Source organism: Lolium perenne, chromosome 6, assembly GCF_019359855.2.
Source record: "Lolium perenne isolate Kyuss_39 chromosome 6, Kyuss_2.0, whole genome shotgun sequence".
Classification (NCBI taxonomy): Eukaryota; Viridiplantae; Streptophyta; class Magnoliopsida; order Poales; family Poaceae; genus Lolium; species Lolium perenne.
In genome coordinates, this window is record NC_067249.2 from 254,768,611 (window position 1) to 254,839,851 (window position 71,241).

The following is a 71,241-nucleotide window of genomic DNA, read 5'->3' on the forward strand; positions in this document are numbered from 1 at the left end:
GCAATGCACATCCCTTTCTAAAATCTACCCCTCGATCGCCTCTAAACCTGGGACATTACAGCCTTTCCCCCTTAAAGAAAACTTCGTCCCGAAGTTGTGGTGGTAATACCTGAAGAGTTCGGGGTATGTTTTCCTCAGGTCTTCTTCTTTTTCCCAGGTGGCTTCCCTCTCGGGATGATGCTTCCATTGTATCTTGCAATATTTTATAGCTCGATTCCTGAGTTGTTTCCAGTTCTCCTCGAGAATCTTTGCTGGCTTCTCGATGTAGGTCAAGTCTGGTTGTAACTCGAGCTCTTCATGTGATACTGGTTCATCTGGGGTCTTTAAACATTTTCTAAGTTGCGACACATGGAATACGTTGTGAACCTGAGATAACCTTCCTGGTAGTTCCAATTCAAAGGCTAACCCTCGGTTTTGACTCAGAATCTTGAAAGGTCCGATGTACCTAGGGCTTAACTTTCCCTTTACTCCAAATCTCTGAAGTCCTTTCATCGGGCTCACCTTGAGATATACCATGTCTCCAACTTGTGGCTCCCATGTTCTTCTCTTCTGATCGGCATAACTCTTTTGCCGACTTTGAGCTATCTTCAACCTATCTCTTATAATGTCAATTATTTGTTGCTTTTCCTTGACATAATCCGGATTGAACTCTTTGCTTGCTCCGGCTTCATACCAACATATCGGTGATCTACACTTCCTTCCATACAGAGCTTCGAACGGTGCCATCTTGATGCTGCTTTGATAGCTGTTATTGTATGAAAACTCTGCTAGTGGTAAGTGCTCCTCCCATGATCCTCCGAAGTCTAGGGCACAAGCCCTAAGCATATCCTCTAAGATCTGGTTAGTTCTCTCGGTTTGTCCACCTGTCTGGGGATGATAGGCGGTGCTATAGTCCAACTTGGATCCTAAAGCTTCGTGTAGTTGCTTCCAAAATGATGACGTGAACACGGATCCTCGATCTGACATGATCTTTTTGGGCACTCCATGTTTACTCACGATCTCTTTGATGTAGAGATCGATGAGTTTCTCTCCTCTATCTTGCTGATTTACCGCTAAGAAGTGTGCACTCTTCGTCAACCGGTCCACGATTACCCATATCATGTCCTTCTTTTTATTGGTCATGGGTAGTCCGGTGATGAAATCCATTCCTATCTCCTCCCATTTCCATTCTGGAATGGGTAAAGGTTGTAACTTCCCTGCCGGACTCTGATGTTCAGCCTTCACTCTCTGACAGGTATGGCATTCCGCCATGTATTGTGCTATTTCTCTCTTCATGTTGTTCCACCAGAATAGCTCCTTTAGATCCATGTACATCTTTGTACTTCCCGGATGAATGGAGTATGGTGTTTGATGGGCTTCCCGGAGTATTACTTCCTTGATTTCAGCAATATCCGGAACACAAATCCTCTTCTGGAACCATAATGATCCCGATTCTCCGCGGTGAAATTCTGATGGTCTTCCCTCATCTATCCTTCTCATCTCCTCTACGATGAATGGATCGTCCAACTGACCCATCATTATCTCATTCTTCAGGTTGACATTTAGCTCATCGGCTACTTGCAAAGCCGATAGTCCTTCATGAGCTTCCTTCTCCCAAAGTTGTATCTGGGCTTGACTTATTTCCTTCCTTAACTCCGGTGATATTTCTTGTTCCACTCCTCCGGTGCTCTTCCTACTCAAGGCATCTGCTACAACATTGGCCTTTCCTGGAGTATAATTGATGGTCAAATCATAATCCTTGATCAGTTCAAGCCATCTTTTCTGCCTCATATTGAGTTCCTTCTGAGTGAAGAAGTATTTGAGACTCTTATGATCTGTATAGAGCTCACACTTGGCTCCATAGAGAAAATGTCTCCATGTTTTAAGTGCAAATACAACTGCTGCTAATTCTAAGTCATGTGTTGGATAGTTCACTTCATGAGGTCTGAGTTGCCTTGATCCATAAGATATTACCTTCCGATCTTGCATGAGTACGCAACCCAATCCATGCTTGGATGCGTCACAGTACACGGTGTAATCCTTGCCAACCTCAGGAACTGCTAACACCGGTGCCGTGGTGAGTTTCTCTTTCAGAGTTTGAAAACTCTTCTCACACTCCTCTGACCACACGAATGGTGTGTTCTTCCTTAACAGCTTCGTCATTGGTCCTGCTATCTTGGAGAATCCTTCAATGAATCTCCGATAATATCCTGCCATTCCTAGGAATCCTCGGATTTCCTTGACAGTCTTGGGTGCTTCCCCTTCTAGAACTGCTGCTACCTTGCTCGGGTTAACAGTGATTCCATCTTTACTAATGACATGACCAAGAAATTCCACTTGATCTAGCCAAAATTCACACTTGCTGAATTTGGCATAGAGTTGATGTTCTCTTAGTGTTTGCAACACTAACCTCAGATGTTCAGCATGTTCGGCCTTGTCTTTGGAATAGATCAAGATATCATCAATGAATACGATGACAAACTTGTCTAGATATGGCATGAAAATCTTATTCATGAGATTCATGAAAATTGCTGGGGCATTGGTTAATCCAAAAGGCACTACAAGGTATTCATGATGTCCATACCTTGAAACAAAGGCAGTTTTCGGAACATCTTCCTTCTTGATCTTAATCTGGTGATAACCGGATCTTAGATCAATTTTGGAAAAGACTCCCGCGCCTCTAACTTGATCGAAGAGATCTTGTATTCTTGGAAGTGGATACTTGTTCTTGATTGTCACATTGTTCAAATTCCTGTAGTCTCCGCACATCCTTCTTCCTCCATCTCTTTTATCTACGAAGATCACAGGTGATCCCCATGGTGAAACACTTTCTTGTATGAATCCTTTTTGTTCCAGGTCATCCAATTGCTTCTTAAGTTCTTTCAATTCCTTAGGCCCCATCTTATATGGTGCTTTAGCAATCGGAGCTGTTCCTGGAATTAGGTCGATAGTGAATTCTATCTCCCTATCAGGTGGCATTCCTGGTAATTCCTTAGGAAACACATCCTGGAATTCATTTACTACCGGTATATCTTCCAACTTCACCTCCTTCATGCTGTTTAGTTGTAGCTCAACTTCGATCTGTGTATACTTGTCTCCTTGGTAAATCATTCTACTTCCATCGGGGCTTTTCAAAGATACCGTCTTGTTCACACAGTCGATCAATGCTCCGTTAGCTTCTAACCAGTTCATACCAAGAATGACATCAATGTCCTTCATTGGTAAAATGAACAGGTCTGCGTCAAACGCGCACTTATTGATCATGATGACTTGTTTTTGTTTGGTATGGGTTACTACTATCGTTCCCCCCGCGGAAAGTATGGTTATTGGTGTCTCTAACTTAGTGCAACTAATCCCATGTTTGATGATGAATTGCTGAGAAATGAATGATGTAGTTGCACCAGTATCAAAAAGTACTTTGCCAGGATGAGTGAGTATCTGAAGCGTACCTATCACTGCCTGATCGGAGTTGACCACCTCCTCCAGACTAGTGCAGTTCAGCTTGCCGAAGGGTTTCTTGTTCTTCCAGTTCCCTCCGGTGTTTCCTCCTCGGCTTCCTCCTCCTCCTAACTGACCTCCTCCATTCTTCTTATTGGGGCAATCCTTCATCATGTGCCCCTCCTGACGACACCCGAAGCAAATGATTCTGGGTTTACGAAAATTCTTTGAGGCATGTCCTTTAAACCCGCAGATGCGACAAACTATTTGATTTGCAGTTTGAAACGCTTGGTTTCTCCTGCTACTGTAGTAGTTGCTGTTGTTGTTGTTGTTGTTGTTGTTGTTGTACCTTGGCTTGAAATTCAAGCTGGTGTTGGGCTTGTTACTGGAAAACCTCTTAGGCTCAAACTTGGCCTTCTTCCTTTTCTCCTCTTGCAGTTGTTTAAAGTCATCTTCAAGAGTGATGGCTGCATCCACCAACTCTTGGAACTCCATCGCTCTCATCATCCGGAGCTGTACCTTGAACTGGGGACTTAACCCCCTCAAAAACCTCTTCTTTTTCTTGTCCTCGGTGTTGACTTCTTCAACAGCATACCGGGACAGTTTTGAGAATTCCCTGACATAAGTCAGGATGGCCTTGTCCTTCTGCTCGAGACTTTCAAACTCTCGACGCTTCAGTTCCACAATACTTTCAGGGACATTGGATTCCCTGAACTTCCTCGCGAACTCCTCCCAGGTAAACACTTTTCCAGCCGGATAAACGGCTACGATGTTGTCCCACCATGATGCGGCAGGTCCACACAACAGGTGTGTAGCATAACGAACCTTCTCCTGGTCATTGCAACCAACAGTATTGAGCTTTCGCTCAGTGTCCATAAGCCAATCCTCCGCGTCCATTGGCTCGGGCGCGTATGCGAAAGATATAGGCTTGGTGTTCTGGAAGTCTGCTAAGGTGACTCCCTGATTCTCGGATCTCTCCACCCTGTTCTGCTGCAGCAGCTCCTGGAAGAATTTATTCTGCTGCTCCAACGTGATACGTTGCCTCTCCTCCACCATTTGCATGTACTGGACGAAATTCTGCTGCGTCATTGGTGGTGGTGGTGGTGGAAACTGATTCCTGGCTGCTTCATCAGCCTCTTCCTTCTGTTTTGCTTCGCGCTCCATACGCTGCGCTTCGGTCTCCTCTCCTACCGGTCCCGACATAACCCCCTAGTTCTGCAACACAAGATGATACTCATAATTACTCCATGCGCAAGTTTTCTGAGCTCAACTTTGTGCACAGAACTAGTCACGCAATGGAAATCAAGAAGCAAATCCAAATCATACAAAACATATACCATGTATATACATACTTAAGTGGTCTTATTACAATACTCAAGTCGATGTGAGTATGCAAACTCACTTATTAAAGTATATGTACAAATTTCTACAAATATTACACACTACAATACACGTGGTACTTGTGTATTGTAGTCCCGCCTTCCTTGGTGGACTCTAGTCGATCTTCACTCCCGGTACATCCCAGGCTTCCATCCGGTCGAACGTGTCGTCCTCCTGATAGAATCTGGAATATAAGGTCTCCCCGTCGGCTGGTAGTCAGAATCAGATGATGATCCTAATGAGAAATCAGTGTTCACAAACAGGTCATTAAGTGCATCATAGTTCACCCATCGGGTGTACTCCCCTGTGGCTCCACCATAGGTATTTCCAACATTCATATCCGACTCAACCTGTGTAGGATACTCTCCATCAACTCCTCCATTACTAGGATAACTCTGGTTCTGGGTTGTGGCATCCTCATTCATCTCTCCATCATAATACACTGAAGTACTATGAGTTCCAGTATCAGATCCCCAACGCCAACCCGTGGAGTTTTCTATAGGCGTCACGGAACGCTGATTGTTTCCGGATTCCTCTCCACCCTCATATCCCCCATAGGAACTACCAAGATAGTTTCCAGGTGTAACGGGTGTAGTTTCACGCTCAAGAGGGTCAATGCTAATGTAGTCACCAGCTGAGTAAACTGGTGTGTGCACCACATTCTCCATAGGTTCTTTTCCCCTAGTCTCCTCCTTGGGTTCAGTAAACTCCTCTAGCATTGTATCAATTGCTCCCGTCAAATGATGGTTTAACTGAAAGAGCAATGATAGTAAGTTGCGGCTATTATCCATGTATTTTGCAGCTTCTATTGGTTTGCGTTTTGCATATTTGAAGTGGTTAAGCATGGGATCCTCTTCCTCCTGCATATGAGGAATGTGGGTGAATTCGGAACCCATAAGCTCTTTCGTCTTATGCTCCCGAATATCGGTTATGGCTCTCATAACGGCTATATGGTAGGCTGTGTTGATAGTTCTGGCTTCACCTGCTGGCATTACTACGCTCATTCCCAAAGATTCGGGAAGTCGCAGTCCTACCCTACATTTTGCCAATACAGTACCATCGTAGTACATGTATTTCTTTACTTGGATCTGGGGATCACACCCAAATTCAAGTAACATGGCACGTAAAATATCTGCAAGTCCTCCTTCATATTCACTCAGTGTGGAATCCATCACTTTCACGTTTCGTCCCGGACGTGAACTTGCCATTGTTGGCTGTAGAAATAGAAAGAATATAAGATTAGTAATAATGCATCATAATAGAGATAATAAAGAATTATCGCACTAAAAGATATGATTGTTGTATTCTCAATTGAATATACACCATATTTTTAGAGAATTCTTTACTAGTCCTATTTGACTCCTAATGTTTGGTCCCATTTACTAGGTTCCAACCTAAGGTCAAAGCTTTTGCTCTGATACCAACTGTGGTGACCCTGCATACCACTGCATGTTGTAGTATGTCAGTCGTTGATATAACATTCACGAAGTACCATTCCGCAAATATTACATCCCTCAGAGTAGTACAACAGAACATAGCAGGTCCATAACTCATTCATTTACTATTACAAACATCATACACATATCGTCTCGGAGCTCCTCTTGGGTCCTAAGAGGAATACTCCTGGGTTCGAGGCGAACCCAACTTAGCTTACAATATAGATGTCTCATTAAGTTGTACATTTATTCTCTCGAGCAGCTAGTATTAAGAGTTCGGGCTGCTCGACTACTACTACTACTAGATGATTCTAGGCTTGATCTCCTCCGGAAGCCTCCCCGATTCCGTAGACTATAAGGTAGTCTACGCCTTCAACACCTCCCGAGAGGTCTGGTTCTTCATAGCCGATGATCTCGGCTTCTTCAGGGTTGTCGTAGTCCTCCTCCAGACGATTCAGACAATCTAAGCAAGGGATTTAAGAGTGGGATGAGTACGAGCGTACTCAACAAGTTCATTATAGATAAGAGGTGTTTTATGCACTAGCTACGATATTAGACCAGAAAGTCTAATACCAATGCAGGTTTTGATAAACATTTCTTCAAGAGATTGCTTTTATTTCAAAGAGCTATGTCCGTCAGCCTTCACCGGTTTACTAGAACTTCATGGAGCTCCTTTCCGGCCGCGCGTTCGCAGTTCCATATCCCGGAACAGGGAGTGACAGGTCACGGTTCTTTACACTCTGCAGAGGTGTGTTGCTTTACCCATAAGAGATCTTAACCTTGGTGCCAACCGGGCAGCTTTCCCGTCCACACTTCCTTTGGTGTGAGGCCCGGTATAAGGTCATAGCCAATCATATTCCTCCGCTACCTTATACACCCACCCTTTGTTGCAAACCCCGACCCTGGGTCCTCGTCGGTCCACTTACACCATTTAAGGACGGGCCCCGACCACGACAACAGTCTGGGATCGAACCAAACTCCTTCGCCGGTAGCTGCAACCCATCATAGACCACATTACCATGGGGAATTAGAGTGGGATCCCCACCCTCAAGTTGTTTCGCAAGCCGCAACCGCTACGGTATGCACAGCATAACCGTGGGGACTTAGAGTGGGATCCCCACCCACAAGTTGCTCCGCAAGATACAACTGCTACGGTAAGCGCATCCGTTGATGTACAAGAGGTGGAAATACGATTGACTAGTCCGTCCCATTTCAGATCTTATGGTTAACACGGTTATTACGACACAAGAATCACTAGCGACATTTGTTGTTTAATCCTAGCTGGATATAAACCCTTGCAATGGAACCTCCACCATATCAACACAATCCATGGTTCCATTGCCAACCACATAGTCATATTCATAGTTATGAAAATAGTGGTTTTGGTTTTTATGCAATCGTGATAACCATAGTACTTTGCAAGTAATTTGATAGAAATACACAAATGACATGAGCAAGTGATGAACTTGCCTGAACACTGCAAAGTTTTGCAGTTGGATGGTGTGGACTGACCCTTGTCCTCTGTCTCTGAAAAATAGCATCATTGTCCAATAAGGGCAATGGTTAAAGAAGCAATTATGCATGATTCCAGTTTTAGGGTTTGTTCCCCCCCTTCCGATGTCGTTATTATTTCATGTGAGAGGTTATTACTAAGATAGATTTGGAGATACTCTATTTAGGGTAAATACAACCTTGAAATATTGTCAAGGTGTTTTTAAAGTCCAAATGCATTAATGGACTTATTTTCTTTATTGAAAATAATATGTGTGATTTAAATCATTATTTAAATCATCAAATTAAGACTTATTCTTAATTATCTTCAAAAATTCTCTTTGATATTTTATTTGGATAGAGAATTTTATGCTGATTGATTTTCATATTTTTAATTATTTTTTTAGAGCCATATTCTATTTTATAAAATTCCTTGAAATTCTCACTTAAATAGTATTTTGGAAATGTCCAAATTGCCCTCGGGCCCACCTGTCAGGGTGAACCCGAGTGGGTTGGGCTCAACCCAGTTGGCATGGTCCGGCCCACTCGGTCGCCCTCACTTCCTCCTCTCTCTCCCTCGCGAACCCTAATCCTCGAGCTCTGGCGACTCGCGCGTCGCCGCCCCTTCGCCGAATTTCTCCGGCCAACTCCGGCCATCGCCGCCAGCGAGATGGGGTGTGTCTGAACCGCCGTTCGACGGCGCTTCAGATCCACCGCGCCGATTTGTTCTTCGACGCCTCTTCGTGTCGCCCCCAACCCATCTGCTCGTCTGGCCGTGGAGATCCACGGCGATCTCGTCGCCGCCGACGTTCCTGGAGCCGTGGCTTGGCCGTAGGCTTCGTCGTGCCTGCGCTGGAGCCTCCGTGCTTCGGCGACCGCCTGGCTTGGCCATGGCTTGGCGCTGCCGTGGCCAGGCTGTGCCGCCGTACCGCCATGATGACGCCGTGGCGCTGCTCCAGGTTAGTATGCCTCCATCTTCTCCCTTTCTTCCTCCTCCTCTATGCCATGCTCTAGTTACTAGCCTGCCTCTCCTCATGGAGATGCTGGCACTGCCGTGCTGCTGTTGCTTCTGCGCCTCTGTGTGCCTTGCGCCAAGCCAGCTCTGATGCTATGCTACCTGCTGCTCTGCGTATGCTGCTGCTGTGCATTTGCCATGGATTCTGGCTGCTGTGCTATGCTATTCTGCTCTTATAGCTTGCTGTTGCAACTCATGAGCTCTTGCTCATGAGCATACTGTGATGCTTTGCTTTATTCATTTGTTACTGCTGCCACTATCTTGCTCCTGCCTCTCCTGTATGTGCAATTACTTCTCCCTGGCTTGATCATGATGCATGATCCTTGCCTTTGGCAAGTGCCAGTGCTCCTGGTGTGCTATCTCTGTGCTATAACACATGATCATGCTCAATTGGGCATTGTTACTGACTTGGCAGCTCCATCCCTTGATGGAGTGCTTCTGGATACAATTATAATGCTTTTATTTACTTATCTGTGATACAATTGTTCATGTCTTGTGGCTGATTTAAGTATATGTCCATGTGTTGATACTAGAATGGATTCTAGCATGCTGTAGCAAGCTTCTGATGATCTTGTGATTATCAGCTGCTTGTAAAAGGTGTGGTGCTCCATCTTGTGCCTTACCAGTGCTCAATTTGAGCTGTGTGTGGTTACAGACTAGTGCTGGTGTGTGTAGTGGTTGGCTCAAGCAATTGCTGTTGCTTGCAGTGATCCCTTGGATCCACTGCAAAGCTGTGTTGTATTAATTACTGGAATATTCATTTATCTGTGTGGTCTTGCTTGGCTAAGTGGATAAATGATGTGAACTGCCTGCAGTTGTGATCATCTAACAATTCATGTGATTGAGCTAGAGGGATGCCAACTGTTGTTGGGGACCCTAGCTCCACTTTGAACCCAATCTGGGTGATGATACAAGTGCTTGGCTTGATGGTTTGGGCTGTTTCAGTGGTTGAGGTGACCCTAGCAGTAATCATGTACTGCTTTTGGGTAGCTCCCCTCTTGTTGGCTTACTGTGGCTCACTGGATGCTTTCTGGGTGATCCTTTTGTTGGATTGCCAGTAGCTTTTGATGTTGAAATCAATTAGACAAGGATTTGTCTAATGTCTGATGGCCTTAGCTAGCTGTAGGTGCTAAGTAATTCTGGCTAACTATGTAGGATCATTACCTTGCTGGATATCTTTGGTTATGCCATTGTTTTGGCATAATCAATGTTCCCAGGTGACTTCCTATTGGTTTCTCTCTGTCTTTACTTGCACCAATTGGCTGTTAGCCATATGATGACTCACACATAGGGTTTCTACCCTCTTTTGCTTCTGTGACATATGCACATGCTTAATTATGAGCAAAACCATGGTTTGCTCATGCTTTTCTGGTATACCTCACTCCAGCTCCAAGATTTGTGGTTGGTGTAGAGGATTAGCTGCTGTGTTGATCTTTTGGTTGATGTGCTTGCCCTGCTCCTCCTGGTGAGCTTGTGAAGCTTGATTTGATTCTGTGGTGTTATGGAGCAGGTTGAACAGTGAAGCTGTTCTTCCTGTTCTAGCTGTTCTTGACTGTTCTTGGTTCCTAGTGACTTACCAGTGCAATCCTGTCGATGGCATGGCTAGGGTTTACTGTGGAGGTTTTATATGATCTCCTATTCCTTCTCTGGTCGACAACAAGGCCTGGCAGCCTGTTGGTGACTCACCAGCTGTGTGTGTGTGTGGTGTGCTGCATGCACACTGCTGTGTGAGCAGCCTAGCTGTGTGTGTGTGCACATACTTGGTATCTGGCTTGTGTCTTGGCTGTGAGATGATAGAGCTGATCCATATCTGCTCAATTTCAGTTTTCTTTTAACCTGCCAAGTGGCAATGCCACTTGGCATAATCCTTTGCTTTGTTGTGTTGTGTGCAGGGTATAAGTGAGCTGATCAAGATGATCCTGAAGATGATCAAGTCCAAGATCAAATGAAGACTACTTTGTAGTATTTAGGATAGATTCATCCTTTGTAATCTTTCTTTTTATTTTCTTTTTCTTCAATTCTTTGGATGTGTTGTAAATTCATATATCTATTCTGGATATTGTAATGACATTGTATTATGTGTGTGATTATCAATAAAGCTCAAGTTTTCCTTAATGAGCTTTGTGTAATTGTTGTATTACTTATAATCTTGATTAATGATAATTGTTTATTAAATTATCTCAAGTTTGAATTATGTGATAACCATTTGATGTTTGAATTTGAAATTCAAATTCAAATTTGGTTTGAATTCAATCATACAACTTAACTTGTAATTCAATCATGTAACTTAGCATTGTGCTGCAATATCTCTCCCCTCTTCTCAAAACCCTAATCTAGTTAAGTAAGAACAAGTTCATCGCACTCTCGAAACCCTAACCCTGTAGGATGTCGAGAGAGAAACCTGTCCCCCTTCGATGCAGTTTTGTTTTAAAAGCGCGAAATTTCCCCGGAATTTACAATGCAATGCACATCCCTTTCTAAAATCTACCCCTCGATCGCCTCTAAACCTGGGACATTACACCGGCGTCCCAGAACATCTGGGCCACCGCTACGGTGACGTAGATCCGGTCGCGTCTGGGCGTCGCCGGCGGCCCCATTGCGAACGCCGGCGGCGCATGGCGCCGGCTGCTTGCCGGCCTCGTGGTCGTTGGCGGACGGCGGGAACTCGCGCTTCGGGGCCATGGCGGCGCGGAAGCTTCGAGCTCGCGCGTGCGGCCGGAGTGGAGAGTGGGGGACCGGATAGGGGCAGTCCCCTTCCCCGATCCACATTTAATAGGACTGGGCACCGACAGGTGGGCCAGCCACGCGGACGAGGCGGACACGCGAGGACGCCGCGTGCCATCCGCGGCCACGCAAACCCGGCCCAGATTTGGGCCGGGTTTGCGTCGTTCCGGACTCCGCGGCCGTCCGCTTTTGCGGTGCGTCCCCGCGTTGGGCCGCGTTTTTGTCCGGCTCGCCCAAACGGACGCGCGGGCCCGGTTTGGATCGCGCAGTTGGAGATGCCCTAAGATTTTAAACTTCATTTGTGCTAGCCTATATGTCTCCAATGATACACCTGCATGGCCGCATGGGTGACAGAACGTATCTGCCTCCTCGGATCTCATCTCAGCAAAAACACCACGTGCCATTATTGCTGACACGCACTTGCTGATATTTCTACCCATGCTAGCTGGTAGTTCCAAAAACAAGGACAGGTCGACCGATGTTGCACCATGTTACCTACAAATTCACAATAATGCGTTCCATTGCCCGAGCTCAACTGATCACAACGTACGGTCCATGGAGCTGACGAGGCCTGCCACCACTGAATATTGTCTGCAACGAGATCGCAGCAACTAACGTGGGCCGGCGGCGAACAACATTCCACTCTCCACGGTAACAGCATCGCGTTGCCGTTTTTGGGGACGTCTTTGTCCAACGATATTTTTCCAAACCGAGACTTTTAAAGACTTCCATTTGATTAAAATTCGCCTGAAACAACTGATTTCTTTTAAGTTCCAATAAATTTTAAAAGTTTGAATGAAATATGTTGAAATTTTTAAAATTTAAACTAATCGCGGCATGGGCTGGCGCACCAAAACCACTCCATGTCGACGAGATCCTCCTCCGCCACCTTCTTCTCCTTGATGGCCGCGCTGCCACTCACGCCTGCACCATCCCGGGTCCTCCTCCCTCTGCTCCTCCGCCGCGCGCGCCGACAACGCTTGTCCCTTTGATGGCTGTAAGGTAGCATGCTGGACTTGCTGCCCGATGATACGCGTACAGCACGCGACCGTTGGGAACCCTAAGAGGAAGGTGTGATACGTACAACGGCAAGTTTTCCCTCAGTATGAAACCAAGGTTTAATCGAACCAGTAGGAGCCAAGAAGCACGTTGAAGGTTGATGGCGGCGAGATGTAGTGCGGCGCAACACCAGGGATTCCGGCGCCAACGTGGAACCTGCACAACACAAACCAAGTAATTTTCCCCAACGAAACAGTGAGGTTGTCAATCTCACCGGCTTGCTGTAACAAAGGATTAGATGTATAGTGTGGATGATGATTGTTTGCAAAGAACAGTAGAACAATTGCAGTAGATTGTATTTCAGTATAAAGAATGGACCGGGGTCCATAGTTCACTAGAGGTGTCTCTCCCATAAGATAAATAGCATGTTGGGTGAACAAATTACAGTTGGGCAATTGACAAATAGAGAGGGCATGACCATGCACATACATATTATGATGAGTATAGTGAGATTTAATTGGGCATTACGACAAAGTACATAGACCGCTATCCAGCATGCATCTATGCCTAAAAAGTCCACCTTCAGATTATCATCCGAACCCCTTCCAGTATTAAGTTGCTAACAACAGACAATTGCATTAAGTATTGCGCGTAATGTAATCAATAACTACATCCTCGGACATAGCATCAATGTTTTATCCCTAGTGGCAACAGCACATCCATAACCTTAGGGGTTTCTGTCACTCCCCCAGATTCACGGAGACATGAACCCACTATCGAGCATAAATACTCCCTCTTGGAGTTACAAGCATCAACTTGGCCAGAGCATCTACTAGTAACGGAGAGCATGCAAGATCATAAACAACACATAGATATAAATTGATAATCAACATAACATGGTATTCTCTATTCATCGGATCCCAACAAACACAACATATAGCATTACAGATAGATGATCTTGATCATGTTCGGCAGCTCACAAGATCCGACAATTAAGCACAATGAGGAGAAGACAACCATCTAGCTACTGCTATGGACCCATAGTCCAGGGGTGAACTACTCACTCATCACTCCGGAGGCGACCATGGCGGCGTAGAGTCCTCCGGGAGATGAATCGCCTCTCCGGCAGGGTGCCGGAGGCGATCTCCTGAATCCCCCGAGATGGGATTGGCGGCGGCGGCGTCTCTGGAAGGTTTTCCGTATCGTTGCTCTCGGTACTGGGGGTTTCGCGACGAAGGCTATTTGTAGGCGGAAGGGCAGGTCAAGGGGCGTCACGAGGGGCCCAGGAGACAAGCCGACGCTACCAGGGCTTGGGCCGCCCTACCTCCTGGCCACCTCGTGGCCCCACTTCGTTGACTCTTCGGTCTTCTGGAAGCTTCGTGTGAAAATAGGCCCCTGGGCGTTGATTTCGTCCAATTCCGAGAATATTTCCTTACTAGGATTTCTGAAACCAAAAACAATAGAAAACAGCAACTGGCTCTTCGGCATCTCGTTAATAAGTTAGTTCCAGAAAATGCATAAATATGATGTAAAGTAGCATAAAACATGTAGATATCATCAATAATATGGCATGGAACATAAGAAATTATCGATACGTCGGAGACGTATCACCCGACCACATGGTGCCGACGGAGAGCAGCGCATCCGATGCGCGCTAGTCATTCATCGAGTTAGCCAAGGCTTGGCTCACAGCGGTCTGGCATCTTATTCATGGGCCTCCCTCACGGTGGCCCTTCATCTTCTTCATAGGCGGTGCTCTGGGCTAGGGTTTGAGTGGCGGCGAGTGGAGTGAGCCATCTCTATGTTGTTGAGGCCCATTTATCGTCGGGAGGCAGGCGAAGAGGCCGGTGTGCTGCATTTACAACGGCACGTGGGAAGCCCGCGCGCCGCCGTGTGTGAAAGAAGCAACATCGATGGGACACGTCGTCTGCCGCCTGACTGGGGCCGACGCCTCCATAATGAGGCAAACCGACGTCATAACGAGGCAAACCGGATGCTTGTGGTCTTTATTAATGTTGAACGGCCGCCGATGATCTTTATTAATGTTGACCCGCTGATTTAATCCAACGTGTTAACTGGCGGGCTCGTGTCCAGCGCGTTCGGATCATACACTGCGGGTCGGGTGATGGCCCGAGGCTGTCGGATAGGTCATTGGGTCACATCGGACGCGAAATCCATTTAGAAATGCGGTTGTGCGTGAATTTTTGTCCGGCGTGCTCCAATTCACTTTTTTTAGACGTGCTCCGATTCACTTTGAAGTGTTATAAACGCGACAAACAAATAACGAAGAACGATAAAGGAAAACACAGCGGAGACACAAGATTTAACGTGGAAAATCTCTTCCAACACAGAAGGGGAAAAAACCACGGACACCAGCCGGCAAATACTTCACTATATCGGGGAGTGTTTACAAACATCGTGGGTTATCTTATAATCTGATAAATTCTAGCCGACGGCTTACAAGATGTATATATAGGCGGTGGCAATGATCCGTACCGCGGGGGGCTATCACCCCCCGCACCCTCTTCGGCCCAAGCCTAGCGGCGACGGGTTTCGCTCCGCTCGTCAGAAGTTAGCCTCCATTTAGTATATGAATTTGGATCACAATATAACAAATGACGCTTTAAAAGACGCAGGTAGGGTGCTCTAAGATTATAACGGTTCCAGGCAAAGTACCATGAGTAATTACCACGTGCGTTTCTGTTCTGTCGGCTCTGTTTCATCCTCACCTCCTTCCGTTGGACGGAGGTAGGTCACTTTCCGATAAGAAAATGGATAATTATCTGGTTATGCTCGCCTAGAGCAGCTACTCTTTACCAATCCCCATCGTTAGCTAATCTTCACATTGTTCATTTCTACTCTATCCCTTCCTTTGATCGGGAAGTAAAAGCAGATAAACAACTTGAGGAATTGACGGCCTGACGAAATGTTACAGAAACGATAATACTACAGCGGTTTTGGTGACCCGGCGCCGCAAATTATGAGCTTTTATTATGAGAAAATCACGACGAATGCAGGTGCAGCAACGTTGTCTGTTGGACGGAGCAGGTGTCCCGTTGCGATGGTGGCTCATCGGTCGACGGTAGTAGATAGACAAAGAATGTGTCGCGTACCCAACGGCCAACACCACCAGCCTTACGATGCAGGTTTGGTATTTGGCAATGTTCAGGAATGAAGCAAACCTTTGCACAAAATCGAGATATGTCTCGCCCTTTTATTTAAAAAATATTCCATATTGTCAGTCATCAAACCTTGTTACAAGAGAGAGATCAAGTGCCTGTTTGGTTGGCCACGAAAGCCTTTTCTCTCATTGAGTGGGCCAAAAACGTCTATTTGGAAGCCCCGCTCGCATCGAAATCTTGCATTGCACGATATTTAAAGCATGCCAAACGTTGACCCGAGAGAAACGGCTGAATCGGCGTTTTTCCGGGGACAGGCCCGGCCCAGAGCACCGCGTCTCTACTGTTTCGCACGCGGTGGAGAGCGCGGGAGACTAGACGAAACCCATTACTCGTGAAGCCTACTCCCCTCACCGCCCAACCGGCACACTCACCTCCTCGGAAACTCCATGGCTGCCGGTCCTCCTCCTCCCCCTCCACTCGGCGGCCTCCCCTCGAAGCGGAAGATATCCGCGCAAGAGGTGTGGACGACGTGTCAACTGGACCTTCTCGCAGCCCACGGAGTCAGCAACCTCGCGACCGCTCAGAAGCGGTCGTCCCCGCTCTATTCAAGGCCTCCCTCGTCGAGGGCGGCCACAATGGAGGCCGCGTCGGAGACCATGGACTTAACCGGCGGATCGTCATCGACGCTCGCTCCGCATAGCATTGCGGCTGGCAAGGCTCCTGCCTACGCAGGGCCTAGTCTCGCCGATTTGGCAGGGTTTTTTCGACCCCTCCGGTGGCCACCTCGACTAGGCCGTCCTCTTCTTCCCGGGATCCAGCGCATCGGTCCCACTCTCTGAGCGTTCCTCCACCATCGACGATGCCCAATTTCTCCAAGGTACACGCAGAATCTCGCAAATTAAGGTTGCGGTTAGGGTTTGGTCGATTTTGGTACCGTCCGATGAATGTGCTATATCCGGCGAACGGCTGGCCGGCGGTAGGGCTAAAATGCATGTGGTGGTAGGGTTTCTTCGCTAGGTGATGCATGCGCAATTTAGATTTCCCAATTTGGAATTTGATTTTGTGCCAACAATTGCACATCCCAAATTGGGAAATTGGGACAAAACTTGCATTTTTCTGATGTGCTTCTTCATTTGTCTTATGCTATCGCAATAACATGCTGATGAACAGCATGGATGTGTCTTTGTGTAGATCATGGTCCTAGACATGGACAACATGCTGATGAACATACATCTAGATCATGGTACTTACAGGAGGTGTCTTAATTATCTGCCTAGGTCGTGAAGCTGGAGTGCGACACTGTGGGCAGAGGATGGTTCCCTTCACCATGCTATCAGGACAACATCGTCGTCAACTGGTCGACGAGCGCTCTGGAGCTGGTGGTGCCAGGGAGGGTGGAGGCTGTGCTCCTGCCACCTCCCACTGTCGGCCGCCAGCCCTGATGCCGTGGAGGTTCTACGTCCAGCTCAACACGGATGACCTGACATGGTTCCAGGACGCGATCCGGGAGTGGGTCAAGATCTTGCTGCCTCGCAGTGTGCCCTTGTCTGCGTGCCGGTTTTGTGAGGAGTGGGTGCAGGTCACCTACCATGGTGGGTAGGTCGTCTTCAGCCGGAACTGGGCGCATATGGTCTACAAGTACGACCTCCGGTACGGCGACGTCGTGGAGTTCAAGCTGCATGCCTTCACCTTGAAGATGATCACCTACAAGGCGGACTGCTCCACCGCCAGGCTCTACACCTGCCCCGATCACGGCTAGGTGGCGGCGGCTACCCTTTTATACATGTATGTTCATTATGTATGTCTGTAGTTGTAGTGGCTTCGGTACTTATGGGTACAAGACTAAAACTAGTGTTCTATTAAGGGGTTATAGGGATTATGTTTTCGTGGAACTTCCTTGCTTTTGATCAAGGGTTTCCACGGGATTACAGCTCCCTCGAACTTTCTTGCTTTTGCTCACGGCGTCTTTCCAAGTCCTAATTATGGTGATTATAGGTTGTGCAGTTAGATGATCATGTGTGTTATCTTCACTGCTTGCTAATGGCTAGGTAGGGTAAGAGCATCCTTTCGAAGAGGGAGGTAACAACATCCCTGCTTAGCACATAACTAAACATCCACTTCTTCTTCCGTCAGCCAACATAGTACTCATTGTTGCCAACCAAACACTGGGTCGAAACTACACGCTAAAAAATTATTGGCATCCAAACGTAGTGCATAAACATGCTCAGCCTTCGGTACACCTCATACGGCATCCACCGAACCAAAAGTAGATACGGAATTTTTTTGATGCGAGAGGTCCCAATTGATTCCGGGCATCTCGTGCGGCTTAGAGCATCTCCAGTCGCGTCCCCCAAACCACGCCGGATTGAGCGTTTGGGGGACTTGTTTTGTTCGTGCCGCCTTTGGAGGACGTCGCTCCCCAGCTGCGTCCCCCAAACGCCTCCCCCAAACATTTAAAATACTTTTTTTTAGCATTTTTATTTCAATTTCCACAAACTAATACATAATTGGGAACGTGGTTTACACGAAAACACAGTTAGGAACATGGTTTTCCACAAACTAATACATAGTTTGAACCGTTCGTGGACACAAATATAAAATTTTGCAAAGAAACTAAACCTAACTAGGCCGTGCATCCAAGGTTTCTGTGTTCGCTGCTAAGAAAGAACACTCGAGGGCACACCCAGTCACCTAAACTGGAAAATCCAGCGGGAGGATGGTGCCCTTGTTGGTTCTACCGATGAGGCGAACAGGCAGAAACCTCCGTGCACGTGTTCGCTGCGAAGAAACAACACTCAATCGTCCTCCTCGTCGGTGCTGTCGTCGTGGTAGTCCCGGCGGCAGCGCGTCTCGTCGAAGACCTTGACGCTCATGTCCTTGTCGCCGAAGTAGGAGAACAGGAGGATGAAGCCGGCTTCGAGGCTGTGGTGCCGCGCGAATTTCTCCCAGCCGATGTTGAGGTACATCTTGCCGCGAGCGTCGTAGATCACGTCGACGATCCACCGGTAGTAGCCGCACGCAGCCTCCCGCAGATGCATCGTGCGCGGGCGGTTGTCGCCGGCGACGTAGTCGGCTAAGGAGTACAACAGCCTCTGGATGTCGCGCGGGTCGCCCTTGAGGACGAGGACGAACTCGAACAGCACGTCCGGCTCCACGTCCATCTCCGACGATGAAGCCGACGGCGTGGGAGGCGACGGCGAGCGTTCACCTCTGCCGCGGCCACGACCACGACCACGACCACGGCCGCGAGGTCGGCCTCCGCCTCTACCAGACATAGCGTCGAGTCTTGTTGAGATGGTGGCGGCTAGGGTTTGGGAGAGAGGCGCTAGGGTTTGTGTGTGAGAGGGACGATGAGAGGCGGCCCTTTTATAGGCCGGAGGGAGGCGGAGGAGCGGTGGCGCTCATTAACGCCGGCACGCAGAGCTAGGCGCGACGGGACGCATCGCTGCGTCGCTGCGGGAACTGCACCGTCGCTGCGCGCCAATAACTTCCGTCGCGAGGTAGGCGACGGTTAGGTTAAAATTTATTGTGCCGCTGACGAGTCGGCCCCGCCACTCCCCGCCTCGCTTTTCGGTGTGGCCGGCATCCCCGGTGCGTCCCCTGTGGGACGGGGACGGGCTCGGGGCGCCGGACACCGTATCAAGACGCGCCGGACAAAAATGGGTTTTGGGGGACGCGGCTGGAACGGTTTTTTGGTCCGACGGCGCCCCAAATCCCTTTGGAGACGCTTTGGGGGACGCGGCTGGAGATGCTCTTAGCCTGAACCGACAAGAGACTTATAAAAAGAGGTAAACTGAGCTCTGGCCTGCTTGGATAAACTCGGTCGGCATACATATATAGGATTAAAGACTCCTGATTTGTAGTTCACTGGTTGAATTCGGCAACTTAGCTATACCATTTATGTAGGTGGAAACTCTATCGGTATTTGTTAGATCATATACTCTGGAGATCTCCACCAAGATATTTAAGGACACTTAAATATATAAAGATGTGCATACAGATATGTATAACTAATAATTATAGTTCCATAGATTAATCTACATGCGATTTTGGCATTCTTATATTATTTAATTCATACTCAACGGGTGGTTCGTTTTGAAGTTCTTCTAAGGGACAATGCCTCGAAAACAATTAAGATATTTTTTTCATAAAAATGTTCACATTATCATGACACCAATGTCTATTTCAATGATTGACATTATAACTACATAACATAGGATAAATAAGTAATATATTGGCACCATTATTATTGTGTTTAATTACGATAACTAAGTATAGTTTAACACACCAATTAAGTATGCTCTTTAACAATTATAAATTATAAATAAGTCAAAGAGTTTAGTATAAAATACTATTTGTTTTAAAAAAGGAACCAATCTCATCAACAAATTGGAATAACCAAGCCCTGTCTCCAGGATTTGGGGGCCCCGGTGCGAATTATAAAATGGGGCCATTTTTTCGAACTCAATAACTAATAAAACGAAATCATATATTTAGTAAGTAAATTATATAAGTTCGGTATACGTTTTTCGGTACAAAGAATATAAGTAAGTATTCATTCTAAAATAATAAATATAGCATTAAAGTACTAAACAAACTTCAGGTTCTACCGAAAAGCATAATCCGTCTGTCTTTTCTTCTTCTTTTCACCACCGGATTGACACTTTGTTCTTCTCATGATTTCTCATGTTCAGTGTTCACCAAATAAATAAATTACCAAGGTGACTAGTTGATAAGGACACAAGCAGCGATCAGGGCTCCAAAATTTTGAGTTACATGCTAGGCTTACAGGTTACAGCAGCGATCATACCTTCAGGCTCCTGTCCTTATGCGTGAATCTCAGGCAGCCACTTGAACACCGGCAAGAAGCGGATCACCGGTTCAGGAGGGGGACTGGGGAGGGGGCAGCCGGGCAGGGCGCAAGCACGCCACGACGACATGACACGGAACTACGGAAGACGAGGCGACGAGCGTACTACGGAACGATCTCGTCTCGATCGTGAACAGGAACTGCTTCGTCTAGGTTTCGTTGATGGGTTGTAGCCTTATGGTCCTGGGCCGCACGACAAAAGAGCTAGAGAGTAGAGGATAGTAGTACTGGGCTGCAGAAATTCGAGGGCCTTCAAAATTTGGGGGCCCCGATGGATCAATCTCTTCGATCGTGGCCATCGAGGGGGCTGGAATAGCCCTAGCTAGGCAGATAGGTGACAAAACCTCAAATGACCGGCCAAAAAACTTACTCGCTAGAATGGAAAGGTTTACAAATGCAATCAACCATCGTGTTCTAGGAATAATCGAAAGGATTGAATAACTAAAAAGAAAGGTGGTGACCATTACTTATATGTAACTGAGCATTAATTTGAAACAATGAGCATCAGCGTGTAGTTTATATGTGTGTTATCTCATTCATATTTTTTCAATTATCTAAGAAACTTGTTACATATAGGCTAATTTTCGGAGGTGGCGTTTTGGCTCATAGGAGCAAATGCTCCCATTATACAAAATAATCAAAAACAATTTTAAAAATGTCAAAAAATTCTTACATAATTTTTTTGGTGTACATCGTGACATTCTTTGTTAGTGCACAAGTTTTTATGGAGAAACAATATTTTATGTGGCGTGTACAAAAAAGACAAAAAAATGTCCTGTACGTAGTCGTGTTATAGCATCAAATTTTGTCTTTTTTACAGGAGCCACAAATTTTTTTTAGTTTCTTTTGAAAACTTGTGCACGAACATAAAATGTGTAGATGTACATGAAAAATTTTACTTTAGAATTTTTTGACACTTCGAAATGTAGATTCACATAGTGGGAGCAAATGCTCCTATGCGCCAAAGTGAGTATCCCCTAATTTTCCACCTATCTTTCTGTTGCAACAACTCATTTCATTTTCACTTGGTATTTTGTTCGTACGGCCGAATTCAGATAATCAGAAGAAACAAACACACAAACACAACTACATATTCGTACATGTGTACATGCATGACTTTGGTCAACTATCAATGTAAAGTTGTAAATACCCGCGAATGTGGTAAAGAGCTGGGTCAACAATATTAAGCCAATGGTTGAATCAATGAATGATATCAATCAGATTATTTCATGATGTATACATAATACCTATAGGAATAGCAATAACAAGCTTAAAAATAAAGGACATAATAGTCAACACTTACAAAAAATACAAAATAGAGTAGCAAATATGCAAGTGGGCAACATGATTCATGTAGATCAATTATGGGGTAGACCCAGCGCTTTCTCGTGGCTTGGAAAAAAAAATCAAAGTGCTGCAAAGTTGATCAATACTTACCCGAACAGTCCTTGGCACATCTGGGATGCTAGGAATAAGGTTCGACAAGGTGAGCCACTAATGCATCCAAAATTTGTTGCAGTGAAAGCTTTGGCATATATCCAATTGATCGTGACGCATCTATACAATCCTACCTCTAACAACAGGCGTGAGACTATATCTTCAGTTTTCGATGGTCTCCGCCGCCGGAGGGTATGGTGATGGTAAATGTTGACACTGCGATCTTTGCTTCTTATCGGCGGATGGGGATGGGCGTCATGATTTGTGACCACAACGGCATCCGTGCAGCTGCATGCAGTGAACGGAATAATGAGGTCGTGACGCCAGAAATTGCTGAGGCGGTGGCAATGTGTCGGGCAATCAGCCTAGCCAATGATGAAGGCTATGACAAGATTATCATCATCTCTGATTGCCTCTCGGTGGTGAAGAGAGTGAGAGCGGAATCTCAAGATCGCTCTATCTGTGGTCCTGTGATTCATGACATCAGGAATATCTCAAAGACATTTACTTCTTGCTCTTTCCATCATGTGAATCGAGCCTTAAATGTTGTTGCTTATTGTTTAGCTAAACTTAGTGAATCTATTATTTGCTCGGTGTGGTGTGGGGTTGTCCCGGATTGTATCCGTGAGACACTTTGTAATGGCATTATTATGTGATCAATAAAGCCCACCTTTCCTTCAAAAAACAGGCTCTCAACTGAACCTTTTCTTTTCTTCTAGATACTCAAGCTGATGCATCATCTCAGGCTGGGAGCACCGCCCCGGGTCGATAGCTGATGGCTCCTCATTTGGCTCGATTCACTTTAGTTGGATCATAGAGGTGTGGCAATCCGGTCATTGGTTGGCCGTAGAAATGGTATGGTACCATGGCTCTGTTGGAGATCATGGGTGTCCACTTAGCGTCGAGCAACATAATGTGATGCATCTCTCAAGCCCACATGTTATATAAATAAAACTCCATTTGCTTTCGTCCTGCTTTATAGATAAACCTAGTGACACAGATGGAATAAAAAATCCTTTTACTCTAAATCTTTATTGAGCGACTGATGGATAACCGTGCAATATGTGACAAATGATGTTGATGCCTGATCCGCTACTAATCGGGGTTATTCATTAGTTTTATCCACAGACAGGAAAATTCACTCGCAGCTTACTATTGCGGGTTGGATATATTTTCAAATTGCAAACTTTAAACACTAGTTTCCAGCACAGAAGGAAATGACATTGTGTTTCATAAAAGAAGAGCACGACTGGGTTCACCTCACTCTCTGGTTGGTGGATGGAGCGGATTTTTTTTTGCTGATCCAAACATGATGGTTCCTTTCTGGATAGCATGGGGAAGATCATGGCAGTGTTTTTACCGGATAAATTACAATTACGCCGCAGAGGTGCATGCATGCGGCTAGCTGTACAGCACGGTTGATTGGATTCCTAGAACCTTTCTGCTCTGGTAGCTTTGTCCTGTGTTCTGTCCAGTCCATCCTCACGGCCGCCGGCCAGAGACGACGAGCTTTCCAGCTCCTCCAAACTCCAAAGGCAGCTTCGTCAAAAGAGGTCCATGGACCATGATACGCCACTTGCTTGAATGAAGACACCAAAAAGAATAAAACAAACTTCCTTGATTGATTACCTGTGAATTTTCTCCGGAGCCCGTAGCCACTGCTGAATTAGAGCATCTCCAGTCGCGTCCCCCAAACCGTCCCCCAAAGGGATTTGGGGCGCGCCGGACAGAAAAACGTTCCCAGCCGCGTCCCCCAAAGCCTTTTTTTGTCCGGCGCGCCCCTATACGGTGTCCGGCGCCCCGAGCCCGTCCCCGTCCCACAGGGGACGCTCCGGGGACGCCGGACACAACGAAAAGCGAGGCGGGGAGTGGCGGGGCCGACCCGTCAGCGGCACAATTAATTTAAACCTAACCGTCGCCTACCTCGCGACGGAAGTTATTGGCGCGCGGCCCGACGGTGCGATTCCGCAGAGGGCGCAGCGACGCGTCCCGTCGCGCCTAGCTCTGCGCGCCGGCGTTAATGAGCGCCACCGCTCCTCCGCCTCCCTCCGGCCTATAAAAAGGGGCGCCTCTCATCGTCCCTCTCACACACAAACCCTAGCGCCTCTCTCCCAAACCCTAGCCGCCACCATCTCTCAACAAGACTCGACGCTATGTCTGGTAGAGGCGGAGGCCGACCTCGCGGCCGCGGCCGTGGTCGTGGTCGTGGTCGTGGCCGCGGCATAGCTGAACGCTCGCCGTCGCCTCCCACGCCGTCGTCTTCATCGTCGGAGATGGACGTGGAGCCGGACGTCCTGTTCGAGTTCGTCCACGTCCTCAAGGGCGACCCGCGCGGCATCCAGAGGCTGCCGGACTCCTTCGCCGAGTACGTCGGCGGCGTACGCCCGCGCACGATGCATCTGCGGGAGCATTCGTGCGGCTACTGCCGGTGGATCGTCAAGGCGATCTACGACGCGCGAGGCAAGATGTACCTCAACATCGGCTGGGAGAAGTTCGCGCGCCACCACAGCCTCGAAGCCGGCTTCATCCTCGTGTTCTCCTACTTCGGCAACAGGGACATGAGCGTCAAGGTCTTCGACGAGAGGCGCTGCCTCCGGGACTACCACGTCGACAGGGACTCCCACGACGACAGCACCGACGAGGAGGACGACTGAATGAGTGTTGTTTCTTCGCAGCGAATACGTGCACGGAGGTTTCTGCCTGTTCGCCTCATCGGTAGAACCAACAAGGGCACCATCCTCCCGCTGGATTTTCCAGTTTAGGTGACTGGGTGTGCCCTCGAGTGTTCTTTCTTAGCAGCGAACACACGAAACCTTCGATGCACGGCCTAGTTAGGTTTAGTTTCTTTGCAAAATTTTATATTTGTGTCCACGACGGTTCAAACTATGTATTAGTTTGTGAAAAACCACGTTCCCAATTATGTATTAGTTTGTGAAAAACCACGTTCCCAATTATGTATTAGTTTGTGGAAAACCACGTTCCCAATTATGTATTAGTTTGTGGAAAACCACGTTCCCAATTATGTATTAGTTTGTGGAAATTGAAATAAAAATGTCAAAAAAAGTATTTTAAATGTTTGGGGGCGGCGTTTGGGGGACGCGGCTGGGAAGCGACGTCCCCCAAACGCGGCACGAACGAAACACGTCCCCCAAACGCTCGATCCGGCGCGGTTTGGGGGACGCGACTGGAGATGCTCTTAGTACCTGCTGCTTATCATCAGTACTACTAGTCCTGGGAGTAGTACTTTATCAGCACCAACATTTTTTTTTCCGCAAGACCAAGTGCTAAGCACCAAGTAAGCTTGCCGCGTCTACATACATACGACACCTGAACGGTGCAAGAAAACAAAGTGTTACCGTACAAGAGGTATTGCCATTGTTGCAGGAAACGGAGTATTTTTTTTTTTGCCATTGTTGCATACTACTCCCCAAAATACCTGAATATTTGGGTATAATAATGCTCTGCTCTGCCTCCGCAATGGCCAATGCTGTTGTGTACTTTCGCTCTGTTGCCAACCTGCTCTGCCCTCTCCCTGCCTGAGCTGAGCTCCGTCCTTCCCCATATAAAGATTCCAAGCTTCTTCTCCCCACCAAACAAGCAAGCCCATTAATATCTTCCGTCTTCCCCCCAAGAAACCACCACGCCAGGCCAGAGCAGCCGCTCTCGTGAGCTTTCCCTCCCCACCGAGCTTCCTCTCGATGCCTTCCATGGCGTAGTCGGCGGCAACAAGCTAGCCAGCCTCCCTCCCCTCCTCCCAAAAGGGGCATTGCGTTCTCTTTCCTCTGGTTTAGCAGTTCTTTGTTCGTCGGCATGGCGGCGGGGCTGTTGCTGCGGGTGGTCGGGCTCTGCTTCTGGCTCGTCTTATCGTTCCGCGGCTCGTCCGTCGCAGTGAGCGCGACCGCTGTCGCCCCCGCCCCAGCGCCTGGGACTGGCTGCGACGCCGTGATGGTGGACGCAAGGGCCGCCGTGGCGGAGACGGACGAGGCGTTCGTGTGCGCGACATTGGACTGGTGGCCGCCCGAGAAGTGCGACTACGGCACCTGCGCCTGGGGCCTCGCAGGCCTCCTCAACCTGGTACTTGCATGCCTGACGCCACCCCCTCTTCCATCTCCTTCAGTTTCAGTAATTGTAGTTGGAATTAAGGAGCATATTCTTTTTAGTAATTTGTTTGTGTTTCATGAGGAAGTTGCCAAATTTCAAATTGGGTTTTAAACTCAGCTGTAGATTATGTAGAACACGGCAGTGTTTACGAGGATATTTGGTCGATTGTTTTTCTTCGTGTCGGCAACGGCATGGATCTTTTGGGAGGTGCGTAGGAATAGATAGGAACTCTGTCGGGCAATTTCCTGTTTTGGCCCACCAATCATGTGCATATGCAAAAGCCTAGTGCCTACTGCCCGTTAATAAACTACTAACCTGATGGTCCTTAAAGAAATGGTTAAACTTCACTCAAAAGATTGACAAAGTTTCTATAACAGTACTAGTAATTCAGTTACTTCTGGCACACCCCACTATTTGTCAGTTTCCGCGGGAAACAAATTATTTTATGTGAAATCTATTTCAAAGTTTGCGTCGAATTCCTGCATCTGTCAAACATGGAGTAGTACAGTACATATGATGATTTTGACATGTGCCATGAATGCTTTCCTCCCTGCAGGATCTCTCCAGCAAAATCCTGCTGAATGCCGTGAAAGGTAAGCCACGGCCGACGCTTTCGCTTTCATGAATACTGGTACTCGTATCAATCATCAAAAACAAAATGGAAGATCATGGTATCTCTTTTGAGTGACCTCCACGGTGCCAACCAGTTCCTGTGATCTTTTTTCCTTTCCAGCGTTCTCCCCTATCAAGCTCCGGCTCGGCGGCTCCTTGCAGGACTTCTTGGTCTATGGCACCGGCAGCACCGGGGAGCCATGCCTTCCGTTTACCAAGAACACGTCGGCGATGTTCGGGTTTACGCAGGGTTGCCTGCCGATGCACAGATGGGATGAGCTCAATGCGTTCTTCCACAAATCTGGGTACTTTTTGGCTACGCTTGAAAACCTCAAATCAGAACCAAAAATTAAATTAAATGAATAACGAAATAAATAAATCAAGGTAAACAAAGATTTGGACTTTATTGGCTCACTCTGTTTTTGATGATTGCAGTGCACAGATTATCTTTGGTCTGAACGCTCTGAATGGCCGGGTTCCAATGCCTGATGGCTCTTTGGGAGGGCCATGGGATTACACCAATGCAGATTCTTTCATTCGCTACACCGTCGAGAAAGGATATGATATGTATGGTTGGGAGCTTGGTATGTCCATCAACATAATCTTCATACAAACATATAATCACAAAAGGTAGCTTTATACTTTTCTTTTGGATATTGTTCTGAAGTTACTTTACGGTAGGAAAGAAATCCTGGTAAGTGTGACTGAAACAAATCCTGATAGGTTTGAACAGAAGAAAACCCAAATAAGAATGTCGGTATCGATTAGGTAATGTTGAGCTATCATCACTTGTACAAAAGCAAGGGAATGATCATAAATGATGCTTACCTTGGCTTTCCTGCATGCGTCAATGTACAAAAGGATACTTTTCGGAAACATCCAGCACTTCACTTTCCAAAGTTTTGCTTAATAATCAATCTTTCTAAGCAGTACCTTTTGGACATTGTGTTTTGGCCTTTTGGGAACTTAATGTGCTTTCATTGTAGGAAACGAACTCGGTGGCACTGGAGTTGGAGCTCGAATTGACGCCGACCAATATTCTGCGGATGTGATCACTCTAAACCAAATTGTTGACAAAGCCTACCAAGGATCAAAACCACAGGTAATCGCTCCAGGAAGCTTCTTTGATGCAGCTTGGTTCACCGAGTTTGTCGGCAAAACAAAGCCAAACCAAGTGGATGTCATCACTCATCATATCTACAATTTAGGCCCTGGTATGCTCGCCATAACTGACCATCGATTTGACACATGAATTGGAAACTTTTTTTTTTCAAAACGTGAATTGGAAACTTGGAATCTGCATGAATGAATACAATTATGGGTGTATCAGGTGTGGACACGCATCTGATTGACAAGATTCTCGACCCATCTTACCTTGATGGCGAGGCAAGCACGTTTAGTAGTCTCCAGGGAATACTGAAGTCTGCAGGGACGTCAGCTGTCGCGTGGGTCGGCGAAGCTGGAGGGGCTTACAACAGTGGCCACCACCTTGTGACTGATGCTTTCGTGTTCAGTTTCTGGTAAGCCACGATCAGAAATTGAAGTTACAGTCTGAATTCTGAAGTAGTATTGACATGGTGATGTTTCAGGTTCCTGGATCAGCTCGGCATGTCAGCAAAGTATGACACAAAGAGTTATTGCAGGCAAACCTTGGTTGGAGGGAACTACGGCCTGCTCAACACAACAACATTTGAACCAAATCCTGATTATTACAGGTAAACTGACATGCCCAATATCCTGAAAGTGCGTGCAGCAAGAGAAATTACTGCTCTTTTATCCCAGGCGGCGTATGCCCAGACATGCAGAATTTTCCAATTGTTAGAATCTAGCAGCGCATATTTGGTGTCCAAGCTAGGAATTGGATCCACCCACTGAATGCAGCCTTGTAGAGTGAAACATGGTGCCAAACTTGCCATCTTCATGCAACTTATTCCTGCCTTTTTTTTCTGCAGTGCTTTGCTATGGCATCGTCTCATGGGAACCAAGGTTCTCTCCACGACATTCAATGGCACAAATAAGATCCGTGCTTATACACATTGTGCCAGAGATTCGGTAACTAGCCCGGGCAATTCATGGTCCCCTTTCATTCTGGCACCGCCTAAATGATCCAAGCTTAACTTATCCCTTTAAATCTTTCTAGGAAGGGATCACCCTACTTCTGATCAACCTCAGCGGCAACAGCACAAACCATATCTATGTGACGAGCGAGGGCGCACATGAGGACATGCATCCATACAGCTCAAAGGAGCACAGAAGTTTCAGACGCATTCCAAAGCTCAGCGAAGCAGCTAAGCTGACAAGAGAGGAATACCACCTCACCCCCAAAGATGGGAACCTGCAGAGCCAACATATGCTGCTCAACGGCAACGTGTTGGCTACCGATGCCAATGGAGGCATCCCCAAGCTAGAGCCTGTGCAGGTGGAGGGAACGCAGCCCATAACCGTGGGTCCTTACTCCATTGTGTTTGCTCACATCCCCAGCTTCTATGCTACTGCCTGTAGGTAGATTGTTTGATTGGTTTTGGTGAGAGATGATTCTGCTATCATAGGTTAGAGCAAGTGTTGGTGAGAAGCAAAGCATGCTCACCTGCAAATGAAGTAAGCTGTAAGGCTGAAATATTTGTGATTCATTGTTGTTTCATGAGAAATGTTAAGAAACTTTGTGTGCACACAAAAGGAAATGAAAAGGAAAAATGATTTCTATTTTTTGTTTATTCCACTTTCATTTTGGATAGATAAAAGGCACAACAAAGACAGGTTGACAGGATTTATCTTAAATTTAGAACAGACAAACTTCCAGGCAACTGGTAGATACGAAATAATAAAACTGTACATCAGTAGCCAGAATCTCTCATGCTTTCTGTCATATAAACTGAGAGCAAATCAAGCCTTGACCATTGGCTTACTGCTGGCGACTGAATATCGACTTACAGTTCCACAGGTAGCCTTGACCATATGCTGATATGCCATTAAAAGAAAATGCTGGATGTTCAAAGTTTCTACTGAGCTAGCATCCCATGGACGCCATGAAAATTCCTGGCATGGCGACTGCCCTTTATCAACGTGGCAGCTCTACTGGAAACATCAGTGAAATATGAGCAGGTATTTAACACATATCCTTTTGATGCAGACTGATTTTCATGATTTGACAGTAAGTTTTCAGGATGCCCCTGTTCCCAAACCAGCTGTATGTGTATTGATTATCATATCATACCCTACATAATTCGCTGGTAACAAAACCTCTTAATTTTTTATTTCCATCTAGTGTCAACCTTCAGTTTTGACGCACAAGGGCAAGTCAAAAGACTGATGTTGATGCGATGATCAAGCTATCTGATACAAACTACTTGTTGATCAACAGGCAGAATAAAAGAGATTATTCGACATCTCCTTGGAAAATAGAAAACACGATGTGTTTTGCATTACTATGTATGCAAGAAAGGTAAGTATAAGCAGATAACTAACAGTAACATGCCCAGTGGAAGTTCAGTCAGAAAATCTACCAGAAGAATGGCTATCCATGATAAATTGGCAAGGGTGCCCTTGCTGAAACAATGTGATACTGCTACTTTGTATCTCTTTACAAAGTTAGCACAGAATAAATCATGTAACACAAGAACCAAGTGATAAGAACAGACGGCAATGAGATTAAGAAACCATGGAGTGTCCATTGGTAAAAGAAGAGCAATATATCATGACAAAGATCTGCAAGCCATGGGCTAGCATTGCCCAAACCTGAGCATCCTATGCCCTCCGATTCCAATGTACTTTCTGGTGAATTGACACATTTGCAGAGATGCAATGAACTGACAAAAACATAGCCAAAATGTGGCTAAATAAATAGTCTAACAACATTCAGTATCCGTCACTCAACTAATGCGCAGGACATGGTGATCACCTCGACCATAAGAGAAGGGCAACTCTTGCTCAGATGCTGGAAGCCGTCAGTGGCCACGACCGCCCTCAGATTCGCTGGAGCGGCGAGAAAACTGAAGCACGCCTTCTTCAAGCCCACACAATGGTGCTGCTCGGCTAGCGCCAAGATGATCGCCGCCGAGCCAACATTTATGTACTGGCACAGCTTCTCCTCGCAGATCAGCTTCAGCCGCTCCATCCCATACCTGTCTGCTGCGACAAGCAGATGCTGGTACGTGAAGTCTTCATCTTCCTTCCGCGGCTTCGGCAATGAGCCCGTGTACACAAAATGGAGCAACGCCTTGAACACCTCTGCATTCATGTCTTCTATGCGCACCACGACGCCAGCGGCATTTCCCTCCATCATCGGTCCGAAGAGCTCGGCGCTGAAAACCGAGGAGCGGGCGGCGAGCACGCACCGGTGCGCCGCAACCGTCTCGCCGCCGACCTCGAACACCACGTCGGCGCCCTTCTCGGTCTTGAGGAGCTCGCCCAAGTGCCAGCGCAGGTCGCAAGGAGGCACGGAGACGAAGGCCACGGCGTCGTCCGACGCCCCCCGGTAGCTGTGGACGACGACGATGTCGCACCGGATGGTGAACGAGTCGTCCATCAGATGCGTGGACCTCTCCAGGCGCTCCCTCTTGACGAACATCGCGTGCAACGAGGCGGTACGGGAAGGGAACCTTTCCACCGGCGCCGACGCCAGCGCCGCCACGTTCTCCGGCTCCTCGGCCTCGCCGGCGATGCAGAAATCGTACTGCGCCTTCACCGCATCCAAAACATCTTCGTCGAGGTTCAGCGACAGGGATACGTAGTCCGCCACGGCCGCGCGAGCGCCGTTGGGGTAGTAGTCGATGCTCCAGCGGTGGCCGCAGATGGTGAAGGCGCTGGACCTCACGAACTCGCCGGTGGGAATGCCCTTGGTCCGGGAGTACCCGTGGATCGTGAGGAGGTGGTACCCGCTCGCCGTGTCGGCCACGATGGCGGACGAGGACATCGACAGCGTGTCGTTCACGATGGCGGACGAGGACATCCACGGCTTGCCCCATGCGCCGGCGGGCGACATTGCCAGGAACTGCTCCGCTGAATTTGGGCTAGGGTTTAGCGCAACCGGCGAAAGGGGAAGAAGAACAGAGGAAGGAAATGAAGCAGATGGCTCCGGCGATGGGAATATTCGCCAATCAAATTTTCTTTTGTTAATGGCATAGATTACGGAATTTTAGATCTGATTTCATGTTAAGGAAACAATTAAGGTTCTTTTCAAAAAGGAAACAATTAACAATTATGGTTGGGAGAAATCAGCGCTGCAAAAACAAAAAATAAACTACGTCAGGGAGCTTGGTGGTATTTGTTGCAATCAGAATTTGCCTATGTTGATAGGCGGAGATTTTAATATTTTGAGGTTTCCTTCTGACAAAAACAAAACTATGAGAAAGAAGAGCAAATGGACTGATTTGTTTAATGCAATCATCAATACATATGAACTCAGAGAAATTGAGATGTCTGGTGGTCAGTATACTTGGTCCAATAATCAAGCAAATCCTACTCTGAAAAAGCTGGACAGATTTTTGATGACTAATGAGTGGGAGAAAATGTTCCCTTTAGTAACTATGCATAAGATATCCAGGGAAATATCTGATCATAACCCCATCATCCTGGATACTTTGGAAAATAGAGAGCAGATCAGTAGAAATTTTAAGTTTGAAAAAAGTTGGCTCAAAGAGGATGGTTTTCTGGAAAAGGTAGAGGATATTTGGAGGCAACCTGTATTTGCAAAGAATTCCTTGGAGACTGTACAAATTAAACTGAAAAAAGTGAAGAATTGTTTGAAAGGTTGGGGAGCAAACATCAGAGGGAAAGACAAGAAGAAAAAACAAGATCTACACATAGAACTGGATATGTTAGAAGATCTGGAAGAAAAAGGGTATATTTCCAGTATACAAGCTTGCAGGAAATCACAGATTCAGGTAGAGTTGTTGACTTTACTGGAGAAAGAAGAAGCTTTTTGGCAGCAAAGATCCAGAGAAAAGTGGTTGTTGCAAGGTGATAATAATACTAGCTTTTTTCATAGAGTTGCCAATGGAAGGAAGAGAAAAAGAACAATGTTTTCTCTGAAGGATGGGGATAGAACCATCCAGGGGACATCTGCCCTGATGGAACATGCTACTGAATTTTACAAACAATTGTTTGGTCCTGTTGTGGACTCTGGTGTGAGACTAGATGATGGTATCTGGGATGAAAATGAGAAATTGGATGAAAATGATAGAAATATTTTGAATGCTCCTTTCACAGAGGAAGAGATTCATCATGCAATAAGTCAGATGGAGAAGAATAAAGCTGCTGGCCCTGATGGAATACCTATTGAATTTTATCAACACTGTTGGAGTGTAGTGAAAAATGACCTGATCAAAATGTTTAATGATTTCCATAATCATCAGATCAACCTGGAGAGAATTAACTATGGGATTATCACACTTATTCCCAAAAGTGATGATGCTGAAGTAATTCAGAAGTATAGACCCATATGTCTGTTGCAAGTCTTGTTCAAGATTTTCACAAAAACTATGACTATCAGGGTGGAACCTGTCATGAATAAATTGATACATCCTTGTCAAAATGCTTTCATCAAAGGGAGATTCATTGCTGATGGGGTGATGCTTTTGCAAGAAGTGTTGAGAGAATCTAAAGCCAGGAAAAAACAGGGTGTGGTGTTAAAAATAGATTTTGAAAAAGCTTATGATAAGGTCAACTGGAATTTCTTGATTGACTGTTGCAGACAAAAAGGCTTTAGTAACAAGTGGATTGTTTGGATTAAAGAAGCAGTGACTAGAGGTACTCTTAGTGTCAAAATAAATGACAAGGTGGGTCCATATTTTGGCAGTTATAAAGGTGTTAGACAGGGGGATCCTTTTGCTCCTTTCCTGTTTAACATGGCTGCCAACAGTTTATCAAAAATGATTGTTTCTGCTCAAAAAAATGGGCTTATTAAAGGGCTTGCTGATAATTTAGTAGAGAATGGTGTAGCCATTCTACAGTATGCTGATGATACTATCCTTCTTATGCAAGATGATATGGAGGGAGCAAGGAACTTAAAATTACTCTTGTACATTTTTGAGACAATGTCTGGCCTGAAAATAAACTTTGAAAAGAGTGAGACAATGTTGGTATTCGAAGATGCTGGGAAACTGGATGGATATGTGGATCTGTTTAATTACCAAAAAGGGGAGTGGCCATTCCAATACTTGGGTACTCCAGTGTGTGCCAGGAGATTATCTGTGGCAGAAATGCACTTCATGGGTGAAAAAATAAAGAAAAGTATGGGTGGATGGATGGGTGGAGCTATGTCTATTGGAGGTAGGTTAGTAAAGATTGATTCCTGCTTGTCCAATAGTGCCGTTTATCAAATGTCCATGAGATTGCTGCATAAGACTACCATTGAAGAAATCAAAAAACCTATCAGGGCCTTTTTCTGGGCTAGTGATGCAAACAAAAGAAAATACCACTTTGTTAAGTGGAGATGGATATGTAAACCCAAAAGTAAAGGAGGTTTGGGTGTGAAGGACTTATACAAGTTTAATATAAGCTTGATGTGTAAGTGGTGGTGGAAACTGGAGAATGAGGAAGGACCTTGGCAACATTTCATGAGGAAAAAATACCTGGGTGACACAGGGATACAGTGGGCTAAGCACAGAAAAAATGATTCTCCACTGTGGAAGGATATGATGCATGTTAGAGATATCTATCTCTGTGGTAGAAGAATGGCAGTGGGAAATGGTTGTAGAACCAGCTTTTGGAAAGATGCTTGGTGTGGTCATACTCCTTTGATGGACAAATTCCCTGATTTATACAATATTTGTAATGAGCAAACAATTTCTGTAGCTGATGCTGCTCATGTGGGTTGGAGACTTTCATTCAGGAGGTGGTTATCTGAAGACTTGCAGAGACAATGGTGTGGCCTGGTGAACATTCTGAATCAGAGGGGTTTGTCTGATACTGAGGATAAACCAAAGTGGAAATGGACAAAAAGTAGGCAGTTCACTGTGAAAAGTGTGTACAAGCAGATCTGCAGAAATGGGATTGACAGATCCTTCAAACATCTTTGGAAAAGCAAAATCCCATTGAAAATCAAAATTTGGCTCTGGCTGATTTGGCATAATGCCATTGCTACTAAGGACAATTTGGTGAAAAGAAACTGGAAGGGTGACCCTCTTTGTGAATTCTGTTCCACACATGAATCTATTCTACACCTTTTCTTCTCTTGCCCTGCAGCTCAATACATTTGGAGTTTGGTGGGGATGACTGTGGGTGCTCCTACTCGCCCTGGATCCTTTGCACAATTCTTCTGGTGGATGCCACAGTTTTCCAGTGCAAATCGCAACGTGCAAATTGCTGGCATTGCTGCTATTTGCTGGGCAATTTGGAAAACGCGTAATAGCTCCTGTTTTGAGAAGAAAACCCTGAAAAACCCTGTTGACTTAATCTTCCTTGCTACCTCTTTTATGAAATATTGGGCAGGTGCTCACTCTGACACGGAGGCGGCCCAACTTCAGCAAGGCGCTGCAGCTCTCATCAATCTGGCCCTGGGTGCTGGAGGTGGAGGGGGAGCTGGGAATGCGATGGTGGTCAATCAACAGCTGAGGCTTGAGCAAGGTGATGCTACTATGGATATTGACGCACAAGACAATGCAGATGCTGATGCTGATAATATGCAAACATGATGGAGCTCTTTCTCGATGCCCCCAGGATGAATTTTCCTGTCTTGATGCCGTTTGATCATCTCCCGGAGAGCATCTACTCTCTGTGCGCTGTAACATATACTTTCTTTTGTTTAGAAGGGGTAGCTTATGGCCGTTTAGATTGTTGGTGCTGGAGTTGTTTTTCATAGTTTGCTGATGTTTTGCTGTATATATAACTAGACAAAAACCTGACGATGTATTTTCGTTATCCCATGATAATGAAAATTCGATCCCCAGTGGGGGATTGCTTGGAAAAAAAAAGAAACACCAAACGCCTCAATCGAAGTCGTGAAAGACTCACAAGTCACAAGATGTCAAACCTGCTAGTATTTGCTTCTTGATGTTAAAACCACGCTCGTAGCAGTTAAACCAAATGATTGATAGAAGTCCCATATCAACTAGAAGCCATGGCTGCAAATCTGAAATTTGACCATTTTTTAGCTGAGAAAAAGTAATAGAAGTCCCATAAGGGCATGTCACTGCTTGACGCTTATATGAGCGCTAAAGGCAAAAAAAAATTCAGATTTATCTGGTAGCATCCTAGTTCCCAACGGCGGACGCTAATCGCGGATGCTAAACTGCCTCGCCGCTAGCCAAGTTTTTTTTTGTATAATAATTGTTTAGTTGCTCACCATGTCTACCACATGGTTGCCGCTAACCAAGTTGCTTTGGCGCTTTGCCTTAAGCAGCCGCCGCTCTATCTTGTGTCGATGCCGTGCAGACGCTAGGAATAGCTGAGAAAAAGTAATAGAAGTCACAAAGGACTTGCAAATTTCACAAGTGCGTGTTCAGGTGTTCTAATGTATGATTTTTTTTTCTTCATTTTCTTAAACTTCTGCATACATATAGGATTATGATTCTCGGAAAGTACCATGTGCACATGAGCACAAGTGCTCCTTAGACTTTTGGATTTTTAAAAAAATTCAAAACCTCGTTCTTTTATGTTTTCAAAAACTATGGCATTAAATATGTAGATAGATTTAGACACGAGGAGTGTAGTCAAAAAATCCCATTAAAAAATACTTTGTATTTTGGAAAATACAAAAAAGACAAATTTCTGACTATAAATAGTAGTACAATAGTACGTATATTTTGTCAGTGTACTGTCAGAAATTTGTCTTTTTTGCATCTCCAAAAATATAACGTATTTTTTGACGAGACTTTTTTTTTATTCCAATCCTCGTATACACATCTATCTATATATTTAATGTCATAATTATTGAAAGCAGAGAAATATGAGAATCTAAAAATTTCAAAAATCCAAAAGTGAAGGGAGTACTGACTCCCATGTGCACAAAATCCTTGTCCTTATGATTCTTTTGTATATTGGCCTCCCGTTGTGTTTGACCAGTAAGCCCACATTTGTGATCCCATTACAAGCAGTCAAAGTTTACAATGCTTCATTAATTCTAGAAAATTGTAATAAAGATTAGGTTATGAAAAGAGGCTACACTGACACTGTATTGCAGAAAACTAGGGTTTAGGCACATGGACAAATACACAAGAAACAGTGAGTGCTGAAATCTACTTGCTCCGTCCGTTTATTTGTCAATCTGCAATTCCAACTCAATCTTCAGGTCAATGTGGTCGATGATCTGAAAGCACGACACAAAATAACAGTTCGTAAATGAGTCCAATGAATATTAGTTGGCAGTACATAACAAGTCCAGGAGTACATGAAACAGCAATATATAGTTCAGGAATGCTAAATACGGTGCTGCTTATTTCCTTCGAGAAAACTCAAAAGATCTGTGCCTCTTCGTATTGGAAAGTGAAGAGAACAAAGGTTAATCAAAAAGGGTACAATACAAAACTCAACACAAAAGATAGAAAAAGACCTAGCGGGTGGGCCGAGGGGGCCGTGGCCCACCCAGAAATTTGACAAAAAATCTTGATACCCCTAATCTTCTCTGGCCCAAACCCAACGACGCAAGCGACCGAGCGCGTAGCGCCAAAGCCCGAGCCAGAGAGAGGTCATCGACGGAACTGCGGTCTCTGCTCAGCGGCGCTTCCTCCGCCCTCCGCTCTCCCTCTCCGGTCTGCCCCTTGCGTCCTCCGCCGCAAACTTGCCCAGCTCGGCCGGTCGGCCCTCCCCTCATCTCCCGGCTCCTCTTCCTCTCAAGTCTCCCAGGCGGTCGGCCGGATACGCGCTCGGCCGGCCACTGCTCGCCGCCGTCGCCGTCGCCGTACAGCCCCCACCGTCCAGCCTCCAGCGCCCAGCGGCAGTCTAGCCCAACAACAGGTACTCGCAGTTTGTCTCTGTCCTCTGCCGACATGGTTTGAAAGAATATGTGGCTCTGTCCATAGTTTGTTAAATCAATTTGTTATATCTCTGTCCATAATTTGTTAAATCAATTTGCTACATGCGTATCTGTCATACCAACAACAAAATAGACCAGACCTAAGATAGGTGAATAGCAGCCATCCTCCAGATTTCTTACAATGTACAATGGTCAATTGTACTAACCAGTTTCTGTTGGTTTCACATTTGGTGCATATGATCAATTCCACATTATTAAACACAGACCACTTTGACTGTGTGGTTTGCAGCCCGACAGGGATCTTCTGCCTGAATAATGCATTCAGCATATGCAACTCTTTTCGGCTCTATCTTCTTGACCTCTATCTCCTTGATTTTTCTTTCGTAGAGAAATATGTGACTGTTAACGAAAGTGGTCTGTGTTAGTGATGTAGACACAGCTACCTTGCGCTAGCTGGTAGAGCAGTTTGGGGTTGACGAAATAAAAGAGGGTCCACATGGAGTATTTGGTGTTAGTGATGAAGCCTTTCAATGATATAGATGGGGAAAACAACAATTGATGTATGTAAAGAATCCCATTCCTCTTTTTCCTGCTTGCTCCGCCGCACGAGTGGTAGAATCATTCCAGCCCTAGGTTTTGGTTATGGATGGTGACAGGGAAAAAGAATTGGTATGATCATTTTTTACAAAGGATTGATGTCAACTGTGCTGCTCTTTCTGAGAGATTGTTGAGGCTTCCACTGCTCTTGAATGTGAATAACCCTCTTTTATGTTCATCCGCTAGCATATAATTTTCTTGTTCACGGATCAATCAAAACTCTTTTTGTGTTGGGTAGAAAGAATATGGATCCACCTCACAGTGATATGAACATTCCGTAAGAAGGGAATTTTAAAAGGTATAGAGAAGGGATCCATGTAGTGGCAGCTACCTCGCGCTAGTTAGTAGAGCAGTTTGGGGCTGGGGAAATAAAAGAGGGTCACAGGTCATTACACATGGAGTATTTGGCGTTAGTGATGAAGCCTTTAATTGATACAGTTGGGGAAAATAACAATTGATCTATGAAAAGAGAGGGTTTATGGTATTGTGTGATATGAGGGCAATGGGACTAGAGGGAAAGCAAGTGAACTACTTGTCAACTGACCATTCTCTTTGGTGCTCAATGTTTTAACTGCAGATGGGTTTCACGATGAACGGCTCCGAGGACGTGAAGGGTTTGGCAGCATCGCTGGGAGATCTACAAGTAGGGGCATCACCATCATCACCATCGAGGGAGAAAGAAATAGATTGGCTTGGTGCGTCCTAGCCTTGTTTTGATTTAGAATTCTGTAATTTACTTTTTCCCAAAGCTTCTCATGCCGGATTAACCCACTGAAATGGAAATAGGGATCAGAAATGTGGTCAATGGCACGAAGAACACTAGATTTTGCAACATCCTATCTGTCTACTGTTGCCATCTAACTTACTTGGATACACTTTGAACTAAGCAAGGAAGGTTCTGTTTGAACATGCATTCTGTGTCACAACCAGTTGTTTTCCTCCAATTTTGATTCAGGCAATGGTGATGATGTTGCTACCGATGATGGCGTGTGGGATGATGCTGCCATCTTAGACAGGGATTGGGCCCACAGGAAGAACCAGTTTGTTAAGGTTTATATCGATTTTGACTTCCATGGTTATTGATTATAATTATGAATCATGAGTTTGCGTTGATATAAAAGTACGGCCTTTTGATTTCTCTGTAGATGGGCTATAGGGATGGCATAACAGAAGGGCAGAAGGATGCTGCTCAAGAGGGCTTCAACATTGGGTTTAGCCAATCTGTGCATGTTGGATACAAGTGGGGACTCGTTCGGGGCATCACTAGGTGAAGTGGATTTCTGGTTGTGCTAATAACAACAGTTTTCTTATATATGCTTACCCTTGTAACATACTCATTCATTGCATCTCCTTTTTCCGGTTTCCTTCAACAGTGCACTAGATAGTCTTCCCGACAGTCTAAAAGAAAAGTTGCTACCCGATGCCCAGCGTAGAGGAGAACTTAAAGATTTGCACAACTCTGTGCAAGAAATTTCATCCGAGGGTGCACTGCGGCTGTTTCATGAGAGTATTCTTCAGGATAATCGTCCACCGGAGGAAAACAGGCTCCAAACTGTTCCGAACGACCTTTTTCTGTTGTTGAACGAATGCCCAGCTGTTCAGGTTCCTGAAGAGTTGACACGAGTTCCACAAGTAAGGTCATAAATGTAATGGCCAGCATCACTGACTTCGAAGTCTGGCAGAGTCACTTAGACTGAGTTTTTCTGAATGATGTAACTGTAAAATATGTGATACTAAGTTTCTGTTCAGCGCTCACCCTTCCTTTGCTATAAAACTCCTGTAAATTCGCAGTCTGAATGACAACAATAATATTTTTCTTCCTGAGGTTTGCATCTTCCTGTTACCAATGCTCTGGTTTAACTTAAGCCTCTGGCAATTGCTAAATTGATGTATCGGTATTCTCCATCATGTTATTCTTGGTGAATTCTGGACAATGATTACCTTTAGTTCAGAGCTCATCAGATATTCTACTATTGCTAGTTACAAGTTTCCAAACACTGGCATTTTGCAATACTGGCTATGTAGTAAGTCTGCATAGTTAAGAGCACAAATATAGTAATTGTTTAATGAACATCTTGTCAACCCTTTTTTGCCATTTCACTAGAGCACATGCCCACTTTTTCTACTTTTCCATGTTCTGTGTAGTCTGCTAGTTGGTTTGGATCAGCTGGCTTCAGCAAATTTGCTCAACTGAATGGCCTGATCCACTCCTCAGAGTATCTCTGCTCACTGCTGTTAATGTGATGTTAACTGCATGCTGATAGTCAGACCGCACACCTTGTCAGTGAATTGTTTGCTTCTGTTTCAAGAGAAGGTTGGTGTGATTGGAACGTCAAGTTGAGAATCCATCCTTCAGGTTGGTGAGAGCATCAATCCTCGTATCTGTTATGACTTGTGAGATTTGGGTTCCAGTATAAATGACACTTCTATCATGCCATTGCGTGCTTGATCTATCTGTCTTGTATCTGTTTCTTGGTTGCACCTACGGTTAAATACCGTGCACATAAATGGTTTTACTTGTAGTATCTGAGGGTGCATCTTTCATTCACGAGCAATCTGGACAATATTTAACATTTTTCAAAGTACCAAGAGCCTTATAATGAGTAGACATAATGATATATAAAAACTTGTCAGCCCTTGGAATTTTTGGAAATCTCTTGACCAAATAGGATCAAACATTTGATAATTCTTCTGCTTTGTTTCTTATCACCTGTCATGGTATTAGGGTTTTTTCAGCAGATTTGGCCAAACTGTTTGTGTACAAAAATGTCTGCTGGGGCCTGAATTTCTGATGCCAAGTCCAGGCATAGACTGTCTTGCTCTGAAGTTGACACCAAAGTAGACTTTCGAGGAGTCTCAGCAATCACCAGTTAGCTTCATTGGTTACTCCCAACTTACTTCACACACATTACCTTATTACTCAGAAAGCAACACTTGCGTTCAACTTGTACAATCAAAGACTGTTAAAAGAAGTTCGACATTACTACTGAAATGTTAATTGCAATAGAAATAGCACGGGCTGTCCATCAGAGTTTTATTAATTGATATTAATCAAAGGAAAGAATACATTTGAATACTCTTGCCAGTTTGCAAGTCCCATTTTCACATCACTAAAATATCAGCATGAGCACAGCAGGCATATGTACATTAACTAGCTGACTGAATGAGATCCCTAACTGCTATCTGAATCTGCACCATATGAGCTAAAGACCCCAGAGTTAGCAAGCAGCTCCCACTATCCTAGCAGGTCTCTGGCACTAAGAGCATTTCCAGCCGCGCCCCCCAAAGCGTCCCCAAAAGGCGCCGGATCGAGCGTTTGGGGGACGTGTTTCGTTTGTGCCGCGTTTGAGGGACGTCGCTCCCCAGTCGCGTCCCCCAAACATCGCCCCCAAACAGAAATTCAAATAGTTTGCTTTCAAAAGAGATCTTTCCCGCCGAAGTCATCGCGATCAAAGTACTAGGCATGCGATCATATTACAGACCGGCGTAAATTAGAAGAAAGGGTAGGGGTGGGGCGACGGCGACGCCGACGGTGCATCCTGAGTCAGTGTTGTAACCACATAAGCTAATTGGGTCAGTGTTGTATCTTTGATAAGAACGTTAAGCATAAGATCAGTTTTGTACCGTCACAGGATCTTCTAATGACAATGCGGAATCCCTTGCATACCCTGCTTCTTCCAATACCTCAGTTAATGTTTGCCGAAAGGCTTCAACTGAAATTGTACTTTGAGATTCTACTTCTGCTCATAACTTGAAGAAAATGCATAATGCAGATAGGGGTGCAAATGACAGTAAAAACTGTTTATAACAAATTGTCAGGGATAACAAAGGCGTAATGATATACACACAACATATCATCTGGATACTGAACTCTTAACTACCCACGATTCCACGAATGAGTTCGTAATAGTTCTATACTTTGAACTAATAGTGAAAAGGATCTGTTAAATTGTGTAATACATGTGTACAGCATATGCATTTGCACTGCAAAGAATGCTGCTTCGTACATTTTTAGGTTTGAAGAAACCTACAATTAAGTGTCAGGCCCCCCATCAGAAAAGAAGTTCTAAGGATGCCATTTATCTGAAGAGGAAACAATGAAACTGTCATAATTATTTTTATTGTTTAACAAGTTACATGCAAGTTGATGTACTATGCAGTGAAATACATGATTTTCATGAAATTAGAACCCCGCTTTGTTTCTCTGACATGGATGACCCTGTTAGGTTCCGTAAACCCTCAATACGGTCCTTGAAGATTACTACCCCCTGCCACCAATGTCTACACCTTAAATATCAATGCTCAATAAAAAACCAACCAAGTCGACAATCAAATAAGTTATCATGACAACCAAGGAGTCCATATAACAACCTATAATAGTATTGAAGAGAAACAAGAAAGAAATAGTGACATTCAAACATAAGCATTACCTTCAATCTTTTGCTGAAGGCTGGAACCTGCGCTGAGAAGCGAAACATAGCTTTGACATTCAAACTTTCAGGTAATTAAAGGAAAAAGTGTTGTATTCTTCTTGCACTGCATGTCACCAACCACAAACGCATGCTCTTTTTTCCAAGGAACACAACATTTATGCTGCTTTGATAATATAATAGGAAAAAACAAATTGCACAGCAGTAGCTAGAAGCTCATACATTTTCTGACATAAGGAACTGAGAATATCAGGCTAACCCATTGCTATTAACAAAAGTTAGTTGGCTTATTGCTGGCTACTGAAGGCTGACTTACAATTCCTCAGATAGCCTTGAACACAAGCAGAACATGGAAAGGAAATGTTGGATGCTTTAAATTTTCCAAACTGAGATAACATCTTATCATCCTCATGCAAATTCCTACAATTACTCTTAACAAAACGTGGCAACTCGACCGGTAAAAAATAGAAAATTGTTTACCTTAACAGGTACCTGACACTTGTTAGTGACAGCAACTATCTCAGAAGCAAACTAATTTTCATGATTTTGCAGGAAATTTTCATGACGCCCCTTTGTTCCCAAATTATCACATCCTCAAAAGTATGGTGTATTGATTGTTATACCATGTCTTGTATAATCCCTTGGTAATAAATTTTTTTTTCTTCATTTCCAACTAGTGTCAACCTTGAGATTTGACGCATAAGGATACTGTGAAAGGGAGAGATTCACAGGACTAGTGTAGATGGAATGATCAAGCTATCTGATAACAAAGTACTTTGCTTAACAGGCAAAGTAGATAAGAGACTCTTGTGACATCTCCTTGAGAAAGGCAAAGAATATGCATGGAAAATAGTATAACCAGATAATTAACAGTAACATGCCCAGTGGAGTTTCAATCAGCACATTACCTGAAAAAAAAGCCATGTTAGAAATTGACAAGGATGCCTTTGCAGAAACAATGTGATCCTACTTCGCATCTCCATAGAAAAGGCAGGGTAAATGGGACCGTGTAGCACAAGAAGTATGTGATAATAACAGGAGTTAACAATGTTCCGAAATCATTGCTAAAACAGGACAAATATCGCACGACAAAGACCTGGAAACAATGAGCAACCATTACCCAAAAACTGAGCGCTCCATTGCACTTCATGGTTAATTAGCACAGTTGCAGAGATGCAATGAACTGACAAACAGGGGAAAAATGTGGCAAATTTTTGCATCTCGGTCGTTAATTAGGATAGATGCAGAGATATAATAGTAAGACAGCTACCTGATTACATAAGTCTAAAAGCCATGATTCACAACTGTTGTAACGCAGTGCACCCATCTCTCAGTTAAGATGGCAAGGACATCGCGACGATCTCAATCATAAGGGAAGGGCAGCTCCTACTCAGATGCTTAAATCCATCAGTGGTGACGACAGCCTTCAAATTAGCTGGAGAGCCTATAAAATCAAAGCACGCCTTCTTCAGCCCCTCACAATGGTGCTGGTCGGCTAGCGCCAAGATGGTTGCCACCGTGCCCACATTGATGTACTCGCACAGCTTCCCCTCGCAGATCAGCTTCAGACGCTCCATGTTGTACCTGTCTGCTGCGACGAGCAGATGCTGGTAGGTCACGTCTTCATCTTCCTTCTGCATCTCTGGCAACGAGCCCGTGTACGCGAAGTGGAGCAACGCCTTGAACACCTCTGCATTGATGTCTTCTATGTGCACGACACCAGCGGCATTGCCCTCCTTCATCGGGCCGAAAAGCTCAGCGCTGAAGACCGAGGAGCGAGCGGCGAGCACACAGCGGTGCGCGGCGACGGTCTCGCCGCCAACCTCGAACACCACGTCAGCACCCTTCTCGGTCTCGAGGAGCTCTCCCAGATGCCGGCGCAGGTCGCACGGGGGCACGGAGACAAAGGCCGCTGCGTGCTCCTGTGCGCGGCAACCGTGGACGACGACGACGTCGCACCGGATGGTGAACAAATCGTTCCTCAGATGCTCGGAGCTCTCCAGTTCCTTCCTTTTGATGAACGATTCGTACCACCAGCTGCTCCCGGAGGCGAAGTTGTTCACCGATGCCTCCGCCAGCGAGGCCGCTTGCTTCGCCTCCTCCTCCTCGCTGGCGAAGCAGATGTCCCACTTCGCCTTCACCACCTCCGCGACATCTTCGTCGAGGATTAAGCCGAGGGATATGCACTCCGCGACCTCGGATTTTTTGCCGTTGGGGTAGTAGTCGATGCGCCAGCGATGGCCGGCGATGGTGAAGGGGAGGGACTTGGCACCCTCTCCGGTGGGGATGCTCTTGGTGCCGGAGTACCCGTGGATAGTGAGAAGGTGGTGCCCGCTCGCCATGTCGGCCACGATGGCGGACCTCGAGGGCTTCGTGCCGTCGCCGGCGGACGACATTGCCGATCTGCTCCGTGGAATTGTGAGCTCGGAGGCTTTGGCTAGGGTTTGGCGCCGCCAGCGAAAGGGGAGAATTGGAGGAAGGAGATGAAGCGGATGGCTTCCTTCAGAAGATTCGACCAAATCCCAGGTCCCATACGTCATATTTTGGGGATCAACTTCGTTGGGATCTTGCTTTAGAGCATCCCCACTCGTTGGCGCTCCCCACGCCGCAAATCCGGCGAAATTTTCGTCCGGATTGGAGGAAGATTTGCCGTGGGGAGCGCCGAAGTTCCAGCCGTCCCCCCGGCAGGAAACCCCCAACCTCGACCATTTGACATATTTCAAACAAATTTAACATAAAATTTAACAAGTTCGGCGACCAAAAGTACGAAAATTGCTGAAACAAATTCGGCGATAATCAGTACAATGTTTAACAAGTGCTGAAACAAATGAAGCACACAATTTCACAATTTTTCAAACAAATTAAGACAGACTAGTTGGCGTCGGCGTTGGCGTTGCCTGAGCCTCCATATGTGCTCCACCGAGATCATCTTGCAAAGAACGGTGATGCATTGTAGAGTCTCGAATCTCCTGGCGCATAGCAAAGAAGGCGGCCCATGATGGAGGCACCTGGTGATTAGGCTGTGCAAGAGGACCCTCTCTCTCATATGGTGCTTCTTGCTCAGCCAGAGGAACCGGATGCTTTCGCTCATCTTCAATAATCATATTGTGTAGGCACACACAGCAGTTCATCACCTCCCACATCTGATCTTTGGACCAAGTCATAGCGGGGAACCGGACGACAGCAAATCTCTACTGGAGGACACCAAATGCTCGCTCGACGTCTTTTCGGCAAGCTTCTTGTTTCTTGACAAACTCGCAAAGTTTGGGGGTGCCAGGGTTGGAGATAGTCTTCACAAATGTTGCCCACATTGGATAGATACCGTCTGCAAGGTAGTATCCTTTGTTGTAGTGCCGACCATTGATCACATAGTCCACCGGAGGAGCATGACCCTCAACAAGCTTGGAAAAGACCGGGGAGCAGTTTAGGACGTTGATGTCATTTTGAGCGACGTGGCGGTGGGGTTCGTGCGTCGAGTCACCGACAGATCGGGCCCTTCCACGCTTTTCACTCGTCCGGAGTCCCCGAGCGCTCCCCGGGGGGCCGGGGGTGGCGTGGGCTCGCCGGATGGATGAAGGGCCAAATCCGGACGAAAACGAGGAACCGGGGGCGCGACTGGGCCGAATTACGCCGTCCGGATGGAAAAAACGCTCGCCGGGGGCCTCGACGGGGGCACGAGTGGAGATGCTCTTACAGAGGATCTATGAGATCAATTTTTTGAAGACAAAATACATGTTTAAAAATTCTCAAAACAATTGGCAACATACATCTATGTTATATATGCAACACCAAAATATCGCTGCTCCAAATTCAACATACATTTAGAGAGCCAAAAAAAGATAAAATTTCTGACACTAATTCACAATAGAATTTATCTTTTTTGTTTCTCTAAAAGTAGATTGAATTTTGAGCTGATTTTTTTTTTTTGGAGTTGTAGATACAGTCCATAAGTATCTTGTATATTTTTGTTTGATCTTTTCGCATTTCTTAAATTTGCTTTTTATGATATGATCTTACAACCTCGCCTAACAAGAAGATCCTATGCAGATTTGTATGCACTGCCTAGTTGAATTTTCCTTTTTAGATGAATAATATCCGAAGGTATTTTTTTAAAAAAATAGGGAAACAACATTTTAGATCTAATTTTATACTAAGAAAACAACTAATTAAGAGCATCTCCAGCATTCGCCGCGCGCTCTGTGAAAACCACTAGTATAGCGCGCTGCATAGCTCGGAAATGTGTGCGAAGAGCTAACCGCCGCTCTGAAAAAGCACTCTCGTCCTCCCCATTTCCACCCTCCCTCTTCGGTGCCGCCGCGGCGCCGCAATGTGGATTCATCCTTTGTGGTGCTCTCCCGTCGTAGATTCAATGTCACCGCGCCTCAACCCGACTTGCCCGCCGCCCCTCCACCCGGCTTGCCCGCCGCCCCCGCCCGATTCGAGCTAGTTGTTGCGCTGCGCGTCGATTCCGCCGACCGATTCGAGCTAGCTACCGACGCACATCGGTTCCGCCACTCGATATACTCCTCAAGCCAAGACGCAACATGGCGCACCGAAGGTGCTTGCCGAAATGGGCGCAAGGTATGTTTCACCTGGAAGGCGCCCTTTTAGAATTTTTAGTTCATAGAATATGTATTCAATTCTTTTTACATGTTTCATAGACGAGATTGATCGTATGATTCATCCGATGAAAAACTTGATATTGAGGAAGAAGCCGAAGCACGGTGGTTCGGTTTATGGTAGATAAAAGTTGTGAAGGGAATGGATCAATTTATTGTTGGTTTGTAAGAGCATCTCCACCGGCGCTCCCAATAGCTCTATTGGGGTCCTAGTGAGAGAAAGTGCCCGCACCGGCGCTTTCCAAAAAGCATCGGCATGTTCTGGAGCCCCCCATAACAGCTATGGCCGGCACGTCCGAAAGGATTCCTATGCGAAGGATTTCGATCGGGGGCGCCGGCACGCTTAAAAGATGCTATTGGGGGCATCTTTGAGGGTGCCGGTGTGGGAGCAGCACCTCCAAATGGAGGATTCAATGCCGGCGCTCTCATACGACTATGTCGGCGCCCCTGCCGGTGCCTATTTGGAGGACGCCGGTGGAGATGCTCTAACTAGACAATTTATTGTTGGCTTGTAACTAGACAATTTATTGTTGATTTATTTCCAAATGATCTTGTTGATTTTATATTCTTGTGTATATCTTGTTTGTGCCGGCGCAGCGTCCGGTAAAGGATATTTTTTGGCTATTTTGCGCACGCTGCAATTTGTGGCCCCCGGTGAAGGACGTGTCTTCCCTGCGCACAAACGATTTACAACATCGAATTTTAGCACGACTGTTGAAGTTACTTTAACGTTGGGAGCAACCAACACCGCCAAAAAAAAGAGACATTACTGTAGAAAACATTGGGGGAAACTCTAGACTACTTGTGGTTTTTGGCTCGGTGCGGAAAAAACTCCAAACCGAACGAATATTTGCAAAATAATGTCAAAATAATTATGCAGGTTGAGAGTAGGCAAAAGCAACTGAATTTAAAATTTGGCCAGCAAAACTGACCATTTTTAGCTGACAAAAACTTACAGAAGCTGTATAACTTGTTACGTAAAGCTTAGAAGTTATATTTAGTAAGTACTGACCGCAAATGATTACATACTTTTTGCAGACATCAAACGTGGCGTTGTCACTTGTCAGGCATACGTATTTTGTACATTTTTCAAAACTTCTACTCCACATACAAATTTCCGTTAAGTTATATCCAGTTCATATGAACCCCCGATTAGATTACGATTTTTCCCGTGTATTAGCCTCCTGTTGTGAACGACCAATTCATGTAAAGCCCACATTTATGATACCATTGCAAGTTGAGGTTTATAGAATGTTTAATTATGTCTGCAAATTGTAATTTGTAAGAGCATGTCTAACATGCCCCGTATTTTTTCGTCCCTTAAAACACGAGTAGAGGGCCCTGTATTCAGTTTTCACCGGCCGAAAACTCGGACGAGCTAGCAGAACCCGTATAGTATCCTTACGGGGTGGGGATACGGGTTCTGCTAGCTCGTCCGTGTTTTCGACCCCTCAAAACAGGGTTTTAGACACAATTTGCACAACAATTTCAGATCAAACATAGCACATCCAAAATATGTGATGCATAATTCATAGTTTTTAACATCACAACGCGATCATCGGCAATGTTCAAGCCACGGAAGTTCCCAAATGTGATCAACCATCAACGAGCCGCTCCCACCACTCGCCGGAATCGTTGAGCATGTCCATGTAGGATGTTGTGGACTCAAGATCGAACACCTTGTCTACGTCCATGGTGGGTGGCGGCGGCGCGGGCGGCGCATCGGACGGAACGGAGGGAGGAGAGGTCGTGGCCTTGGAGGGCGGTGGAGGCGCGAGGCCGATGCGGCTGATTGCCTTTGTCCGCACCTTGGCCGGCGCGGCGCCCCTCGGCCCGGCCGCCTTGGTCTTCATCCTACCCCCCTTCTTGGCAGCCGGCAGGGCTTCGGCCGGCGAAGCTGCGGCTAGCGAAGCTGCGGCCGCCGCAGGAGCTTCGAAGAATTGCTTCGGAATCCTCTTCCTCTTCGACGGGATGGTGGCGGAGATCATGGCCGACACGACGCCGGCGGCCGAAGGAGGTGCACCGCCGGCAGTAGGCGGCTCTTGCGGACGATCCATGCAGCGGGATCCGGCCGGGAAGGGCGGGGCGGAGGAGATCGGGCGGCGGCGGTGGCGGTTGGCTTCAGTGAAACCCTTCGCGCGTAGTGGAGTGGGCGATACCGGTTTGGCCCTCTATCCCCGCTCCCACCCCGCACAAGTAGGGGGCGAAGACCCGCCCCGTAATCGAAAACAGGAAAAATCGGTGCGGGGGGCGTTTTTACGGGGCGTGCTAGACGGCCGGGTAGAGCCGAAACCCGTATTCCGGCGGTTATTATACGGGTTTGCCCCTTTTAAGGGGTCTGTTAGACATGCTCTAAGGAGCCTGGACTGCAAATAATGCTACTTCGAACAATTGTAGCTCTGAAGAAACCTACAATTTAGTGCAAGAGTCTCCTTTCAGACAAAGAATTCATGCTCACATTCAAGGATACCAACTATTTAAAGAGGAAATAAGAAAACTGCCACATTTGTTTTTTGCTTTAGTAATTTACTTGCAAGTTGATGTACTACGTAGAGAAACAGGATTTGCATGAAATTAGAACGTCTCTTTGTTACTCTGACATGGATGACCCTGTTAGGACCCGTAAAACCTTTACCTGGTCTTTGAAGGTTACTTTCCCCTTGCCATCAGTATCACTGTTTCATGAAGCATAAAACTAAAGAGGTGTGCTCCTGTGCTTTCCGGCAGTTATTTTGCACGAAAACTGAAGCAAACTAATGGCTGTGATTAGAGGATCTAATCAACCTGATTTGTTTGGTGAAAGGGTAGTTTCGTAACTGTACACCCCTCAAATCTGGGTCCAAAGTCCAACAAACATCAAGCCCATTAAAACACATGTTCACGTGGTGCTGCCATGGTGCCTCCTTCGTCGGACTCGCCGGACGCTGAAGAGATGGCCGTAGAAAAATCACTACTCGCGGATTAGGGGAGATCGGTTGCGCCTGTATCATGATTCGAACCTAGCTAATTGCAGTTCGGTTGCGCCTGTATCATGATTCGAACCTAGCTAATTGTAGTTGAGATCCTATACTTCAGATCGATTGTGTCCTCACAAACTACGTGAGATAAGTAAAATTTTGAGACCATGGGGTATGTCTGGCGCTTCCGCACTTGGCGTGCTGCAAGCGCGGATCAGAGAGGCAACGAATTGGAGTTCAAGGTTCCGGTGCGAGATGGCGGAGGAAGAACGATGCGACGATGAAGGCCGGCAGCTCGAGGGAAGACGAAGTCAGGTGCTTTCGAGATCGTGCCATCGTGGCCTCGTGGGCTGACTTGGACTTTGGATACGGGCTACATGGCCCCTGGCTGATTATCTTTACTAATCTGCCCCTGATGTTTTAGTACTTGCGAATGCTTAGATCCCCTAATCACAGCCACTCGTTTGCTTTAAGTTTCGTGCAAAATAACTACCGGAAAGCATAGGAGCACCTTCGAAAACTAAATCAATGCCAGTAAATAGTATTGAAGGTAAACAAGAAGAAAATAGTGAAATTCAAACATAAGAACTGCACTCCATGTTTTGCTGAAAGCTGGCCCTTGCGCTAAAAGTAGAGAGAAATGGATTATAGTTATGGCATCCAAACTTTGAGGCGGATCTGGTAATAAAAGAATGAAGTGTTGTGTTTTTCTTGAGACTGTATCACCAACACCAAACATATGCTCCTTTTTTCAGAACGCAGCACTTGCATTGCTTTCAGTATAAGAAAGGACAAGATAAATTGTACAGCAGTAGCCAGATACTCATATATAGTATTCTGCCAGATGAAACTGAGGGCAAATCAGGTTAATCCATTACTAACAAAATTTTTTTTGGCTTACTGCTGTCCACTGAAGCACAGGTAGCCTTGATCACATGCAGAACATGAAAAGAAAATGTTGGATGCTTTTAATTTCCTTATAATATGATTGCCCTTAACGAATGTTTCAACTCTACAGGTAAACAGAAGCAAAATGTTTCCCTTAACCAATGTGGCAACTATACTGGTAAACAGAAGGAAAATATGTTTAACTTAACATGTAACATTTATTAGCGACAACGACAATCCTAGAAGCAAAATTATTTTCATGACTTGACAGATAATTTTCATGAACCCCTTGTTCCCAAAAAACACCACGTCCCAAAGTTATAGTATTAATTGTTATACCATATCCTGCCATATTTTGGTAACAATATCTCTTTTTTTTTTCATTTTCAAGTTCCAACTAGTATCAAACCTGAGTTTTGACGCGCAAGGACAAAAAGCAAAGCGAGAAATTTACCGAGCCAATGTAGAAGCAATGATCAAGTTATCTGATAGCAAAGTACTTGCTGATTGACATGCAGAGTAGATGAGAGACTATTTTGACATCTCCTTGGGGAAAAGAAAGCACAAGTTTTCTGCATTACTCAGCCAAAGCATTCTATATATATGCATGGGAAACAATATAAACAGATATCTAAGAGTTGCCAGCGCAGGTTCAATCATCACAGCTACATGCAAATAAGTCATCCATGATAAATTGGCAAGGGTGTCATTGCTGAAACTATGTGATACTACTTTGCTGAAAAAGAAATTTACAGCCCAGTGTCGATGCTATACTCAAGCTATCTGATGAACATAAGAGACTGTTTTGACATCTCCTTGCGAAAGCATTACTTTAAATGATGGAAAATAATACGAGCAGATAATTCACAGTAAGGTGCCCAGTTGAAGTTCAATCAGCACATTTACCTGAATAATAGGCATCCATAAAAAAATGGCAAGGGTGACATTGCTGAAACGATGCAATGATAAAATAAGTCGACAAGGTTAAGAAACCATGGAGTACCCATTGCTAAAACAGGAGCAATATATCATGACAAACACCTCCAAACCATGAGTTACCATTGCCCAGAACCTGAGCAATATATGCCGTCTGATTTGAACGCACTTCCTGGTTAACTGCCACAGTTGCAGTGATGCGATTAACTGACAAAACAGGGGCAAGATGAGGCTATTTAGGATGCAGCCATCTACTACTAAGTACTAAAACAGCTACCTGATTACATTAGTCTAGAAACCATGATTCACCATTGCTAAGCCTTTAACACTCAGCTAATGCGGCAAGGACATGGCCATGAGCTCAACCATGAGAGAAGGGCAGCTCCGGCTCAGATGCTGGAAGCCATCGGTGGCCATGACCGCCTTCAGAGTTGCCGGAGCGGCTAGAAAATTCAAGCAAGCCTTCTTCAGCCCCACACAACGGTGCTGCTCGGCTAGAGCCAAGATGGTCGCCGCCGAGCCCACATTGATGTACTCGCACAGCTTCTCCTCGCAGATAAGCTTCAGCCGCCCCATGTCGTACCTGTCCGCAGCTACGAGCAGGTGCTGGCACATTGCATCTTGGTCTTCCTTCAAAGGCTTAGGCAATGAGCCCGTGTACGCAAAGTGGAGCAACGCCTTGAACACGTCTGCATCCATGTCTTGTATGGGCACGACGCTGGCAGCATTGCCCTCTTTCATCGGTCCGAAGAGCTCGGCGCTGAAGACCGAGGAGCGGGCGGCGAGCACGCACCTGTGCGCGGCGACGGTCTCGCCACCGATCTCGAACACCACGTCGGTGCCCTTCTTGGTCCGAAAGAAGTCACCCAGTTGCCGGCCCAGGTCGCACGGGGGCACCGAGACGAAGGCCGCCGCTCTGTCCTCCGTGCGGCAGTCGAGGACGACGACGATGTCGCAGCGGAGGGTGAAGGAATCGTCCCTGAGATTCTTGGACCTCTCCAGGTCCTCCCTTTTGACGAAGGTCCTGTAAATCCAGCCTTTCCAGGAGGCGAACTTGTCCAGCGATTTCGATGCCAGAGATGCCACTTGCTCCGCCTCCTCTTCCTCGCCGGCGAGGCCGATGTCCCACTGCGCCTTCACCGCGTCCGCGACATCTTCGTCGAGTATCAGGGAGACGCATACATAATCCGCGAACTCGGAGGTTTTTCCGTTGGGGTAGTAGTCGATGCGCCAGCGATGGCCGCCGATAATAAAAGGGCGGGACCTGACGCCCTCTCCGGTGGGAATGCCCTTAGTGCGGGAGTAGCCCTGAATCGTGAGATAGTGGTGCCCACTCGCCGTGTTAGCCACGATGGCGGATCTCGAAGGGTTGGCGCCGGCGCCCGACATCGCCGGCCTGCTCCGCGGGATTGGGAGCTCGCAGCTGTGGCAGAAGGGTCGAGAGTTTTGCGCAGCGGCGGAAGGGGAGAGGAACGGAGGAAGCAGATGGCTTTGGCTAGGGTTTAGCGCAGCCGGCGAAAGGGGAAAATTGGAGGAAGGAGATGAAGCGGATTGCTTCCTTCAGAACATCTCACACGTCAGCAGGTTTATTAAAAAAAAAAAAGGTATTGATAAGTTTCAGCTAGTTGAGACGTAGCGTATGTCTCGCTCACATGTTTCACCGTTAGATTTTATTTCTACTTAAATTTTTTATATTTAATAGTATTTATATTTTTTTAGGTTCGCATTAAAATACACTAATATATTTCGACCGAGACTTAGAGACATCTAAAAAAAAGAAGAATCAACCAAAGCCCAGCAGCCAGTAGGTCCCACACGTCATAGTTGTATGCACTCCCTGAGTTGAATTTTCATTTATAGATGAACAATATCCGACGGTATTTTAAATAGGAAAACAATACTTTAGATCTAATTTCATACTACTAAGAGCCTTTCCAGTCGCGTTCCCTAAACCGTTCCCCAAACGGCGTCGGATCAAGCGTTTGGGGGACGTGTTTTGTTGGTGCCGCATTTGGGGGACGCCACTCTCTAGTCGCGTCACCCAAATATCGTCCCCAATCAGAAATTCAAATAGTTTACATTCAAAAGAGATCGTTCCCGCCGAAGTCGTCACGATCAGAGTAGCGACGATCAAAGTACTGGGCGCGCGATCATATTACAGGTGACGTAAAAATTAGAAGAAGGGGAAGGGGTTGGTCTCCCCCGATACCGACGGCGCATCCTGAGTCGGCGCGGGCGCGTTTGGGAGGAACAGGGTAGCGACGGCGGGAGGGAGAAATGAATCGACGGGATAGGAGGTCAAATGTGTTGGGAGGGCAGAAATGCGCGGCGGGAGAGGCGCGATATGGTTGGAGAGGCGCGATTTGGCGGGAGAGGGGGACGAATTTTTCCTGTACCGCTGACGCGTCGGGCTCGCGTCTCTTCGCCTCGCTTTTCGTTTTGTTCGGCGTGCCCAGAGCGTCCCCTATGTACCGGGGGCGGGCTTGGACGCCGAACATCGTATTGGACTACGCCGGACAAAAGAGACTTTGGGGGACGCGGCTGGCAATGTTTTTTTGTCCAGCGCGCACCAAATCCCTTTGGGGGACGCGACTGGAGATGCTCTAAAGAAACAACTAAGAGCATCTCTAGCATTCGCCGCCAGCTGTGTAAAAATCACAGATATAGTGTGTTGCTCGCGGTTTTTCAAACGTGCGTCGTAAATTTTTAGGGGGCGCTTGATTCTGCCCAACCCAAAGCTTCATATTTGGTGCGTCCAGTATAGCAAGCCGCATAGCTCGGAAACGCGCGTGAAGGGTGATACGGGGTGGCTTTTGGACACCTCCTCCTCAAGACCGACAAGCCCTCCTCGTGGTCCAATGACACGACCTCGGGCCAAAGCCATACACCAAGAGGTGAATTCGCTCATTTCCACATATGCATTTGATACCTTATTGGATGGCATGTTACTTCATGCAAATACCCTATGTTCAATCAGGTACATCAACCAAGACGCAAGCCATGGAGACCAAGCCAATGTAGAGGAAGCTGAACATGGAGAAGATGGAGACCTATCGCTCCAGCCGGAACTTCCGCCCCCCAGGACCGGAACTTCCGGCCAGATGCCTCCCAGATGCCATCCCGCGCCCAGGAAAGAGGATCCAGCCGGAACTTCCGCCCCGAGCGACCGGAACTTCTGGCCACCGAAACTTCCGCCCAAGTTCCGCTCTAGTTCCGAAATTGCGCCAAAACAACACTGGATAGTTCTGCAAGGAAAACGACCATTTTCGGAACTAGACTTCAAGTTGGCCGGAAGTAAATCTGCCCCGACCGGAACTTCCGCCCCCCAGGACCGGAACTTCCGCCCCCCAGGACCGGAACTTCCGCCCAGATGCTCTGTGGAGAGAATCCAGCCGGAACTTCCGCCCCGAGCGACCGAAACTTCCGCCTGCACGACTGTCAGCTCAAACAGCACGTTTCTGTAACTTACCCCTTCTCCCCACCAACTATAAATAGCCTTGTTGGCTCAGACCTGAGATTCAGACTTGATGTGAAATTAAACCTGATCTTTGCTCTTGCCCCATGTGGGAAACCCTACCATAGATCCTAGATCTTGTATCACTCGATCTCCTTGTCGAACCTTTGTGATCTCTTTGGTGACTTCTATCAATCGTTGGTCTTTTGCTTGCACTTCTACCTTTTGGTCTTTTGCTTGCACTTCTATCAACCTTGGTCTTTTCACCCTTCTAGATCTCTCGGGTTCGATTCGTCGATCTCTTTGCGGGACTTCTACCGGAAGGTCTTTTCCTGCAACCTCTATCGAGTTGGTGGTTCGGGCCAACGAGGACAAACCGATGTGTGTGTGTGAGTTTGTATCCCACGATTCCCCTTCGCGTTCTTCGTGTTCATCGCGTTCTTCCACCTCCCCCACAAATTTCACCCAAATCCGTGAAGATAGGGCACACCCTTGGGCTTAGCCCTTATCATATGGTATCAAGAGCTCCTTGGTTGCCACGGATTTGACCCCCACACCCCAAAAAATTTCTTGAGAAATTTTTCGAAAATCCCAAAAAATAGCCTCAAATTGGCCTTGGTTGGATCTCGCGATTTGTTGAGTTTTTGGTGGTTTTGCTCCAATAGAAACTTGCCTTTGGTGTTGATCTACAATTCCCCCACCTTCCCACAGCTTTAGTGCCAAATTTTCCTCGAATTCGAAGGATTTCGAACCGTATTTCCGCCCAAATCAATGAACAACCCGCAGATCTGATTGCGACCGGAAGTTCCGCCCGGTAGGACCGGAAGTTCCGCCCGGGACCGGAAGTTCCGCCCCCAATGACCGGAAGTTCCGGCTGGCCGAATTTTTCACAGCAACCTTCATTTTTCGTTTTGGCACTAACCCCTTTTGTGTTTGTACTTTGGTTTGCATGCCATTTCAGCTACCACAAAGCTTCCGCAACATGAACAACGACGACGGCACCCCGAGGATCCAAGCGGTTCATTTGACACCTTTCACCACCATAGCAAGTTCAAGATCGTCGGCGACCATCATCAAGTGGTATAACTTGTCCCTACCTTGTAGCCCTAGCCTCTTTTGCGTACCTTTCCCATCGAGAGTGGCTTTCTAGTGTTGCGAATCATTGCGCAAGCGTCCCGACCGTGAGGGTGTGCGTGTGTTGAGCAAAGCTAAGAAGCAAGCTCGTTGTGAAAATATAAGCAAAAGAAATGTGACATACTTACATAGATAGTAGTATTCGTACATAGTGAGAAAAGGAAAGAAAAATACAAAAAATAAAAAGAGTGTGAGTGACACCTATACACAAAAGAGTCCAAAGCTTATAAGCAAAAGAGAGAAAAGAGAAGAGAGGCGTCTTGCGCAAATCTTGTTGCTTCTCAATTTTGCAACCAAGCCACGGTCTCTCTTGCGTTAGCGTGACACCGAGCAAGTAGTCTTCGTTAGGACCAATTTTGTTCGTGCTCATTTTCCTTGGTCGCGCTAACCCCATTTTGTCCCACGCGTGTGTTCCACCTTGTGTATGCCTTTTGTGATCACCGCTTTTGACTTGTGACTTTTCGATCTTACCCACTTTTGACAATAGACTTTTCGTTTGGTTCTTCCATTTGCCTTTCCACATCCATACCTAACACCATATAGAGTTTTTGGTTTTGTGTGTGTGCATACATATCGGTTGTCCTCCGACTTGAAACACCTTTTCAATTTTGGTTTGCGAGTTTGGACCTTTTGGTAGTTCTCTTTCCACCATATATACACCAATTCTAGAGACTAACATGGATAGTGAGGATGAGCCTACGGAGGACGACATGGAGTACGATGAGGGTGATAGCTCCGCAAGCTCCGCAAGCACCGCGAATATGGAGGACCATGTGGAGCTCGATACCGACTATAGCTCTGCAAGCATCGTTGACATGACCGACATCGAGCATCCCTACACCGACCATGGCTCGCCAAGCATGGACGACAACATGGAGGACCACCACTCCGAGCTCGACTACAACATCGACGACATGGTGGAGCACCACCTCGACCACGACTACGACTACGATGACGTGGTGGAGCACTACCTCGACTACGACTACGACACCATGATGTAGCACCGCGCCGAGCACTACCTCGACTACGACACCATGATGGAACACCACACCGAGAACTACCTCGAGCATGACATCGACACCTTGCACAAGACCGGTGCCTACAAGTTCCCCATCTTGGCCAATGGAACTACATATGAAGATAGAGGACCTTCAAGACGACGCAACCATGAGAGTGCTTATGCACATGATCATCTACATCGAGCTCATCCTATGGAACATCAAGAGCGCCCCAACCATGACCGCCATCGACACTCTACTCCGAGCTAAAGAAGGCGCCACAATCAAAGTGCCAAGCTACATGAACCATCATCTAGGCATGCCAAGGATCATCATCGACACACGTCACCTCATGATCATCGTCGACCATCACCACCTCATGACCACCATCGACATGCCTCACCACATGACCGTCAACGACACAAGTCACCTCATGTTCGCCATCGACCAACACCTCCCAAGGATCTTCGATGACACCACTCAAGACATGGTGATGATGCAAGAAGACGAGAATCTCGACATGAAGCGGCCTAGGCTACAAAGATCAACAACACCAACCATATGGTGTCTACAAAGCCTAGAGTCACCACCACAATGGCATCTCCAAGACCGCCTACACATGAGAAGATCTCCAATGGTGCGAGACAAGGCGCTACACCAACAAGCAAGATGGTGCCAAGTGCAAAGAAAGAGGAACCACATCTCATGGTGCTTCCCTCTCCTACCGCCACCACCAAAAGGGCGCCTACAAGAAGCTCAAGCCCCAAGATGAAGACCATGAAGTCTACACTTCAAGATGAAGGACGGTCTACCCAACTTTATGCCAACATGACAATGATTTGTCCACCAAGACCAAGTAGCTCCCAATGCTTTCGTTGCAAACAAGACAGTCATCTTTGGGAATGCCCCAATCTCCATTGTGATGTGTGCACATCCAACAAGCACATGACATGGGAATGCAACACAACACAAGCCCACAAGCTCTACTTCGCCCAATTGGATGCCGAACTCGCCAACAAAACACTTACAAATACCATTGTCTTCAAATAATGGTGCAAGGAAATGACCAAGAGGACGACTATGAAGTCCACACTTCAAGATGGAGAACGACAAGGCCAAGTCAAGAGTGACGTTGGTTCGAGCCTAGCTCTCAACAACACCATAGCGCCATCAAATGGTGTCAACATGGGAGGCGATGGAGTTGAGAAGGTTGAGCATGGGATTTTCCCTTCAACCAAGGAGGCGAATGGAGTTGAGAATGGTGAGCATGGGATGATCCCTTCACCAATGGAGGCGCATGGAGATGAGTGATACGTCTCCAACGTATCTATAATTTCTTATGTTCCATGCTAGTTTTATGACAATACCTACATGTTTTATTCACACTTTATAATGTTCTTATGCATTTTCTGGGACTAACCTATTAACAAGATGCCACAGTGCCAGTTCCTGTTTTCTGCTGTTTTTGATTTCGGAAAAGCTAGTTTACAAATATTCTCGGAATTGGACGAAACAAAAGCAGCGCTATTTTCCACGGAGTCTTCCAGAAGTCCGAAGAAGAGTCGATGAAGGTCAGCAGGGGGCCCACACCATAAGGCGGTGTGGCAGTGGGGCCCCCCGCGCCGACCTATGGGGAGGGAGCCCCTGGCTCCCCCGACGCTGCCTCTCCGCCTATTTGTTCCTTCGTTCGCGAAAACCCTAGTACCGAGAGCCAAAATACGAGAAAATTTCCAGAGACACGCCGCCGTCAACCCCATCTCGGGGGGTTCAGAAGATCTCCTCCGGCACCCTGCTAGAGAGGGGAATCATCACCGGAGGGCTCTACATCACCATGCCCGCCTCCGGACTGATGCGTGAGTAGTTCATCCTTGGACTATGGGTCCATAGCAGTAGCTAGATGGTTGTCTTCTCCTATTGTGCCATCATGTTGAGATCTTGTGAGCTGCCTATCATGATCAAGATCATCTATTTGTAATGCTACATGTTGTGTTTGTTGGGATCCGATGAATATGGAATACTATGTCAAGTTGATTATTGATCTATCATATATGTTGTTTATGATCTTGCATGCTCTCCGTTGCTAGTAGAGTCTCTGGCCAAGTTGATACTTGTAACTCCAAGAGGGGGTATTTATGCTAGATAGTGGGTTCATGCCTCCATTGAATCTGGGACAGTGACAAAAAGTTCTAAGTTTGTGGATGTGTGAAAGTATAGAGATGGTAAACCTAGAGGGGTGGTGAATAGGTTTCTACAGATTTTAATTTTTTCTTTGCAATATTAGGCTTTGCGGAATATAAAGATGAGCCTAATGCAAACTAGGTGAAACAACCTATATGAGGATACAACTAACTCGAGCACGAAGGCTCTCACTGGCAGTTAAATCACAAGTAAGGAGTTCGGTTAGAGATAACCGATAGCACGCGGAGACGAGGATGTATTCCCGTGTTCCCTTCCTTTGCAAGAAGGTACGTCACGTTTGGAGGGGTGGAGGTCCCACGAAGGATTCCCCACGCCACGAAGGCTCACCCTATTCTCCGGAGCCTATCCCACGAAGGAATAGCTCACTCACTAGTGGTAGACTTTGAGGTAGCCTCCAAACCTTCACAATCTTGCCCGGAGCAAATCCACAGCCCGGATGCTTCCGGACTCCTCTTGCCCACCTAGGGTTTCCAAGGAACCCTAGGAAGCAAGCTTCTCGATGAATACAAGGGGGAATGAGATTTGGCTCAGTAGAACAGTAGATCGGGTCCTCCTCTAGTGGTTCCCCGGAGGGATTTGAGTTTGGGTGGAGGAGGAGGGAGATCGGAGGCTTTTGGTGTTTCTAGCAATGGAGTAAGAGAGATAGAGCTCAAGAAAAGCTTGTAGTGTAGTGCCTAACTGTTCAGAGGTAGGAGAAGGCCTATTTATAGTGTTCTTCGAAATATGGCCGTTGGTCACTTGCCACCTCATCTTTTCTCCAGACAAACCCGGTCAACCGGACCCCTGACCGCATTGTCCGGTGCAGAGGCCGGTCAGACCGGACCAGTGACCGGACCTGCCGGTTGTGACCGGATGGTAGACCGGATCCAGACCAGAGACACTTTTGCGACGTCCAGGATGCTCCTCCGGTTGGCGCCCGGTTGGCGCCCGGTCGACCGGACCACACGCCGGGCCCGCCGGTCTGGAGGCCGGCAGACCGGGCCGATGACCGGATCGCTTAGGCGCTCATTTCAAGCCCGGTTGGCGCCCGGTCGACCGGACCGCACGCCGGACTCGCCGGTCTGGTGGCCGGCTGACCGGGCGGCAGACCAGATTTCTGCTGTAGACCCCTTTTCGATTGTTGTTGAAGTGGGGGGTCTCCTTTAGCCTTCTTGTTCCTTCGATACACCATTTATGCCTCTTTGCACCTGAGATAATCCTTGTAAACGTATTAGGTCAAATACTCTAGCATGGTGTCACTGTTACCAAAATAATGGATAAGGGTAAAATACCCTTACAATCTCCCCCTTTTTGGTATACGATGACAAACCGAGCTAGAGTCACATATAGATATTATGATAAGCTCTAAACCTTGATTCCATATAAGATATTACGACAGCTCCCCCATAATGTGTGCACTTGGAGAATTTGCGTTTGAATGCAAAGTGCACCATTTGTGGAATATGAGAATCTCCCCCAATATCTTTAGGAAACAAGCATGGTATGGACAAATATATCAAGATATATAGGCATAAAACATGATTATCCTAATAGAGTGATTAAGCATACCAATAGTCGTCCATACACGTCCATACACAAATTATTCGAAGTAGCAAATGGTTCTTGAAAAATCAAAGCAAATAAGCACAAGCCATATAAGATCCAAATAAAGCAACTCCCATGGCTTGTGACAATCAAAGAACCCCGTGGTCCTAGACTCTACTCTCTTCTCCCCCTTTGGCATCGGAACACCAAAAAGGCGAAGAAAAGAGGAGAGATGCTATCGCACCCATCACCATCATCATCAGTACGAGTAGGAGCACGAGCAGTCCGAGGAGGAGGGCCACCATGAGCATACATGGACATATCGAAGTTCTGGAGCATCTCATCAGTAATGGGAGGCATCTCCCAAGCAGGTGCAACCACAGGCTCCATCTCAGGGCCAGAAGGAGGAACATGAGCATTCCGTGCAGCCATGAACTCACTCTGTCTCCTCCGTGTCTCCTGGTTCAAGGCAAGACTCTGATGTGCAACATCATTGGTATTCTTCCACATCTGCCACATGCTGGAGAAGAAGCGAGCGGCACCACGCTGAGGGCGCCGGGAGTAGCTGGAGCTTGCTGCATGATCATGGTGTTCCTTGGAACGGCGGGCATCATGGAAGGGACTTCCGGACGACCGTCCTGAGTAGGGAACCTGAATGGTTCCATGATGACCCTTTCATCACTAGTGTTGAGAGGAGCAGGAACAATGTAGTTGATGAGCCCCTGAACATACTGAGCATAGTTGGGAGTCATGCGGTCCATAACTGCACGCTTCAGTTCACAGTGAATAAGATCACAACCATCAATCTTCCTTATCCTGGCAGGGTGGCAATAGTACATCAGATTCAGGTGATAGTTCCTGACTTCACTAGTATCTCCTGACTTGCTGATGAGGCTCTCACGGAACATCTTGGCAAGGACAAGATATGAGTAGTACATCCTAGAGATAGTGGGAGGCCCAGCTGTGGGGTTAGTGGGATAGCAAAAGGAGATGTCACCTCTAGTCATCTTAGGCCGAGTATGAATTCTGTACCCTTGAGCACGGTCACCACCAAAACCCATGGCCGCACAGAACTGAGTGTAGGTGCAGGAGTACTTCTCCCTGCCAGTCATCCACGTCATGGTGCGGTCCGCATCATCATGGAAGAAGACGGTGCAATGGAACTGACGGACTAGGAGGGGACAATAGGTGGGATCTTCTTGTGCATCATCGGGCTTTAGGCAGACAAGGTCATATAGTCCCATACCCTTCAAGGTTTCAACCACAAAGCGGTACTTTGTGGCTTCATGCAAGGCAAGCTCTTCAGGATTGATGGCCTTGGGCATCACAACAGCACCATTCTTCATACACTCTTGAGTATCATAGAAACCATCCCATAGGGCTGCTTGTGTCTTGGTCCAGAAGAACTTGTCCCCAGCATTGTAAGTCCGGTGCTCATAGCGATACGGATTCACCGTCCTCACTTCCCGCCAATCACCACGGTGTGCATCCGCAAGATTGAAATCTGGAACTATTTCATCATCTTCTTGGCCGGCATGCTTATCCTTTTTCTTACCACCAACTGACTTGGTTCTTCTCCTCTCCGAGCTGCCAGTGTCAGTAGTCTGATGAGCTGCAGTGGGTACGCGACCACTAGCACAGCGGGGTGGATTCTCAGCAGTCCGTCCTCTCTTGGCAACAGTGCCACGTGGTTCACCACTCCAACTACCTGTGAATGAGAGAATAGAGCGAGGATAGCAGTGGGGTAAGTGTACATGTCATCAACAAGAGGGAAGCCAAAAAGCATAGCATATATCCAAGTGTATTGATGAGATTGTGCGAAAAACTGGGCGATCCGGTGCACAGGCCGGTCCAACCGGGCGGCAGACCGGACGAGCCGGTTGCCAATCCGGTTGACCGGGCGGCACGCCGGGCCGGCCGGTTGACCGGGCTGGTGACCGGATCTGTCGACTTGTGAGGAATTGCCCAGATTTTCTACCACAAATTCATGCAAAAACTCAGAAACTTGAATATAGACTATAGCAATAGAGTGGAGTATGTGCATTGTGTTGTGAGACACTCTAAAGGCATGAGGACTTACAAACCCTAACCCTAACCCTAAAATTTCCTCAAATCTTGTCAAGAAATTGCAATGTGTGATGAGGACTAGAAAATAGGGAGGAAGGGAGAGTACATTACCCGAAGACATGGTCCTCCTTGATCAAGAGAGCAAGAAGAACACTAGATAGGGCTTGAAAACCAAGAACTCCAAAAATTCCCAAAATAGCTTGAGAGCGACCAAATCCTTTGGTGGAGATGTCCCAAGGAGCCTGATCTATGGTTTGGTGGAGTTTGGGGGAATTCTTGTGGTGGGAAGGTCCTAGATCATGGTGGAGGTGGTGGAGGCGGCGGCCATGGAGGTTTGGGAGTTGGGGGGTAACAAGGAAGATGACCCCAAGGGGTATCCCCTCCCAACACATATCAGGCCGCACGGCCGGTCGAGCGCCCGGTCGACCGGACCTGGCGCAATCCGACCCAGAGGCCGGTCCAACCGGGCCAGAGACCGGCCAGGGACTAACTGCCCAGTTTTGTCTCGTTTTGCCTCGTTTTGCCCTTATTCTTTGTGTAAATGTGTGTGAATGCTCAGATGATGACATGTACATATAGATAGATAGATGATGATGAGATGAGCATAGACATGGGTATACCTGGCCATGGGCAGCCCGGCCCGAGGCCCGGCCCGAAGCCCGGCCCGAAAAACTTGGGCCTGGGCCGAGAAATGTTGGCCCGACACCCGGGCCGGGCCGGGCCTGGGTAGCCCGAAAAAGCCAATTAACACTACGGCCCGGCCCACGGCCCGACGGCCCGACGGGCTTGGTGGGTATTTGGCCGGGCCGGGCCGGGCTTGGGCCGGATTTTTCTGCATCGGGCTTACCTCGGGCCGGCCCGAGGCCCAGCCCGGCCCGACACATGCCCAGCTATAGACATGGGGTTGGAAACACAAAGTTCTCTAGGCGTACCCATTGGAGAGAAAATCCAAACAAGATGTAAATAGCAACAATGGGCATGATTCGAAATATATATCAAGAATCATAAGTCATTTGGAAATGATTTTTGCAATAAGATCGTTTGGCCTTATATAGTCAAATCAAGTTGTAATGAAGACTCAATGAGGGGCGGGGGATTACTCCCCCTATGTGAAAGCGCAAATGTCATGAGACCTCGAAGAGACATGCTTGGGTCCATATAATGACATTGGGTCTATTTATGTTGCACACATAGGTATGCATCATACCAAGACATGGTAGGATGACTATCCCCATATGTGCTATGCCTCTAAGCTAGATAGCAAGATAAATGCAAGAATATGGTGCAAGAAGTTAATCAATCCAAGTTTTTAGGATCAAGAATACCAAGTTCTCCTCTCAAGTTAACAAAACGAGCTTCATCCAAAGGCTTAGTGAAAATATCCGCCAATTGGTAGGTTGTTCCCACATGAGTGAGATCAATATCCTTATTGGCAACATGATCACGTAGGAAGTGATGGCGAATTGTCAATATGTTTGGTGCGACAATGTTGAACTGGGTTGTTGGCGATCTTTATTGCACTTTCATTGTCACAAAGAAGAGGCACCGTACCAAGAGACACACCATAGTCTTTCAAGGCTTGCTTCATCCATAACAATTGAGTGCAACAAGATGCCACGGATATGTATTCGGCTTCGGCGGTGGATAGAGCAGTGGAGTTTTGTTTCTTGGATGACCAACTCACCAATGACCGGCCAATAAATTGGCAAGCCCCGGAGGTAGACTTCCGGTCAACCTTATCACCGGCCCAATCGGAATCCGAATAGCCAATGAGTTCAAAGGTTGACCCCTTTGGATACCATAGCCCGAGAGTAGGAGTGAGAACAAGGTATCTTAGAATCCGTTTGACCGCCATTAAATGGCTCTCCTTAGGAGCGGATTGAAAACGAGCACACATCCCTACACTTAGCATGATATCCGGCCTACAGGCACAAAGGTAGAGCAAGGATCCTATCATGGAGCGGTATACCTTTATGTCCACATCCTTCTCACTGTCACATGAGCCAAGTTGTCCCTTTACGGGCATGGGTGTCTTCATTGGGCTTGCATTGGTCATGTTGAATTTCTTGAGCATGTCCCTCACATACTTTTCTTGAGAGATGAAGGTGCCTTTTGCAAGTTGCCTCACTTGGAAGCCTAGGAAGAACTTCAACTCTCCCATCATGGACATCTCAAATTTCCTAGTCATCAATAGCTTTGTTATGATTGGGGTTAGTTCCACCAAAGATAATATCATCAACATATATTTGACATATAAATAGGCCACCCCCTTTAACCCGCTTGGTGAAAAGGGTGGAATCGACCGTACCCATGCAAAACCCATCATGTAGTAAGAAATCCGTAAGGAACTCATACCAAGCACGTGGAGCTTGCTTGAGACCGTAGAGTGCCTTATGGAGTAAATACACGTGGTAGGGTCGGCATGGATCTTCGAAACCCGGGAGTTGAGCCACATATGCGGTTTCTTTTAGGGGACCATTCAAAAATGCACTTTTCACATCCATTTGATATAATTTGAAATTGTGGAAAGATGCAAATGCAAGCAAAAGATGAATAGCTTCAAGACGGGCTACCGGCGCAAAGGTATCCTCAAAATCCATACCTTCTATTTGGGCAAACCCTTGCGCCACTAACCTTGCTTTGTTTCGTATGACAATGCCATTCTCATCTTGCTTGTTCTTGAATACCCATTTGGTCCCAATAACATTGATGCGATGATCCTTGGGTCTCTCAACTAGAGACCATACTTCATTACGAGTGAAACACTCCAATTCTTCTTGCATGGCAATTACCCAATCCGGATCAACCAAGTCTTCATGTACGAGTTACCACTCCTCTTGAGATGCTACCAAGGACTTGATCCACTTTCATGTCACTTGCCCTTGTAGCGGCCTTGATCTTCCAAATGGTTCCTTCATGATCAATGAATTCATCTCTTGCTAGTGCTTGATCATGAGGGATCACTTGAGCTTGATCATGAGTTGAGGATGTTTCTTGATCATCATCATGGTCTTGCTCCGTGGAATGAGGATTTTCTTCTTGTTCTTCGGAACGTGACTCATCTTGAGTAGAGGATGGTTCTTGAGTTGAGCTAGGCTCCACTTGAGCCGTGCTTGATACATCTACTCCATCATCTTGATCATCATTATGAACTTCCATGGGCCGGATGTGTCCAATGCCCATATGCTTGATGGCACTAGATGGATCATCATCATTACCTGCAACACATGGAACAACTTGCTCCACTTGGGAGCCATTATCCTCCAAGAACACCACGTCACAAGATACTTCAATAGTCCCGGTGGACCGGTTGTAGTATCTATAGGCGTGAGAGTTCTCCGCATATCTAACAAATATACCCTCTATGGTTCTAGTTTTAAATTTACCGAGCTTTCCTTTGTTGTTCTTAACAAGACATTTGCATCCAAAAACACGAATGTACATGACATTAGGCTTGTTACCGGTAAGAAGCTCGTATGGAGTTTTGTTGTGGAGGGGACGGAGGAAGAGCCGGTTGGAGTAGTGGACGGCCGTAGAGATGGCTTCTCCCCAAAAGTTGTGGGGTGAGTTGAATTCACTCAACATGGTTCTTTCCATCTCAATGATAGTCCGGTTCTTCCTTTCAACAACACCATTTTGTTGAGGGGTGTATGGCGCCGAAAACTCATGTCTGATGCCCTCATCATCAACAAACTCTTGCATAGTGTAGTTTTTGAACTCGGTGCCATTGTCGGTCCTAATTGCCTTGATCTCGGATTCATACATACGTTGAGCTTTCTTGGCGAAGGTGATGAACTCTCTATGGGTCTCGTCCTTAGACTTAAGGAGAAAGACCCAAGAGTATCTTTAGTAATCATCAACAATGACAAGTCCATACTTGCTCCCACCAAGAGTATCATAATGTGATGGCCCAAAGAGATCCAAATGAAGGAGCTCCAAGGGCCTAGATGTGGTAACAATACTCTTGATAGGATGTTTCTTCTTGAGTTGCTTTCCGGCTACACATGCACTGCAAACACGATCTTTCTCAAAAGAAATGCCGGTTAGTCCCACAATGTGCTCACCCTTTAGGAGTTGTTTAAGATTTCTCATGTTAACATGACCGAGGCGGCGATGCCACAACCAACCTTCGTCATGCTTGGCCACCATTAGACATGTGGAGGGAGAGGAGCTCTCTTTCGAGAGTTCAACCACGTAAAGGTTGTTCTCCACATATCCAACAAGGACCAATTTGAGATTGTCACTCCTAAAGAATTTCACACAATAATTAGTGAAATATGAATTGTAACCGGCATCGGCAAGATGATATATAGAAAGTAAGTTATAGCCAAGGGATTCAACAAGCATAACCGTCTCAAGGCACAAGTCCTTAGAGATTGCTACCTTGCCATACCCAAGTACCTTTCCCTTTGAGTTGTCACCAAAGGTGATGCTTGACTTCTTGTTGATATCTTCAATGAATTGATCAAGCACACCTCTTCCTCCGGTCATATGATTGGTGCATCCACTATGAAACACCTATTTTGGACCACCGGAGGAGTACCCCTACAAAATCAAGTAGAGAATTTAGGAACCCATCGATTAATGGGTTCCTTTGCAATGGAAACAATATCTTTTGGTACCCAAATTGAGTACTCTCTATAAGCATAGCCATTAGGAGGGCCAACATAGTTAGCATAGACATCACCATAATAATCAATAAATAATGCATAGTGATCGTTTGGCCCCGTGCGGTCACCACTAGTGGCTTTGCCCTTTGAGGCTTTGCCATTATTAGTGACCTTCTTGTTCTTATCTTGAGCGGGTTTCTCCTTCTTGTAGTTGTTCTTCTTGTGAGACTTGGGAACATATCCAAGTCCAAACTTTTGATTGTTTGACCTTTGCTTACTCAAGAGGTCATCCAATCCCATCTTGTTCTTGGTGGTGGTGAACTTTGCAAGTTCCTTTGTTAACCTAACATTTTCCTCAAGAATAGATGCTTGCTCACAAGAAGATTCATTAGGATGATAGTCAAGACCATATTTGGTCACCAAGGATTCAAGATATGCATTGGTCTCAACATGCAAAGAGAGTTCCTCTTGTAAACGAACATGTTCCTCAACAAGTTTAGCATGCTCACTAGTAAAGGAAGTGGAGGAACAAGCAAGCTTTTCAACATCAATGGGATCCTTCATTGATCCAAGAGCCTTTTTGTAGGTTTCTTGGAGTAGGTCATGGTTCTCTCCAAGTTTCTTGAGCTCATCCTTGACAAGCTTGTTAGCCTTTTCAAGGTGGTCAAGATCCCTAGTGAGAGAAGCATGAGCAACTTCAAGCTCCTCCTTTGAGGCATTGAGCTCTTGAGTCAATGATTGAGCCCTATCAATAGTTTCTAGGTCCTTAACTTTATCAAGTTCACAAGTTTCAATTTGTTGCTTAAGGCCTTGAGATATGCACCTTTCGGTTTTTAGCTCTTGTCTTAGGAGATTGAATCTCCGTTCCTTCTCATTCAAATGATATTCTAATTCCTCAATGGACTCATCCTTTTCTTTGAGTGAGTCCATCAAGAAATCAAACTTGACAAGAGCTTCACCACGAAGGGTGCATCTAACATCATAGAGTTCCTTAAGCACAATTAATTCTTCTTGATTTTCGTTTTCATCATCAAGAACACTAGATAGGGAAGGTGGAGGTTACATTACCTTGGTTTCCCTTGCCATAAGACAAGAGCCAACGATTGTAGAGGAGGGAGAGTCATCGGAGTCATCATCTTGAGTTGTTCTTGCCATGAAGGAAGATCCAACATCATTCTCCGTGGAGTAGTCCTTGGAGTAGTCATATGTGAAGAGTGACCCGGGCTTAGAGAAAGCCAAACCGGCCACCCCGGCCTCCTTCTCCTCATCTTCCTCTTCATCATCGGACAAGTACTCAGCCCCAACAAAGGCTCTTCCCTTGTTCTTCTTGTATCGATCATTGATTGGGTTTGGCTTCAATCTTGGCTTGACCCCTTTGATGAATCTTGGCTTGTCCACCCTTTTCTCATAAGGGCACTCGTTTGCAAAGTGGCTATCTTCATCACAATTGTAGCAAGTTCTCTTCTTCTTGTCATTGAGGAGCATTGGGAACTTTGCCTTGTATTTCTTGGCAAAGAAAGCAAAGTCGGTAGCAATGTCACTAGTTGAAGTCATCTCTTCATCTTCTTCAATTTCATAGTCTTCTTTGCTTCCATGATCGGCCCTAGCTTTGAGAGCAAGGTTGTGTGGCGCTTCATGGTTGTGTGAGGCTTCATCAACACGGTTCATTGCCATGAGCCTCTTTCCCGCTTTGGCCATGTTTTCATTGGCGGCCACATAGGAGACTATATCATCGGAGTTGAGATCGGCACTCTTGGTCATGATTTGCAAGTTGAGTGCAAGGTTGGTGTCTTCTTGATTGACGGCAATCATAGCAATGACCTTGGACTTTATGAATGCTTCATTCATCTCGAAGCCGTCATTGTACTTCTCAACACCGAGTCCCTTGACCCTTACTCTAAGAGCACCAAGCCTTGCATAAGCGTCGGCCACGGATTCTCCTTCTCGAATCATGAATTGATGAGCCTCTTGCTTTGTTGTCTCATAAAGAGCTGATTGGATCAAATCGGTTCCCTCTTGGAGTACTATGATTCGATCCCACAACTCTTTAGCGGAGTCTATGTCATTGACTTGATCAAGGAGCTTGCGGTTGATGCCACTCCTAATCTTGTCACGTGCGGAGGCGTTGAGTTGACGGTTGTAGAATTCGGTGGAGGTCAACCGAATGGGATCTTGTGGCTCCCGGTATCCATGAACAATGATCTCCCATAACTCCACGCTGCAGCTGCGAATATGAGATTCCATAGAAGATTTCCAAAAAGGAAAGTGAGTTCCATCAAAATGGGGAACATTCCCACTATGGTTTATGTGAGGCATGGGTGAAGTGTTTTTGGGATAGTCATGGTTGACTTCGCGATAGCTCCCTAGGGAGGCCGAAGCCGTACTAGGAGGCCCACTAGTCAAGTTCTTAAGCTTGGCAGACATCTCTGCCATTTGGCTTTGTAGTTCATCCTCCTTTTTCTTCTTCTCGGCATCATATGCCAAGAATCTAGATTTCATCTCTTTAACCGAAAGGTTAGAGTTTTCATCTAGACCCTCGAATAGTTTATCCATCTCACTCTTAAGGCGATGAAGCCCTTCATAAGATTCTAGGCTCTGATACCAATTGAAAGTATAGAGATGGTAAACCTAGAGGGGGGGGGGGGTGAATAGGTTTCTACATATTTTAATTCTTTCTTTGCAATATTAGGCTTTGCGGAATATAAAGATGAGCCTAATGCAAACTAGGTGAAACAACCTATATGAGGATACAACTAACTCGAGCACGAAGGCTCTCACAGGCAGTTAAATCACAAGTAAGGAGTTCGGTTAGAGATAACCGATAGCACGCGGAGACGAGGATGTATTCCCGTGTTCCCTTCCTTTGCAAGAAGGTACGTCACGTTTGGAGGGGTGGAGGTCCCACGAAGGATTCCCCACGCCACGAAGGCTCACCCTATTCTCCGGAGCCTATCCCACGAAGGAATAGCTCACTCACTTGTGGTAGACTTTGAGGTAGCCTCCAAACCTTCACAATCTTGCCCGGAGCAAATCCACAGCCCGGATGCTTCCGGACTCCTCTTGCCCACCTAGGGTTTCCAAGGAACCCTAGGAAACAAGCTTCTCGATGAATACAAGGGGGAATGAGATTTGGCTCGGTAGAACAGTAGATCAGGTCCCCCTCTAGTGATTCCCCGGAGGGATTTGAGTTTGGGTGGAGGAGGAGGGAGATCGGAGGCTTTTGGTGTTTCTAGCAATGGAGTAAGAGAGAGAGAGCTCAAGAATAGCTTGTAGTGTAGTGCCTAACTGTTCAGAGGTAGGAAAAGGCCTATT

The 71,241-nt window shown here is 46.4% G+C and overlaps 5 protein-coding genes across 6 annotated transcripts; 2 read left to right on the forward strand and 3 right to left on the reverse strand.

Moving 5' to 3' along the window:
- Positions 1-25,378: 25,378 nt before the first annotated feature.
- LOC127305222 (heparanase-like protein 3) lies at positions 25,379-29,318 on the forward strand. Its single transcript, XM_051335615.2, has 9 exons — positions 25,379-25,965; positions 26,549-26,585; positions 26,726-26,909; positions 27,040-27,188; positions 27,591-27,818; positions 27,935-28,124; positions 28,194-28,319; positions 28,557-28,656; positions 28,745-29,318. Exons 1-9 carry the CDS (start codon positions 25,702-25,704, stop codon positions 29,108-29,110), a joined length of 1,644 nt encoding a protein of 547 aa, XP_051191575.1. The 5' UTR covers positions 25,379-25,701; the 3' UTR covers positions 29,111-29,318.
- Positions 29,319-30,310: 992 nt separating this feature from the next.
- LOC127309154 (BTB/POZ and MATH domain-containing protein 1-like) lies at positions 30,311-31,692 on the reverse strand. Its single transcript, XM_051340119.1, has one exon. The coding sequence runs from the start codon at positions 31,583-31,585 to the stop codon at positions 30,470-30,472; it is 1,116 nt and encodes a 371-aa protein (XP_051196079.1). The 5' UTR covers positions 31,586-31,692; the 3' UTR covers positions 30,311-30,469.
- A 5,492-nt stretch (positions 31,693-37,184) lies between these two features.
- On the forward strand, positions 37,185-39,937 carry LOC127305223 (uncharacterized). 2 transcript variants are annotated; one of them, XM_051335616.1, is made up of 5 exons: positions 37,185-37,497; positions 38,691-38,808; positions 39,069-39,163; positions 39,259-39,380; positions 39,487-39,937. In XM_051335616.1, the coding sequence occupies exons 2-5, from the start codon at positions 38,691-38,693 to the stop codon at positions 39,755-39,757; spliced, it is 606 nt and encodes a 201-aa protein (XP_051191576.1). In that variant the 5' UTR covers positions 37,185-37,497; the 3' UTR covers positions 39,758-39,937. The 2 variants fall into 2 exon arrangements, with proteins under 2 accessions (XP_051191576.1, XP_051191577.1); XM_051335617.2 differs by lacking the exon at positions 37,185-37,497 and adding an exon at positions 37,956-38,411.
- Positions 39,938-43,380: 3,443 nt separating this feature from the next.
- LOC127305225 (BTB/POZ and MATH domain-containing protein 2) lies at positions 43,381-45,072 on the reverse strand. Its single transcript, XM_051335618.2, has one exon. The coding sequence runs from the start codon at positions 44,937-44,939 to the stop codon at positions 43,878-43,880; it is 1,062 nt and encodes a 353-aa protein (XP_051191578.2). The 5' UTR covers positions 44,940-45,072; the 3' UTR covers positions 43,381-43,877.
- A 6,971-nt stretch (positions 45,073-52,043) lies between these two features.
- Positions 52,044-53,474, reverse strand: LOC127305226 (BTB/POZ and MATH domain-containing protein 2-like). The gene has a single exon (XM_051335619.2). It carries the CDS (start codon positions 53,330-53,332, stop codon positions 52,277-52,279), a length of 1,056 nt encoding a protein of 351 aa, XP_051191579.1. The 5' UTR covers positions 53,333-53,474; the 3' UTR covers positions 52,044-52,276.
- Between the last annotated feature and the right edge of the window lie 17,767 nt (positions 53,475-71,241).

Excerpts from the sequence above, each read along its gene's own strand:
- LOC127305225 (XM_051335618.2), bottom strand. The coding sequence starts at position 44,939 with ATGTCGTCCGCCGGCGACGGCACGAAGCCCTCGAGGTCCGCCATCGTG.
- LOC127305222 (XM_051335615.2), top strand. The coding sequence starts at position 25,702 with ATGGCGGCGGGGCTGTTGCTGCGGGTGGTCGGGCTCTGCTTCTGGCTC. Across the intron at positions 26,586-26,725 it reads CCTGCTGAATGCCGTGAAAG|CGTTCTCCCCTATCAAGCTC; the intron begins GTAAGCCACGGC and ends TTTCCTTTCCAG. Across the intron at positions 28,657-28,744 it reads CACATTGTGCCAGAGATTCG|GAAGGGATCACCCTACTTCT; the intron begins GTAACTAGCCCG and ends AAATCTTTCTAG.
- LOC127305226 (XM_051335619.2), bottom strand. The coding sequence starts at position 53,332 with ATGTCGGGCGCCGGCGCCAACCCTTCGAGATCCGCCATCGTGGCTAAC.
- LOC127309154 (XM_051340119.1), bottom strand. The coding sequence starts at position 31,585 with ATGTCGCCCGCCGGCGCATGGGGCAAGCCGTGGATGTCCTCGTCCGCC.
- LOC127305223 (XM_051335616.1), top strand. The coding sequence starts at position 38,691 with ATGGGTTTCACGATGAACGGCTCCGAGGACGTGAAGGGTTTGGCAGCA. Across the intron at positions 39,164-39,258 it reads GGAAGAACCAGTTTGTTAAG|ATGGGCTATAGGGATGGCAT; the intron begins GTTTATATCGAT and ends ATTTCTCTGTAG. Across the intron at positions 39,381-39,486 it reads CTCGTTCGGGGCATCACTAG|TGCACTAGATAGTCTTCCCG; the intron begins GTGAAGTGGATT and ends TTCCTTCAACAG.